The 72,089-nt window shown below is 42.9% G+C and overlaps 1 protein-coding gene across 4 annotated transcripts; it reads right to left on the reverse strand.

Annotated features, from left to right (window-relative positions):
• Positions 1-14,332: 14,332 nt before the first annotated feature.
• LOC117041390 (core histone macro-H2A.1) lies at positions 14,333-57,061 on the reverse strand. 4 transcript variants are annotated; one of them, XM_033140132.1, is made up of 9 exons: positions 56,807-57,058; positions 44,888-45,095; positions 31,725-31,831; positions 31,273-31,470; positions 29,421-29,528; positions 23,658-23,748; positions 19,163-19,252; positions 17,651-17,825; positions 14,333-15,021 (listed from the first exon to the last, which is right to left on the reverse strand). In XM_033140132.1, exons 2-9 carry the CDS (start codon positions 45,057-45,059, stop codon positions 14,856-14,858), a joined length of 1,107 nt encoding a protein of 368 aa, XP_032996023.1. In that variant the 5' UTR covers positions 45,060-45,095; positions 56,807-57,058; the 3' UTR covers positions 14,333-14,855. The 4 variants fall into 4 exon arrangements, 3 of the variants coding, with proteins under 3 accessions (XP_032996023.1, XP_032996022.1, XP_032996024.1); XM_033140131.1 differs by lacking the exon at positions 23,658-23,748 and adding an exon at positions 25,588-25,687 and having other exon boundaries at positions 56,807-57,053; XR_004425962.1 differs by lacking the exons at positions 14,333-15,021; positions 17,651-17,825; positions 23,658-23,748 and adding exons at positions 19,693-19,795; positions 25,588-25,687.
• Positions 57,062-72,089: the final 15,028 nt, after the last annotated feature.

Genomic DNA, 72,089 nt, shown 5'->3' on the forward strand with positions numbered 1-72,089 from the left:
CTGTTGTTGTCCCCTTCTTGTGCCCTCAATCTTTCCCAGCATCAGGGTCTTATCCAGGGAGTCTTCTCTTCTCATGAGGTGGCCAAAGTACTGGAGCCTCAGCTTCAGGATCTGCCCTTTCAGTGAGCACTCAGGGCTGATTTCCTTCAGAATGGATAGGTTTGATCTTCTTGCAGTCCATGGGACTCTCAAGAGTCTGCTCCAGCACCATAATTCAAAAGCATAAATTCTTTGGCAATCAGCCTTCTTTATGTTACAGGTAGGTAGCCGTGTTGGTCTGCCATAGTCAAAACAAAACAAAAAATAAAAAAAATTCCTTCCAGTAGCACCTTAGAGACCAACTAAGTCTGTTCTTGGTATGAGCGTTCGTGTGCATGCAGTGTGTGAAGAAGTGTGCATGCACACAAAAGCTCATACCCAGAACAAACTTAGTTGGTCTCTAAGGTGCTACTGGAAGGAATTCTTTTTATTTTTTGTTTCGTTTAGCCTTCTTTATGGTCCAGCTCTCACTTCCATACACCACTACTGGGAAAACCATAGCTTTAACTATACGAATCTTTGTCAGCAAGGTGATGTCTCTGCTTTTTAAGATGCTGTCTATTTTTGAAATATGGCAACCCTAATCAAATGTCATGATCCTTTGGAAGCTTCCAGACACATCCTAAGCCATCATCTGCAAAGTGGTCCAAAGGAATTTGCTTAGTGTTTTTAGGCTCAATCTGTGCTTCTCCATGCCTTTGTGTTTCGTTTTGGTATTTCTCACTCTCTGTTTTCCTTCTGCTTAAATCTGAACTGTTCCATTCTAGAAATGTTGTGAAAGATGCTCTGTGGGGTTTTTTTTCTTTTCTTTTTCTGTGGAACATGAAACCTGCTCACATTTTTTAAATTATGCTACTTTTTAAAAATTGTTTGCTTTTTAGGGCATTTTATACAGTGCCACCTTGCTGAAGCAATTTCCCCCCTCTGTTTCTCTCTCTCTCTCTCTCTCTCACACACACACACACATATATGAGAGAGAAATTTAAAATGCATATACTGCTCTTTGTCACAAGACCACGGGGAGGATTTACAATACAGAAAATGATAAACAACATAATATAAATATACAGCATCATATCTAGACAGTTCAAAAACTAAAACAGTTCAATTCAGATAATAACCAATACATACTAATAGATAACGGCAGTGCTTTATTCTGGGGGATGCAGAAGTATGCATACCCCTAAACATTTTGTGAATCTTTGTACTTTTGTCCATTTACTGTATTTATTTTTCATGATTTGAACTATGAAACAGTGATTTTTCTTGAGTCAAAATTAGAGTACCCCTAGCACTGGATAATGGTACTAAGCAGTATATCAAATTATATACAATGTCGACCCAGCAATAAGGTCAACAACTCAAACTTGGTTCAGCTCATTGCCTACTCATCTCAGGTGCAAGTATAAAACATAATACCACAACAGCCCTCTGAACACTGAAGGAGGGGTAAATCTGAAGCAGCACACCTAAAATTCAGACGCAGTGCACAAATGGCATGTCCCAAGGTGCATAGCTTTGTACAAAATACCTCTTAAGCCCTCCCAGCCCCAAACAGCTCTCACCTGGGTGCTTTCCTTTCCTCATTTCATACCCTGAGATTATCATTCCCTGCCTCTCACTCAGGAACCTTCCACCAACTCTGCCACTTTGGGTGTGTGTGTCTCTCTCTGTGTGTGCAATCCTTTCTGCCTAATGACCCCCCCCCCCCAGTTTTCAAATGGCATTGCCTTTTCTGTAATGTTGTGACTTTAGATCCTGTAATTTTATCTTTTTATGTAACCCGCTGCAGGATCTTTGGAGGAAAGAGTAGGCAGTAAGCACTCTAAATAAGCTAAACAGATTTGGGTCTGCAGAACCACATGCACAACTTGGGCGAGGTTCACCTCACGAGTCCTGTCAGGGAAAGCTCTGACTGTGGTGTCCTTGCTGCTTACCAGGATGGTGTGGGGGCAGAGCAAAAGTGAGGCCGGGGCTGTGTATGTGCACCAGCAGGAGCGCTGGATTGGCTTTGGCAGTCTAAAGCCCTTTACAACATTTAGCCCTAGTCCATTTGGCCCATAGCATCTCTGTTGAGGTAACACCCTGCCCCTGAACCACCAGCCAGGTAAGTGGAAATGACACCAAGGCTGGTAGACCAGGCCTGCAGTGGTGCTCTTCCCTTCCGCTTGCTTTTGCCTCCCTGCGCAATGTGAAAGCCCAATATCCCAGGGTTTTGCATCATTTAAGTTGCCTCCATGAGTCAACCTCCAATTTCATACCCGCCAATATTTCTCTGATGAAAGTAGGGATGTCCTGAGGAAAAGTGGGACATTCTGGGATCAAATCAGAAACTGAGACAGCTTCTTTAAAGCCAGGACTGTCCCTGGAAAATATAGACACTTGGAGGGTCTGCAATTTGTGGACAGCAAATTATATGCGTGTAGAAGGCACTCTCATCTTAGTTCTCCCTGCTTTGTTTCCAGATTGCTGTAATGCTTGAACAGGGCAAATGTTTGCCCCAGAAATTACAAGAATGTCCATGGCTGATGAGAACAGCAGCCCTTTATGTGTAAGACAAATTGAGGGAATCAATAGGCTGAAGAAGACGAATCCCTGTTTTCATTGCTTGGGCTTTGCTTTGGTGCAAGGAAAACATCAAGAATACATTTATGTGAGTGACCAATGCCACTCTTGGTATATCTCAGCTTGGGAGGGAGACTTCCAAATCAAATGATGTTCAGGCTTGATCTCTGAAACTTTTTGTTATAGAAATTGATGGTACCTTTTTTTTTTTTTGAAACCCCAAACTCTCACATATTACCTCCATCACACCCTGAAGCAATGAGTTCTACCATGAGCACTTTTTTTTAAATCAACAGTTTGTTTTATTTCAAGACAGTTAACCTCAAGCAATGCACTTGACATACACTGGCATTTTCTAAACAATGAAACACATTAGATAGTATGATTTTTGCCTCGTTTCCTAAGTGTGGAGAAGAAGGTTTTAAATGCCTGCTGAATGCCTCTGGGATGTAACTGAGTGGAAGGCTCGGCATTTCCTTCTTGTTGTGTGGGTGTGCTTGTAGTTAGCGCCTGGTGGAGCTGTCAATGGCTGTTGACAAATATATTACAACAAAGTTAGGTTAAGTGAAAGTTGCTTAACATTAATCCACACCATGCCCAGAATTCTTCTTATTTTGCTTGGGAAGAATGTGCCAGCAGGGATAAGTACAATTTTGACAACATTCTGAGAACCACCTCAAGGTGGAAATTTGCAAATAGAGCTACTGTAGTAAGTAATGAGAAGCTGCAGGGCTTTCAATTATCCCACCTAGTCTGTCTCTTTGCAACTTGACTGACAGCTAATTATGCTGGTGCCATTTTTTGGCAGTAGAATTTAATCTCCCAGATGGAAAGCAAATCAATCTGCCCATCCACTGCAGCTGAGGCATCTTTGGCTCAACTTTAATTTATTCTCCTAAGCCTAAGAAGCCTAGTTATTTCAAGGTACAGAAATATCAAATTTCCTGCGTTAACCAGGCTGGTGCAAAAAACAAAAAAAAAACAAGCATGTGGTAGAGTTGGGATTTCATAGGCTACATTCTGAAATGTTGTCACTATTTGTTTGCTATTAGAAAACAGCAAATATCATCTCCCCTTGATTCCTATTTGTGAGATCCGGCCAGGAGCAAAGGCATTTATGAACCGGTTGCTAGTGATAATGGTTAAACATGAGTTGTGGAGGCATTAAGTTGGATTCTATGGAGGAATGAGCTAAATCTCTGAAGAATGGAACACAGAGAGGAACTGGTGGCAATTTTCAAGTCTTTTAGCCAATGTGCACTAGGCTAGTTCCCTGTGGGTTTCAGACCAGGGATGTAAATGCAATCCTTCTACTTACCTGTATCCTTCAGGCCTATCAATTATGCTGCTGCCTTTGAGTTGCAGTTACAACTTTAGGTATTATGGCCTTCTCTCTGCAAAGGACATGTAGAGCAAAGCATAAGGCTAGTTAGCGCTGATCCCAGGCCTGATTCTTGAATGTTGCTAACAGGGCTACAATCCAAAACAATGATCAGCTTAATATTTCAGAAGTAAGGGGTACTCTGGAGTTTGGGTGTCTGAAAGGGTGCATACACTGTGCCCTTTAGAGATATTATGGTCTGGGGGAAAATGCATCCTTGCGTTATATGGTGTTTGTTGTATGAGCCATCCCCACTCAAGCAACACAAGATCTGCCAATCCAGCAGGTAATCAAGATAATGAGATACGAGTTTATCTTCAGAATGGCCAGATCCCAGAGCTCACCCAACTGGAAAATCTAGCATCCTTCCCAGAGCTGGCTGATGTTTATCACCTGCAATATTTACTTATTTTATGCCTAAGTTTCCATCTGGCTTTCCCTTCCTAATGGAAAAACTCACATTGGCTAACAACAAGGTGCACCAAAAATAAAAACTAATATTAATCCCTTCCAATGGAAATCAACAAACAACAGCACATCACCCGATTAAAAGCAACACGAAAAACCCCTCTGAGAACCAACTGATAATAACTTCAGTGCCTGCAAAACACAAGTACTGTAAAGAAGAAAATGATCTAAACTCTTGGAGCAGGGAGTTTCACAAGCCTTTGGAACAGGGAGTACAAAAAAGGAAGCTCAACTGTGCCTCTAGCAGCAGGCAGTAAGGTGGGGTGGCTGTGCTTACCTGACCTCCTGACAGATGAGTCACTGCTGCTCATCTGGAGCGAAGGGAGAAGGGTTTAGGCAGCAGGGAGGTCGGTATAGTTCAAAGATATTGGCAGAGCCAATCCACTACTCTTGCTAGCATGTTTGCACCACATGGACCTCCCCGCCACCTTTCTCCCTGCCCCCATCTGGTAAGCAGCAGCAATTTAGCTGACAGGAGGTCAGGTACATACTCCTGCCCCACCATGTCATTTGCACGAGCTCCTTGGAGAAAAGGCGAGATGTAAATGTAGTGGCAACAAAACGCCCCCTACAAATATAAAGGGTCTGCAAGCTTTTTCCTTAAAGGAAACCGAATAAGATAAAGTATTGTAGTTGGATAGAATCCCATGAACCATGCCAAGGGAGCAACGGGATCACAAAAAGGGAAAAGATGCTCCACCAGATTGCTCCGCTGTGTTCAACACAGGGGGAAGGAGGCCAGTCCACACACCCAACGTTGCTTTGCCTTGAGTAGCTGAATTTACTAGCCATGGCAACAACCCGAATATTTGACAGGAGGAGCTCATGCCTTAAAAAGGAGCGGTTCATGTCTCCACAGGTTAGCCGGCCTTACAATGAAAAATATTAAGACAGCTGTTCTTTCTGATAAGCCAACCATATTGGATGACAACTCCAAGTGTGTTAGGCCTTTGGAGATAAACCAGATTAAAGGTAAAGCCAAGTAGCAGAGGGGAAGACTTATTATCAGAACCTCTGAGCCAAACACAGGAAGAAATGTTACTAATGAGTTAACTAAAAAGGCATTTTTAAAACATTGTGTTTCCCAGGATTTATTGGTAGGTATCTTAAGTAAGACATTATTCATATCTTATTAATATTGGTAGATATCTTATTTTGCATTTGGAGGCTGCAATTTTCAATGCCTGGACCTTGTTTTATTATAATATATAAGGCTTGAAACAGTAAAATAACATGCAAAAGTCTGCCAATAGTTCCAAAAGCAACATTTAAGATGGCCAGAAAATACACTAGTTACATTTCCCTTGCTTTTTTCATAGGATTGTAGCTTGATACATTGCTATTTATACTCTCTAGTGTATACCTATACAATAAACCATGGAGTAGGCACCATAAATAAGTTAAACCTGCTGATGGAGCCTAACATCTGTGTTCTTTGCTGACAGTGTATAGATGTCATGAAAATTATCCTCCCACATTTCTCCAGTATGAACTTGAGCTAGGGCAGGAAAACTAAGGCTAGTAGAAAAATGAATTGAAACACAACTGTAAAGAATTTCCAGTCATTTGATGCTGATGCCATTGGCCCCATCAGAGGGTCTCCAGTAGCTTCCTTGGGGTATGTATATCTAGGATCGCCTTTTACCATAGTTGGTTGGTTCACCAGCTGTGACAATCTCTGCTCACCTTTAGGTGGGCTATTGCCAGGGCAATCCTATGTGTCCGTTCAGCAGTAAGCCTCATTGAATCATTATTAATAAATTCATTTATGAATCACTTCCCATGAAGCATCCCAGTGATTTACAATAGCATGAAACAATTACACATATAAAGGTAAAGGTAAAGGGACCCCTGACTATTAGATCCAGTTGCGAACGACTCTGGGCTTGCGGCGCTCATCTCGCTTTATTGGCCGAGGGAGCAGGCGTACAACTTCTGGGTCATGTGGGCAGCATGACTAAGCCATTTCTTGCGAACCAGAGCAGTGCACGGAGCGGTAGCTATTTATCTACTTGCACTTTGACGTGCTTTCGAACTGCTAGGTTGGCAGGAGCAGGGACTGAGCAACAGGAGCTCACCCCGTCGCGGGGATTTGAACCGCCAACCTTCTGATCAGCAAGACCTAGGCTCTGTGGTTTAACCCACAGCGCCACCCGTGACCCTAATTACACATATAATTACACATATAAAAGCGATTAAAACGATGGAAAAATAAAACAATTATGAAAACAGTTTAAAGCAACAACAGTGCATACATAAAGTCAATTCAAATCCAAGACAGATACCAACTGGAATAAAGATTTTGGAAGGTTTGCTGAACAAGGAAGGTATTTAGCAGGCACCCCCAAAAAACACATACACAACAACCACAAAAAACAACAGAGAAGGTGCCTGTCTGATAATGCTGCTTCTGTGTTGACATGTGTAGGATTGGACTGCAGTTTCTTGCATTACTGTTTTGATGCTGCCTTTCAGTGCTTGTTTTATTGATTATGGCTTAAATTGATTTGTCATATTGCTTTTAATCATATACTGCTTTCAGTGCACCTGTGCACAAAAGTGACCTATAGTTAATGTGATAACAAATAAAAGAAAGGTTAATATTAAGGTGGTTGATATCTGACCGTAAAACCCAACAATATTAAAATGAGCAAATCCATTTTCTGTACTTGCATTAGGCAACATTGCTCAAAGTTTGTAAAAAAATAATTAGAAATAATAATGATTAGGCAAAACTGATTGGTGCAGGGAAGCTTTATTAACCATAGGGATTCCAAATTTCCCAGTGCATTTCGTACTTGTGATCTTCCTCAGGGGCAATTACTTGACAAATAATAATAAAAAAATATTATATTCAGATTGAATTAACCACCCCCCAACTTACCCCTCCAGAATCAATAGAGTTATTCAGTAGTTGTAAGAAAAGAAAACATTCCATTCAGGTTTACTGGCCATAGAGAAGTTGCTCTCTCTCTATTTGGCTACTACACTGATGTTCGGAACACACAGGAAAATTTGGAAACCAGCTTGCTAACCAATCTTTCCAGTGCCCACTGGTTTTGCACCATTCAAAACACCCATCTTTCCAATCATATGTGCTGGAAATTAGCTTTGTAAAAAGAAACATGAGATGCTCAGTAGCAAATTCTGTGCTTCAGCTATGCTTGTGTGCAATCATGGAATATATAGGTCTGGTTTAAACCGTGTCTGTTTTAAGCAGATATACTCTGTTGAAATCTAGAATGTTAACCTCAAAACATCAAATTAAGTTGATGATCCTTGGTCTATCGCAATCTTCATGGCAACTTTGGTTCAGGAGGTTATCTGTGCTTTGCTTCTAACCCATAGTCCATGAAGAAGGAAACACTGTTGTTTGTTCCATCTCCATTTCTCCAGAAGAACTCATCCACCCAAATACCCATACATACCAAAGCAGGGGTGTTTAGACCATTTAGTTTACCACGGTCAACCAGTCCTTGTCATCCTGTCATTTCCATGTGGTTCCTCTGTCTTTTTCTCAGATTACCCAACTTCCCCCTCCCCACAAGAAGAGTAGCAAAATCTCCACAACTGTATGCCTTTAGTGCTTCTCTTCCATCTTTATAAAAGGACAAGGTTTCTGATGCATGTGGTGATGTATCAGACAAGTGAACCCATTGTAACTAGGCACCTATACACTATTATAAGATACAAGCGGTGCCAACTACCTGGGCTTTCCAGGAACTATTGAAGAGTTTTCTTTGTTTCAACAAGCTTTTCCCACTAGATAACAAAGTCTCTGCCAAAGTGTTTGTTGTGGGCCCAGCCATAGTGGAGTTAGTGGCGGGGTGACAGCACATACAAGCAGAGCCGTCTTAAGGGGATCTGCCGCCCTGGCGCGGCTATCCCTCCGGCGCCCCCGCCATGCCGCCTCTCCGCCGCCTCCCTCCCGCACTTGCCGCCCCTTGGGAGGGGGGTGGGCGAGTGGGGGATGAGGGGCGTGGCGCTGGAGCGGCGCGGGGCTCTGCGTGCCCTTCCAGCGCTTCCGGGACGGGAGGCGAGGGCGGCCGGCTTGCGCTCCCGCGCGCATCCGGATAGCGCGGCGCAGCCGGGCGGTGCGGCTGGGCAGCCGGCTGCGCGCGGAGCGCGAGCTGCCCGGCTGCGCGAGCCGGCCGCCCTCGCCTCCCGTCCCGGAAGCGCTGGAAGGGCGCGCAGAGCTGTGCTCCTGTGCTCTGCTGTGCCCAGCCAGAGGGCGTGGTGTGGCCGGCCAGCTCCCTTGCCGGGAGTGAGAGGGCGCTGCCGGCAGGCGCTGCCAGCGGGGCTGGAGGACAGAGGCGCCCTCCAGGCCATTGCGCCCTGGCGCGCCGCGCCACCAGCCCCAATGGATGAGACGGCTCTGCATACAAGAGAGACAGGACAAGAGCTTTGGAATGAAATAAGGCCACAATTTTCATTGATGATAGATGTCAGATGGATTGACGTAGGCATTGGGTGTGTCTGTTCGTTGATGGATAAATGGAGCTGACCAAGGTCAGCTCCATCATGAGGAGCTTCAAATGCCCGCAACCACAGCAACTGTGCCACAGCTTAGAAGCATAGAATCTTAAGAGTTGGAATGGGACCAGTGGTCATCTAGTCCAACCCCCTGCGATGCAGGAATCTCAGCTAAAGCATCCATGACAGATGATGAAGAAGAAGAGTTTGGATTTGATATCCCACTTTATTAGTACCCGAAGGAGTCTCAAAGCGGCTCACATTCTCCTTTCCCTTCCTCCCCCACAACAAACACTCTGTGAGGTGAGTGAGGCTGAGAGACTTCAAAGAAGTGTGACTAGCCCAAGGTCACCCAGCAGCTGCATGTGGAGGAGCGGAGACGCGAACCCGGTTCCCCAGATTACGAGACTACTGCTCTTAACCACTACAACACACTGTGGGTATCCAACCTCTGCTTGAAAACCTCCAAAGGCTGGTGTGGATGGAACGTACAAATAGAAAAATGCAGCATTCTTCCAAGTGTGAAAAATCAGTTGTACTTCTACTTGTAGCTTACAATGAAAAAGTTTGTGATTAAGTAGTGCTAGGAGACTAGCAGCACCGTTCACCGTAAAAGAAGCACATCTAAGCACCTTGAATTAAGTTACCTTCAAGGAAAACAACCTGTAAGAGGAGTGTGTAAGTTGTGGGTGTGTGAACTTTGTCAACTATTGGATCATTGCTCAGACTCATCATCATCATTTATTAAATTTGTTTACCACCAGCCTTCACCCAAGTATCACAGGGCAGTTCACAACATAAAAATACTAAATGAAAACACAAAATACATAATAAAAAAGGAAAAGCAAAACAAACCAGCACCCCCCTCCCACAGACACATTTAAAAAGACATAGAATGTTAATCAGTCAAATGCTTGACTGAAGCGAAACATTTTACATGGTGCTAAAACATACCATACTGGCCTGAATATAAGCCTCACTTTCCCCCCAAATTCTAACCGCGAAAAGTTAAAGTGCGGCTTATATTCTCAATCTTATGGTATGCAGCCAGGAGCATGGGGCAAACAGCACCAGGAACATGGCAAAGTGGTGCCCGCCCCGTGCATAGTCCCCCGTCCTCTCCCCCAAGGCTGGGAAGGGAGAGAGCGAGGAAGGGGAAAGGCCGCTGGCAACACAGCACAGCTCCCCCCCCCAGTATGCAGCAAGGAATGGAGCGGCTTATATTGGGGTATTTTTTCTTCCTCCCCTCCAATTTTAAAGATGCGGCTTATATTCAGGTACGGCTTATATTAGGGCCAATACGGTATGTAATGAAGGTGATAGGTGAGCCTCCTTGGGACGGAATTCCACAAACAGGGAGCCACCACAGAAAAGACTTGTTCTTGTATTGCCACACTCTAGACCTCTCATGGAGGGGGCACCCGAAGAAGGGTCTCAATTGATGATTGCAAGGTCTGGGTCAGTTCATATGGTGAGAAGGGGTCCTTGAGGTATTGCACTCCTCAGGCGTTTAAGGCTTTATAGATCTAAACCAGCATTTTGAGTTGGGCCTAGAAACTAATCGGCAGCCAAGGCCAGGATCAGTGTAAGCAGAAGTGATAAATCTCTTTGAGTGAATTTGAATATTAGATGCAGTCATAATGTACCATTTCAGGAATGTTTGCAAGTCTTCCTAGATAATTTGGCTGCTTTAGCGTCAGTTGTTTTGTATTATTTCACAATATATAGTTTTCCTGTTTTTCTGGGCACTGCTGTGATTGCCCTATGTAGGAAGAGCAGGATAGAGGTTATTTCATATAGCCAGAAGAAATAAATTTGCAGATTGTGAGGTTGTGACTGCAACAGTAGGATGTAAGTATAAATTCAATAAATAATCTATCTCTGGCTGGGCATGGTGAGAGCAGTATGTGACCCCCAATTCAAGTAAGTGCCACAGATCCCACAAGAGGTGCTGGAGCATCTTCTGTACAGGTGGGTGTTATTTGCAGTTAAGGATGGTCTGGCCTGGAAATAGGAGAGGCTGCAAAATCTCAGCCAGCAAAATCTCACTGGTTGTCTTGGGTTGGACAGATCTGGCTGTCATTTGATGCTGAAGACTGGGGCTAAGAAACCCTGAAAACTCAGGCTGTGAATAAACTCAGAACAAATGTACTACATACCTGTGTGTGTGTGAGAGAGAGCGAACACATGCGTACCTGTGTTTTGGATGGAAATAAGCAGAAACAGTGTCCTAGCATGTGAATACAGTGGTACCTCGGGTTACATACACTTCAGGTTACATACGCTTCAGGTTACATACTCCGCTAACCCAGAAATAACGCTTCAGGTTAAGAACTTTGCTTCAGGATAAGAACAGAAATCGTACTCTGGCAGCGCAGCGGGAGATCCCATTAGCTTCAGGTTAAGAACAGTTTCAGGTTAAGAACGGACCTCCAGAACGAATTAAGTTCTTAACCCGAGGTACCACTGTACACTTGACATGATTCCATCAACGGTGTCTCCCAAAAAAATTACACATCACTTGGGAAGACAGGTGAACTAATGCCAGTGTACTGGAAGAAGCAAGATCACCAGTGTCGAAGCAATGGATCTTCAACATCAACTTCGTTGGACTGGTCATGTTGTACGGATGCCAGATTATCGTCTTCCAAAGCAACTGCTCTATTCCGAACTTAAAAATGGAAAGCGTAATGCTGGTGGTCAACAAGAGGTTCAAAGACTCTCTCAAGGCAAATCTTTTAAAATGTAGTATAAACACTTGCCTGCGAGCGCTCCAACTGGAGAACAGCCTTTACCAAAGGTGTCATGGGCTTTGAAGACACTCAAACTCAGGACGCAAGGGAGAAACATGCTAAGAGGAAGGCACGCTTGGCAAACCCTCACCATGATCAACTCCTGCCCAGAAACCTATGTCTCCACTGTGGAAGGACGTGAGGATCCAGAACTGGCCTCCACAGTCACTTACGGACTTACTGTTAAAACTGTGTTTATGGAAGACAATCTTACTCGGCTATGAGTGATCGCCAAAGAAGACTCCTGACATGGTCCACAGGCCAACTTCAAGTGTTTAATGTCTAAAGAACAACCCCAGGTACACCAAAGGAAGACAGTAGCTCAGTGGTAGAGCATCCGCTTTGCATGGAAAAGGCCCGAGGTTCAATCCCTGGCATCTCCAGGCAGGGCTGGGAATGTCTCGTGTGTGAAACCCTGGAGAGCCATTGCCTATCACTGCAGACAACACTTAGCTTCAGGGACAAATGGCCTGACTCAGCTTTCCACATGCTATGCTCCTATCCCACTATAAAAAAATAAAATAGAAAGGCATGTATTTGTCAATTACCTTTTTCAGCATGAGAGATAATGTAAACTATATGTTCTACCCACTATTTGAATTACACTTGCAGAACACTGTGCTGGACGAGAACATTTGCTTTCCATTTGCCGCCTAAAAATGATGCAAGATGACATGCAGTCATTTCACAATCCTGACATCCAATATCATGGTGTAGTTTCAAATTCTCACACCCACAGCACTTTCCTTGCAAATAACATAGGGCATCTAATTCTCCATTTGTGTTAGGGAGATCACAGATACCATGGCACTTTGAAAAGTGCTGACAAACTAAACTTGGGTGTTTTACAAGGAAATTTCCTAAGCAATTCTCCAGGTTCTTGCAATCCCTTTACTGACATCTAGTGGCATTTATACAAAATGCACTTTCAGGAATGTATGCAAGCCTAGAAAAATCCTTTTTAAAATACTTTTTACATTAACTTTCAGCTAATCCTTAAATTTTTTGGCCAAACTGCGAGAGGCAGTGAAGGATAGGCGTGCCTGGTGTGCTCTGGTCCATGGGGTCACGAAGAGTCGGACACGACTGAACGACTGAACAACAACAACAATCCTTAAAAGTGCAGGTATTAATGGAGCAAAGTCAGTTGGAGTTTGGGATCTGTTCCAATGAAGCATTCATTAATAAAATCTTCAGCCACACTTTTTGTTTTAATGCAATCTTTCTGTTCGGTAATGCTATGACCGAAGCTAAAATCTGTCAAGGACAAACTTTGCACTCTGAAAGAAATTTTTTCCCCCAAGGATTCTTACGTGGTGTACATCCACTTACTCCTCTCTTCCCTGTGTCCCCCTAATCTGCTCTGGAAAATTGGGAGAGCAGATTTGGAGTCGGGGGGGGGGGACTGGAGGGCAGGCTCCAGAGTAGAGTCGGAATTAAAAAAAATAGTCTCCATCCCTCTTCTGCTTCCATCATTGGAGGAACACCAACTGGATAAAACACTGTGAAATGATTTCTACTGCTCTGAGTGAGCTTCCAAACCCGGCAAAATTTTTAAAAAGCAGCAACTGAGCTGATAATATATCTTCTGGAATTAGAAGCAATACATGCGAGCTTACAAATAGTTTCCAGTAAGTGTCAGATAACAAGTTAAAAAAACAGAAACCAGGATGCAGCTTCACATCATATTTTTATTCTTTACGACTCTGATTACCAGGTGCCAGGGGCGGGGTGGGACAACAGAGCCTTGCTTGCGCCTTGCTTGTGAGTTTCTGTGATGTAATTGGCTGACACTGGAAATGGAGGGTGAATGCTGGACTAGATTAAGGGCATTTGGTTTGATCCTGCAGGTCAGTTCTTGCATGCTTATCTGTTCCCTACAACAAGTTCATCAGTTCTGCTGTAGGTTTCCTAGTAGCATCTGGCTGGCCATTGATTGAGGCAGGATGTTGGACTAGTCAGGGGGCGGGTAACCTGTGGCCCTCCAGGTGTTGTGGGACTCCAACTCCCATCAGCAACAGCCAGGGTGTCCAGCGGTCAGGTAGTCCAACCAACTGTGGAGGGCCACACGTTCCCCATCTCATGATTACATGAACCCCTTTAGATCCAGCAGGGATTTTTCATGTTCCTACACTCATAAAATTACATTCTGTGATGGTTCTAAACAAGAAGTGCTGATTACCTTTTTGAAGTTTCCAAAACGCCCAACATTCTAGCACACTTTTTGCTAAATTTTGGGTGTGCAAAAACCAATTTGCCACCGGCTAGCTGCCTGGGTGGCTCCAGCAAAGCTTTCTGTATGTGTAAACTGAGGTCAAGGACGCAGCAAGGCAAACATTGAAGCCAGACCTGAAACGAAAAATGTCTCACAGCCCAAAAGGGGGTGAATCCTCTTGGAACAAGGGCCACAGACTATTGAAAACTAATGCAGAATAACCCTGTGGATGTTTTTGCACATTTACATGATAAGAGCTAAATCAATTAGTACTTGATTAGTAATTATTCATATTGAAAGACAAGTGCATTGTTTCGTTCATTCAAGTTCACATCCGACAGCTGTTGGTGCATATTTGTCAGAGGCTTGCAACCCATTAACTCAGAACACACCAACGAGAACATTTTAAACATTTTACTAAATCAATTCACACAAATCCCAAATTGCAATTATAATTAAGGGCAACAGGGTTCTTTTCTCCTCAGATCCATCATCGGGACAAGACGTAAACACAAATAAGATGTGTAGCATCTTTTCTTCTTCTTTTAAAAAAACGAGAAAGGAACGCCACTTGATAAGAGCACCACAACACAGTTACAAAATAGGGTCTGCCGGTTTCTTCCACGAATAACAGACTATGTACTGCTAACAACTTCTGCATCAATCTGTACTTCATTAAAATAAAACTATAAAATCTCCTAGATTACACTAAATTCAGACAATGCCTGGAATACAGTGCATTAACAGCAGTAATGCCAACTATCAGTGCCAACATAAAAACATTTTAGAAAGTCAAAAAAAGCCCCACCTCTATTCCCCTAGATGAGCAAAATTTAAAATAAGGGCCGCTCTGTCTCACAATGAGGAATAAAGAATTGGAGGGGGAGGGGGCAAGGAGGCAGGGACTCTTTGCTTCCACGACTTAGTTGGCATCTAACTTGGCCATTTCTTGCACATAAATCCCTATACTCTCACTGTCAAAGAGCACAAAATAGACGGTCTTGATTGAAGAGGACATTGTTGACACAAAATAGCTGGAAATGGCTTTCAGGATCAGCTGGGCAGCAGTCTGTTTTGGGAAACCATTCCTATTAGGAGAAAACAGGGAGAAAGAAAAAGATAACGTTGGCTCAATAAGCTTGCCGTCTGCAACGCCATACTTTCCAAAGAACACTTATTTGCCCTATATATTTCCAAAATGTAACCAGGCTTCTGTAGCAGGATGCCTAGATTGCAAGTTCCAGGGGAAAGTCTGATGGCTAAAAGACATGGGTCTAATGCCAAGATTCACTGAGTGTCAAACTAGATGAGATGCTATTCATACAATTAGCAAAGACAAACAAATTGGCATTCTGAAGTGCAAGCTCCCTCAACAGGGATCAGATCCCTAGTGTGGCAGATTGGTTTGTTTTTTAAATCACTGACATCCCTGGATTCCTCCCCACTGGCATGCTTAATATTTACATTTGTATATGGATCAGGACCACAGTGGGAGGAGGGAAAGCAAAAGGGTTAAAGCCCACAGCGTGCTGCCAGGGTCCTATCATTTGTGTCTAGTAAGCCAGTCATGTAATTGCAAACTGCACAAATGGCATTGCATCTAGTGTGCCCCACAGAAACTTGCAGAAGTATACATATATGTATGTATGTATGTATGTATGTATGTATATATAATGCAGTTGCAATGTTAATTTTAACTCAAGCTTTGTTAGATCACCTCTGAAACATTTCAACCTGTATTTGTATATTCTAGGAGAAAAATGAATTCTCGATCGTCGTAATAGGGATATCTCAATAAGGCAGGCTCAGTTTTACAGAACTGCTTCCCACTCGTATGGAGATGTGTGTATGTGATTATGGGCGAACAGCCATACCTGTGTCAATGTGTGATTGGGATAGGGTATTGCAAAGTTTTTTGGGGGGTGGTTTAGGGGAGACAGACACTAAAATGGAAACCAGATATTTAATGCTGAAATTTTGCACTAAAAGAAGGTCTGATGTTGAAATATGAACTACCCATAGTAATTATTTTTTTAGTTCTGGTATACAGAACTTTACAACTGTTTTTTTTCCAGAGATCTCTTACACATTTGGTCTAGATAAGTTACCTCTAGTATATTACAGCATCTGGCAGACTAACTGCTATAAATGGTCTAATCCCCCCACTATTCTGTTGAAAAGGGAATATATATCTATCTCATGCCCATGTAAACCCATTTTTCAGTCATAAACATGAATGGGGCTGTTTATGTAGGTTTAATGAGGAGTGTCTGCTTGACAGATGCCTGTCCCAGAACCCGTGCTGGCTCAGAGAGAAAACGCTAGCCTTAGAAACTGTTCCTGTTTTAAAATAGGTTTGTTACTTCCTAAAACTTGTAAATTCAAATAGCAAGATGGGTATGTCATGCTTTGAAGGAACACACTTGTCACTGAAAGTGACCTCTCTCATTTAAGTATTAAACTTATCTTCCATCACACACAATGTAGTTCTACTAAACACTGTCTCCTTTTTCTATTGTTTTATTTACAAAGTTGAGACCTTCATGCCCCTCCGCACTTGACATAATTTGATCAAACCAGCTCTGTGAAGAAGCCAATGACAAGAAGGGCCGTAATTCAACGGGAGAGCATCTGCTTTCTATGTAGAAGATCCCTGGTTCAATCCTTGGCATCTCTAGGTAGGGTTTGGCATGTCCTGACTGAAACCCTAAACAGCTGCATTGCTGAGCTAATGGGCTAATGGGCTGACTCAGTATAAGACAACATCCTATGCTAAGATGAGCCAACCTTTCAAAAGTAGCCTATTCCCTTGAAACAATGTTGTGTTGGCACCAACCATCAAGCAAACAGTACAACGCCATTTTACTGATTGCAGTACCTCTTCAAATGTGTTTTGCGTAATATGTGCCGTCTACGCATTCTTTCAATATTGCTATTTTGGCTCCTGCCTAAAGTGAAAAAGCTCTTTCAGCCTGCACTTCCAAGACTGACCACCCAGTCTTGAAAGTGGGCAGCAACAGAGAGATACAGAGTGTTTGGGAAAAAAGCTTTCGCCGTTCTGGAGTGGGTGAATGCAAAACTAGCTTCCTGGCTGTGGCGTCACTGCTGCTTACTGGGAGGGAGACTGGGCGGAAGGGAAAGATGCACTCTCCTTAAAAACCAACTTTCCCCAAGCTAGTTATTTTTGATTCCCACTTCTATTATCCCTAACCAGCACAGATAGCGGTCAGGGGTGAAGAGAGAGGTATCCCAAAAGATCCAGAGGACAACATGTTGTGGAAAGCTGACATATATCATTCACACATTACTTTTTAACAAGGAGCACGCAGCAAAACATACCTGCCACCTGCCTTGAACTCTGGAAGAAGTCACCAGTAGCAGAGATTGTCCAACAAGTATTTTCCCTCATGGAATATACATATATATGGCAGGGATGGGGAATCTTAGAGTGGGTGGAGCAGCAGTGACACCCGGGGCGGCCCACACCCACCACACACCCCTCACACCCCTTCCTCTGCCCCTGGGGTGGGGGAATGCAGGCCTCTAGGCCTCTGGATTCTCAAGATACACTCCTCACCAGCCACACCCACATCTCTCACAGTCCCTGCTTTGCACCCATCTTAAATGTTTTTGCCCGGCTAGAATAAGAGGGTGGCAGAATAGCAAAGCAAAACCACTCAAAATCCGATAGGGTTTTGTTTGATAGGCCAGCCTTACCTGCCACTTCCAATAGAAGGAAACGCAATTGACTTCAGCTTCTTCTCATCTGCCAGAGCCAAGCAGTTCTTCACCGTCTTCTCCAATAGCTCCTCGCATTTGTCTGCACCCCAACTGGGGCTATTGCAATGGATCACAAACTTAGCAGGCAATCCATGGCCTGCACTGACGACAGCTGGTTGGAAAAGAAAAGTACGTATGGCTTACTTCAGTCTTCTCAACGTTTTGAGAAATGCAAATGTGACTGAACTAGTGACGTATGTATATAGTTACTACTTTAATCCTTAAATTCCAGTGGACTGAATGGAACTACATAAATGGCAGTTCTCCATGGTCATCTCCCATCTGAGCACACTGGTTGTGAAACACACAACCTAATTACCCCCCCCCCCCCCGTTAAAATTGGGCACAACACAACATCCTCTGTAGGTTCAACTGCTGATATTCAGAGTCAGCCCTCCCTCAACCTGGTGGCCTCCCAAGGTTTTGGCCTACAACTCCCATCAGCCCCATCCAATGTTGGATGGGACCAATGGGAGTTACTGTCCAAAACACCAGGTTGGAAAAAGCTGTTCTAGACAATGTCTAAGTGCCCATGTGTTTCTAATATGTTTAAACCCTGATTCCCACATGTGAGCATAGAATCCAGAATAAATGCACATACTACAGACAGGTTAAAACTACCGTATTTTTCGCTCCATGGGGCGCACCTCGTTTTTAGAGGAGGAAACAAGATTTTTTTTTCTGGTTTTCCTCCTCTAAAAGCCCTGTTTTTTTGAGGATCAGCGCAAAGTTTTGCAGCTTTTTTTGCAAAGTGAAAAGCCCCCTTTTTGAGGATCAGCTCAAAGTTTTGCAGCTTTTTTGCAAAGGGAAAAGCCCTGTTTTTTGAGGATCAGCACAGATTTGTACAGCTTTTTTGCAAAGGGGGAAAAGCAAAGCTTCTTTTGCAAAGGGGGAAAAGCAAAGAGGAAAAGCCCCGCTTTAATGGGGTTCAATTCACATTTCTACAGCTTCTTAAGGAAAGGGAGCCATTTCTACAGTTTCCAGACAGATAATCTAATCAGCCAGTCACATGTCGCTGGGGAAACAAACAACCTCCCTCTGCAGCACATTCAACAACGGAGGCCTGGGCAAGGGGGTGGGGCTGAAAGGGAGCCGGGGACTCTCATCTCTCTCCCGATCTCTTGCTGATCAGCTGCTGAGCGGGGTCCTTTCAACACCCCCTTTTCTCTTTGTAAAATAAAAAGCAGGATCCTCTTTTGGCCCCTGGCAATTCAGCTCCAGGGACCACCATTCGCTCCATAAGACGCGCAGATATTTCTCCTTACTTTTCAGGAGGAAAAAAGTGCGTCTTACGGAGCGAAAAATACGGTATATACACAGGTTAACTCTTCCATAATGAATTTCTGCAAAGGCCAACTGGGAGTCTATGATACACACATTGATACACACATGGAGAGACATTTCGCTCACAATCCCCCCACCCCGATTTCTCAGGGATTTAAACTGCACCTCCAGCTGTGTCCAAGGGTCCGTTCTTTTTGCGAAGTTCCACCACGGCCTCCAGGAATTCTTTTCCGCCTTTCTTCTCCAAAGTGCTCCCTGCACAAGGATAGAGTTGTGACTGTTCCGCATCCAAGAGACAGCATTCATCACTTCAGGCAATTACATGGCATAATTTCTCCGAGCAAAAAGATTTTGGGGACTGCAAAGTAAGATCTAAACCTTTGGGGACGAGTCCAGAATAACTATTCTCTCCTTCTCTTTCTCTCTGTTTTTTTTTTTTTTTAAAAGATCACCCTCCCACATATTTTCATTCTGTCTGAAAGTATTTTCTGATGCAATTCTCAATGTCGGCCAGCAGGGCGGTGACATCCCTAGTGCCTTCGTCTGCACCAGGCAACAGACAATGTTCCAGAGAACATGCTCATTCAAGTGCCACTCAGTCGATGCACCAACTTTTTCCCTTAGAGGGCGAGATCCCCTTTCTGTTACAGATTGCTTTAAAGACAAGTTTGCCATAAGAAGAACTTGAAACTCACCTCATCTTCATCCCTGACCCCAACAGATGGCCCCCGGGAGTGAAACAGTCTTGTGAGTGCAGCGGGCTGCTTTACTTGACAACTGCCCAGCTTCTTGAACCACCTTTAACCAAGAGGAAGAGCCTCAGTAATAAGGAGATTCTCTAGGGAACATATCCCTCCGCTGAATCGCTTAACTGCGGCTAAAGAAGCTTGACAAAAGCTGCTCTTGTGTAGGAAGGGAGCTGCACAATTTCAATTACAGCCTGAGGTTTGCACAAAGGCAGTCCACCACTAAATGGTTTAGATCTTATTTTGCAGCTTTTACTTTAACACAGAAGAAATATAAAGTAGCTCAAAAATATGTTTCTCTCTCCCCCACCCCCCACCTTAATTATAAGCACCCAAATCACAGTGCATTTTGCTTAAAGGTCATACAAGTAGCAAGGCAAGGAAACAATGACACTGGGTTCTGGACTGAGAAAGATGCTTGGCAAATTGATTCCTGCAGCCTAATTGTAAACATATTTACTTGGGAAGTAAAATGCTTCTTTCAGTGGAACTTTCATGTGCTCAGGGTCACAGGCTGCAACCCTACACACACTTACTACTGAACTCTGCAAGGCTTACACCCAAGTAAACATGCATAGGATTGGGCTGTTAGTATTAAAAGCCACAATGCTGCCATACTTTGTGAAATGAATTAACTTTAGTCATACAGACAAAGGGGACTGCAGTTTCTGATGGAAGTGCACATATTGTATGCTCAGTGAAATACGTTTGGATTTGGGATTGTGCCTCAAAAGAAGAGTTCTGCATACGCTACTGAAGATGTGTTATGTTTTGCTTGACAACACAGACTAATCTTAGCAGACTTCTAACAAGGTATTAATTCATTTTATTCTACTTTGTAAAGAATATGGAACGAGTTTCAGCTCAGAGGTTTATGGTATTCTCTTAAGAGATAATTAGCCGACTGCAAATTCTGTCAGGTTGAGACTCTGGAAAATTGGTCCTTTTGTTCTGCAGTTTAAGTATTCATTGCTGTCATCATGAATGGTCCAAAGAACGTTCTGAGGGCATTTTTAAAATTCAGGAGACGTCAGCTTGGTTAATTTCCGGACAGCAGCAGCAGAACTAAATTCGTTGGAGGAAGGAGAGGGTGAAAGTCCAAGTAATACTTTTAAATATGTTCACATGGGCAAGATGCAGACAACTTCTGCAGCTACTGAAGACGACACCTGAAGCTCACGACAAGCAAAGGGTACCAGGGTTGGGAAACATTTGTGCCTGAAACCCTGGACTCCACTGCCAGTCAGGGTAGATTATACTGAGCTAGATGGAGCTAGGACAATCTTACTGGAAATGTTTCTAGGAATGGTAACCAACAGAGAATGTATCTAATATACAATTCCAAGGCAAGCAGAAGGGACGAACAACATCCCTTTAGCAAGGAAGTTGGGATATATTCCAGTAAAAAGAATACTAAATTGGCCAGAAATGACTGCTCAGTAGACATTGATTCTGTGCAGCTATTCCCCAAGTGCAAAGTGATTACTAGGAATATATATGTTCACTTCACCTTGAATTACCCTCAAGGGGGCAGCTAGACAATTCTAGTAAAGTACAACCTTATTTTGAATGGTTTTGCCTTATAAGAAGGCTCTAATCTAAGTTTCATTAAATGGTTTTTGCCAAGTTTGGGTCTTGCATTTATTGAGCTCTATCTATGGATTGTTTAAACACTGGTTAATAGCATTCAGGAGAACAGATATTTGTTCTTCCATTAAATTGCTTATACCTTTGCCTGTGTGCATACGTACATCAATTATATGTATTAGCATTAGAGATGTACAAGTCAAATGGCACTGCCACAGTGGTTAAAAGCAGTGCTTTTTCAGGGGGTACTCAAGGATAAACAGTACTGGAATCTCTTTTGGGGGTGGGGCTTAAAAAGTGTGGCACTTACTGGGACAACTTCAAGGTGAGTACGAGCACCTATTTTTCTGGGGGGGGGGAAGCACTGGTTGAAAGTATTATAATAAATTAAATAATTGGAAATTGGCTGCCTTTTAATGATTTATTCAGATCTGCTAACCCTGATAAACATTTTTGTTTATGGTGTTACTTTAAAATGGACAAGGAACATTTAAACTTGAGAGGCATGTCCTACCTGCACTGTACCACTGCTGGTTAGTTGCACTTAAGAAATGGCATGTATTACCTCTTTACAATACACTAACTTCACACCTTGCAGCTAAATGGTTCCTTGCTCATCACAGGCATAAATATATGTGTTACTTCCACAGAATAAAGTCATTATTTCATGCTGACAAAGCAGGCATTGGCAAAATGGGGACTACAGGCTATGCAGAAATTCAAGTCTGCAAAATTGTTGCGATATTCCCCCAAAATATAATGTGGTTAGAAGGCCTTTATGGATAAAAGTTAATCATTTGAAGCTAAGCATGTGTGCACTTCTGTTCTTCCTTCCAGCAGTCAAAGGGAATTAGAAGGTGGTGTGCTACTGAATGAAACAACCCAGGTTCCTTTGAGTCTTCCCACCCACAACTTGACATGAAGGCATTTCTTCATTATACCGGTAGGTTGTCATATTTCAAAAAGCAAAATTCCTGACACCCGCAAAGTTGAGGTTTTTTTTAAAAGGAAACCACCAAAAATTGTTGAACTTTTTTTTAAGAAAGCCACCTAACCCCAAAATAGTGATTTTCATTTTTGGGGGGCTGCTTCCGCTGCTTTTTCCATCGCGTGGCCATACATCTGGGTTTTCCATTACAAAATCCCCCCCGACACCATTTTTACACCTGAAAACCAGGACATGTCAGGAATTTTCCTAATGTACGGAAAGCCTAGGTGAACACCAACTTGCAGTTCTTAGAAATGAGTGGCTTGGCTAGACCAACTTAGTCTCATTTGGATCCCAATGAAATAATAACTAACTATTCGCACTGACTTCAGCGGGAATAGGCGTTACTAACTTAGCCGACCTACAACCAATTGTTTAGGATGCAATTTTGCCTATGCTGTTCCATGTGCAATTCTGTGTAAGTCAGTTAGGACCACATTTCACGTGGCCTTTGGAGCGTGTGGGAAGAGCAGTATCAGAAATAGGCCCCGGCAGGCTAATGAAAAATTGCAGGGTTTCTAAAGCAGCAAGCTTGCCAGTTAAGTGAAGATGGCTTCCAAAAAAAAAAAAAAAATGTGTAAAGATTTGCTTTTCGTACCTTCTGAAAAATCAGGCATCTACCTAATGAGACAAGAAACAGAAATCTTTTGAGTATTTTGTTGACCCCCTCTACATACCTCTTTTTAAAAGCATGTGGGGAAATGTAGCGAGTTCAATGGGCCCTTCAAGAGTGCTTAAAATTGACTACACCAGTGGAACTGTACATTTCCCCCCGCCAAAGTAATACAGTGGTGCCCCGCTAGACAAAAATAATTTGTTCTACGAGTGTCTTCATAGAGCGAATTTTTCGTCTAGCAAAGCGGCAATGGAGCGCGGAGTTTTTTGCGCCGAAAATTTTTTTTTTCCATCTTGCGAGGCAGCCCCATTGACTTTTTCGTCTTGCGGGGCAGCCTTCCGCTAGCAAATGCCGTTCGTCTAGCGAGTTTTTTGTCTAGCAAGGCATTCGTCTAGCGGGGCACCACTGTAATTATGGGTAGTTCTGATGAATGTTTCTTAAAGATTCTGTTATTAGTGAGAACCTATTTCCTCCCTCTTCCATAATATTAATCTCAATGTGCTTTGTACAGGAAAACAAAGCCAGTGAGGCGAAGTGATGGTCCAGGTCTTGACTGGACAGGCATCTTGCATTTAACCAATTTGGCCCTGACTTTACTCGGTAGAGGGCAGGACTGCTGGAAGTGAGAAAAGAATGCCGATCCACAGGGCAGGGGTAAGCTTGTTGCTGCTGATTGGTTCATGCATACACATACAAACTCTGCAGCACCGAACTCTCCATTACCTACTTCACCACCGGTGTAGATGTCAGAGTTTGTCGGGTGAACGACAGCATCACTGTCGATCGTGGCAATGTCAGCCTGAACAACTTGCAACTACAACAGGTAAACAAATGTGCATCAACCATGTTGGTCAAAGACCCAAAACAGGATCTACATTTCCTCGTTATCCTACCTTTGGGCTTCAAAATGTGTGCCATTAACAATAACAACCAAACCCCCCAAAAATCTTTGTACAGGTGTATGCGAAGAAAAGGGGGGGGTGTAAGGAGGAAGCAGAGAAGTATCAAATACATCAACTTTAGCAGCTGACCGACAGGACAAGGACAAGGCAGGCATTTCAGCTTGTGTCAACAGCAGCTACAACCTTCTTGACTTTGCCGAAACCTGTGAAACTGGAATCTTACGGAATGTGGTGACAACATCCAATAACTGGATAATCCAGCCTAACAAAACAACTAGCTTCTCCAGTTTGATGATTATTTGCATTTTTTTCCGTACACAACTCCCTAGACATATTGGGGGAAAGCCACGATCCAGTCAACTTATGTGGGTCTCTTGAAAATATTGAGTTGCTGAATTTTCCCAAGTCCCTCAATGGGACTAAGGCTGCAATCCTATATACACTTACCTGGGCGTAAGCCCCACTGAATTCAATGGGAATTACTTCCGAGTAGACATGTATAGGATTGTGTTATGAAAGTGCTTAACTTTGGTTGGATAGTGACTTGTCTGAAATTAGAAACGTGTCTGTGTGTGTTTTAATTTACAACCTAAGACCACATTATTTAAAGTTATGATAAAGTTTATTCATCAATATTTTATAAACAGTTAATCACTTTCACTTTGATAGTTTGTTTAAATTTCAAAGATAAGGAAAAACCATAAAATATTTTGGGTGAAGACTGGTCTGAGTAAAACTTTCTCGTGTCCTCTGTCTACTGATGCACATACTAGCACTGAGAAAAATCATCAGGTTGTCAAAATCAAATTCACTGTTTCATTAAGAAACTATTAAAAACTTGTGGAATCATTAAAAGCAGTAATCTCCTCCTCTGCACACAGCAAAATAAGGCAGGTGCCAACTTTGCAGTGTTTCTAGTGGCCTCCTGGAGATATATTTATTCACACAGGCCTTTACTGGTCATTGACATCAACTCATTTTCAAATGTAGCCTGTGCTGTATTTATTGGCTTTTAATTTTTTTAAATAAATTATTAGTATTTATGTGTTGTTAACTGCCTGGGTTGTTTTTTTTAAAAGAAGAAGTGTGGTATACTTACCTAAAAGCAATTAAGGTAAATATAAGCTATTGCAGCCTTCCCCAACGTAGTACCCTGCAGATGTTCTGGATTACATGTCTCTGCTTGTTGGGGGGTGAATGGGACTTGCAGTTTAAAACACCTACACCAGGTTAGGGAAGATTGAGCTACTCCACAAAATCATGTAGATTATTATTATTATTAAATGTACGTCCTTTGAATGACAAGACAACTTTCTTTTTGAGCACAGCGTTATTTAAAAATACATGTAGTGTCGACAATGTATGATTAAAATAATCTTTGTTTATAACTGAACAAAAAGTTGATTGAATCAAAAACAGGGAAGGAAGCAGGGGAGCATATTAGCTCATTATCTCTCACTATCAGTTTCTATCTCTACCTACTTCAATGAAAAGAATAATCAGAATGGAGAAACTATTTATTTTGATGATGGATATTTAACCGTTTTAGCTCTCAATGAATCCACATACGAAACATCCCCAAAAGAACCAACAGTCACATTCGATTATTATGGAACAATAAGTTAATTAGGTAATAGTCACATATAATAATCCACCCTTTTATGTATTTTGAGGCTTTCAAAATCTTGCATTGATTTACATTCCATAATTTCCATGTGACTGTTAGTTATGGCAGCCCATTCCCCATTTACCTAGATCATCTTTAAGGTCAATGTCAGCATTGGTGGGATTGATAATGGCCTCCACTTCGAAGCCGGCTAAATTACTGATTTCACTGTGAATAAGGTTCAGCTGAAAAGAAAAGCATGAGGTGGGAAATAACGACAGGACAGTTGGGAAATCACAGAGAAGCTGCAGAAAAGTAAGACTTGCAACGCAGGTGGGGGTAGCATCACTGCAAACAAATGTGCAGAAATAAATGGCAGGTTACTGGTAAACAAACAAATTGGAATATGCTTCAAACTCAAGACTCGGACATGATTCTGTACATGGGAAGGAAGCACTTGTGTCAGGTCAGAGCTTTAACTTGCCAAGCTTTAATGCCTGATGGGGATGAACTGGCAAGAGAATGGGATGTCAGGTCCCTAGCACCTCTGCTGGCTTCCTACTAGGCAGTAGTGAATGTTGGGGCACTAGCGCTTACTTCAACTCTGATTGGTCATGTCATTACTGCCTACCGGGAGTTATAGGGGTAAAGCAGCAGTGAGGTTGGTGTGGTGCAAACACCCTGGCAGGACTGCTGGATTGTCCCTGCTGGCGTGTTTGCACCACCCTGGTTTCGCCAGCAATCATTTTACATGACATGTATCTGATCTGCTTACAATGACAAGCAACCAACCAACAGACATTTTGGTTCACTGTTGCATATGGTGGGTAGGGTAGGGAGGAGAAGGGATGATTTTGCATGTGTGTGTAATGTCAGTAAGGATATACCTTAAGGCTGCATTGCTCTCTTATCTGGGAAACAGGCCCCAATGAACCCAGTGTGCAATGTGCACGGTAAACTTTCTATAAATGGGTAACCAAAATAAGACAATGTCTCCTTTCCACTTGGCAGGATGCTGCAGGAGACCAAGTATAAGAGCTTTCGTGCAAGTCAGTTTGGTAGGAAAGCCCCCACCAAGTAAAGTGAGGTGGGTGACTGCTAGGGAGAGGGCCTTGTCAGTGGTGGCACCCCAGTTATCCTCCCTACAAGAGTCTTTCCTGGTGCCTTCTTTATGGTATTTTCAGAATAATCTTTTAGGTGAAGCCTTTTTTTTAAAATCTTCCCAGGATATTTTAAATCTTCAAATGAGAATGTTTAAATTGCATAGGCTCCCGATTTTGTACTTTTAAAAATCCCTACATTATTTGTACCTTACATTCTTTGGAGCAGGGAACTCTTTTGGCTCCATGGGCCAGATCCATATCAGGAACTGCCTTGCAGGCCAAATTTTACACAAAGCCATTGTGAGTCACAGGCCTTACAGGTGGGGAGGGCCGCCCACCTGTCAAAGTCCCCTCTTGCATTACTAATTATTTTAGCATTATTCAATTAATTTTTTTGTCAATGCAAAGGGAGAAAAATAAAATGGCCGTTTTTCAAAAGCAAACAAAATACAAAGTGCCAAAAAGCATTGACATGCTGTGGGGAGCAGCCCAGACTTCAAAGTGGAAGTAAGGAGTCAACTGAAATGAGGGGAGCGGTGCAGATGGAGAATCAGAATACAGGCGTGGAAGTCAGAGATGTGTGTGCAAAAATTATTCCTGCAGTTTTCAAATGTAAGGTATGTATTTATTCTGAATCGGAACGAATTATGCCGAGGCCTGTTTTTAAACAGAATCTATGGGAATTACATCATGCACTTATAATAACTTATATGTTTTCTCATACTCTACTGTTTGAGACTTGCATTGGCAGAACTGGTGTCGGCAGAGAGAAAGCAAAAATCAGACATTGAATAAAGATACTTCATGTTGCTAACTTGTGAGAATTCCCAAGGGACTCGATTTCTTAATATAATCATAAACCAGCCTGTTGTAACCAGAATTAGAACTAAATGTAGTTTTTAATGTGTGGCGGATGAAGCTTGACAAAGTACTAAAATAATATTTTCTTCGGTAGAACAAAAAAACATGCAAGTAATAGACATACAAAATATGAACAAATACAAAATGTTAGCATTTCTCAGTGCGAATACCTAAACCTTCTCCATTTCCAAATGAAAAACATGACTTTGGACGTTAGATGCACATATAAATAAACATGCCTTCCAAGCTACTTTCTTCACTGGAGAAAGGGGACTATTATTCAATATGAAACAATAATTAGCCAGAAGAAAGCGCGCCCCTGGGTAAGACAGCAAAAGGAACATATCATTTTGTGATTCATGTAACTGAACGTCTAACACCCCACTTTGAAGCATTTTCTCACTGTAACACAGACATACAATCAAGTTTCTGAAGGGTGTTTCTGAAACCTTTCCTGAGTGTTTTGGTTCATACAGTAAGAACGGAGCTATGATATTACAAGGCATTTGCAGAGTTTCCAATTCTGCATTTGCCTCTTCACTTTTAACGCAGGAGGGATCGGCGTTTGTGGAGGAGACTGGGAAGGGAAGCTGCTTAACCCTTCTCCCACCACTGATTTTTCCTTCCAATCACCACCTAAAATTCTTTCCTCCTCTGGATGGGCATTTCCAGTATTAGGAGTTAGCTCGAATGTGTGTGGAATACTTTGGAGATGCTTGCAGGAGACTCAGCAGATGGAAGAAGGGTTATGCGATCCCAATGCAAATGCCTCCATCCCTGCAAAATCTCTAAAATATCATTAACTGGCAAACGTGCTTGGAAAACACATATTGCATGCCAGCTAAATTGTAAGGCATGTTGGAATGAAAGACCGCAAACGTATTTACTGAATTAATTAGTGCAATGCCACCTGGCATTTTTCTCCAAAACTTAATTTACTGGGGCCGTATCAACAGGGCCTTACAGACATAGGTGACTATATAGCAAAGCCATTTCATTTTCAGCACAAGTTCGCTGAAACAAGTACTGTACGCTTTCATGTGCAGATGATTTTTAAATCACAGAACATGTTATTGCCTTCAACTAGGAGGCTAAGTGTGCTCCTCTGGTGACCACCTGCATCCAAGGATGTCTGCATCAGTCATGATCACAATTAACCTTTTTGGCTAGGCACATAGCTTCGTTCATTTATTCCTCCCTCTCCTTTGCTAGTCAGTCTTTTCACATCTATCCAAAACTCCACCACCAGCAATCTCTTTCAGACCTTCCCCCCCTTTTATCTCCCTCACACCCCTAACACTTTGTGCTATGTGTACTGTAGAAATAATGAGAGCAATCTTCAAAAATATATATAAAAGATTCCATTGTTTCCAAGCGGATAGTTTGCCAGATGTGTTAATCATGGCAGGTGGGGGAGAATGGGGAAGTTGGGTGTGTGCCAAGCCATTGAAGAAGCTGGGAAGTCCCTCCTAAGTAATACTGTGCGTTGCACCCAACTAAGTTCTACACAGAGTAAACCCAATTAAATTGATAAGCCTAAGTGTGCCAGCTTACTAGCTTCGGTGGGTCTGCTCTGAGCAGGACAAGCACTGGATGCAATCCTGTATATCTATTTAGCTATGTACTATTGAATTATGGTGCTAGAGGAGACTCTTGAGAGTCCCATGGACTGCAAAAAGATCAAACTTATCCATTCTTAAAGAAATCAGCCCTGAGTGCTCACTGGAAGGGCAGATCCTGAAGTTGAGGCTCCAGTACTTTGGCCACCTCATGAGAAGAGAAGACTCCCTGGAAAAGACCCTGATGTTGGGAAAGATGGAGGGCACAAGGAGAAGGGGACGACAGAGGATGAGATGGTTGGACAGTGTTCTCGAAGCTACTAACATGAGTTTGGCCAAACTGTGGGAGGCAGTGGAGGATAGGGGTGCCTGGCGTGCTCTGGTCCATGGGGTCACGAAGAGTCGGACACGACTGAACGACAATTAAAAACTGTGAATATATTGCACAAACCTACCTTCTGCCCAAGGAATAGACTTTTTGTAGAAAGGACGGTGAAGCCATCTGTCGGGGTGCCTTCTGTTGTGCTGTCAGCACTTGCTGATTTGCTGACTTCTCCCTGTTTCTTCTCAGTCAAAATCAACCAAGCAATCAGTTAGTAAAATCCACAATTAAACAGACCAACGCAGCACAACTAATCATATGCTCATATTGCAGCTACTCCACAGAGGGAGCAAGTTGGCAAAGCCCCTACTGCTAGACTAGACACATGCTAGATGTATTCACAAATTTTAGATACAAATAAAACTTCTCACTGTGTTGGTAATCCATACGCTATACCATACAGAATGTGTTTTACCATCCATCTAGCAATGCGAGTGGGAATCTGTCTTTGACATATCTCAGCTGAGTGACTCTCATATGGCTAAAACAATACTCTTGATTGGATTCCTCTAAAGGTGTGATGTCAAAGGCAAATCCATTTTGTGTTTGTTTCTTCCCCAAAGGTATAAGCAACAAAGGATATTCTTATTTGCGTGAATTTCCTTTGCATGAAGAAGGTCCCAGATTCAGTCCCAGGCAGGGCTGGGAAAAGATTCCTATCTGAAACAGTGTTGAACCACTGCCAGTGAAGCTAGATGGCCCAAGAAGGCAACATCTTACGTTTCCATGTATATTTGGACAGCTGCTGAGAAATTCTGCTTTTGCAATCATGGCCTAAAGCAGGAGCAGATAACCTTTTGGGCTCAGTGGGCCAAATCTTTACCCACCTCTCAATCACCTGATGTCATAATGATGTCAGCTGACTGACAAGTGGATTGTCCTGCTCACCAGTCAACATTGGCCTGTAGGGTTGCGGGGGAGGAGGGAGAGAGCAACCAAGCAGGTTGAACTCCCTGTGCATCAGCTGATGTGTGTGTGATGTTCAATGCTGCTTTCTGTAGGGTTTGGGTGCGCCAGCAAGTTCTCTGTGGGAAACTTGCTCGCATACCTGAACCAAGCAGCGTTGACCCCCCTCACATATCAGCTGAAGTGAAGGGAGTTAAAGCCAGACTTCTGGAGCGATCAGCTGCATGAGAAACCGATCCAGCCACATCTCTACCTGCCCTGCCCCTGATATCGCATAAGACGTCAGGTGTGGGGCAGGTAGGCATGGCTTGGGAGAAACAGCTTGGTGGGCCAAATGCGGCCTGAGGTTTCCCCATCCCTGTTAGAAAGTGTTCTAACCTTCACCTCCACAGAATGACCAAGCAGTATATGGCCCACTCACCTTCACCTCCACAGAAGGTGCTCACCTTCACCTCCACAGAATGACCAAGCAGTATATGGCCCACTCACCTTCACCTCCACAGAAGGTGCTCACCTTCACCTCCACAGAATGACCAAGCAGTATATGGCCCACTGCTCTCTATAGCATTTTGACTGTAACATTTACAAGGTGGAAGTGGCTTGCCAGGAGGGGAGATAGCGCTACTCTGCTGGCAGGTGGGTTGTTGTTGCTTACCAGGAAAGAGAGGAAGAGGAGAGTTGCAGGGGAGGTCAGCATGGGGCAAATAGGCCAGTAGGCACACTGGGTTGGCTCCACCAGCACATTTGCACAATGCCAACCTCTCCACCGCCTCTCCCTCCCACCCAGTAAGCAACAGGGACCCACCTGCCAGGAAGCTAGCACAGCAGCTCCACCTCACCTGGCAGGCTGCTTCTAGGATCAGATCAGGTGTCATCCAGACAACTAGGAATAATCCATGTCATACATAAGCACTAACAGCGCACTAACACACTAACTTTATAAGTTTCATGGAGCACAATGGGGCTTGCTTTTAGGTAAACATACATAGAACTAGGCTGTAAAGGAAACAGAAGGATACCTTAGCCTTTCTTGCTCCTTTCTTGCCACCTGATTTCTTTGTTGTGGTTTTCTTCTGTGATGGAGATTTTGCCTTTTTCGCCGGCGGCGGAGTGATGATCGCTTCCAGTTTTCCTTTCGATCCCCGTTTCTTCGCCAACAATTCTGGGTGAATATTTGGTAATACACCGCCACTGGCTATGGTGACGCCTTTCAACAGCTTAAATGGAAATGGAACAAACAGGCAATGCTGAATGGCTTTGAAACTGGGAGAAACCAGGTGCCTCGCCACCAAAGGCACAAATGAAAAACTCAGAGAAGGGAGATTACGTGCCAATTTCAACCTGAAGAGTTGCTGATACATTTCCCATTCATGTCATTAAGCCGGGCCAACCGCAAACTACTCCTTATATCCTGAATTACAACTTTGGGTGAAGAAGAGAAAGGAGAGACTCAAAAGGGAAATCTTTTTACCTGATTTAATTCTTCGTCATTTGCTACAGCCAACAGGATATGTCTAGGTGTGACACGACCCTTCTTGTTGTCCCGTGCGGCATTTCCAGCCAATTCAAGAATTTCCGCTGTGAAGGAAGAGAAGACTTTCTCAATTCAAAACAAAAGAAAAACACCTGGCCTTTGTTGGGTTAATAAGGTGACAAAGTAGCATATAGTTGACTTTCTAGCAGTTGACAAAAGGTACGCAGCCACCTGACTCCTAGTACCTGATGGTCGCAAACCACAGTATTATTTGCTTGACAGTAGATTGTAATCATAGATATGCAACCCTGGCTCCGTTATTAATCCTCCAGATTTATAAAAAGACCATAGGAATTTATGTGCAAAACTAAACCTGTATCACAACAGAATCAAGACAGCATTTCTTCTTTGTCTCTGCAAGATTTCAGAGGGTTTTCTTGGGTTTTGTCATCATTTTGGGGTCAAAATTTCATGGTCGGGCATGCATTAGAAATTTCCCAGTAGAAATCAATTAAAATTGTCAACTCGTTATGTGAACGCTCACCTAACAAACAATTTCCTGAGAATGCATTGCATTTGGATAGCAAAACCTGCATGTGGAATCTGCCAGCTTATACGACAGCCTATTTATTCTGATGACAAACTAAAAGATAACAAACCAATAAGAGAAATTATTTATTGGGAACTAAGGGAAGACCTAATACAGAATTGTATTTGTCTGGTGTGTGTTGTATTTTTGAAAAAAATCATCTTTTGGTCCAGATAATTTTTGCAAAATGTTCCAGATTTTCAAACTAGAAGTACTATTGTTTTTTTAACCTAACTGAAATACAGAAACAACTATGGATATGTTCATGTTTTAATACATATTCTGTGCATCTTGGGTAGTCTGTTTTGCCTAATTATTAGGAGTCTTCCATGAATCCCTACGTAAAAAATATCAAATGGCATGAGTGTTATTTAATCATTTATTCTTTACCAGATAAAAACAGATTACATGTGTAACATGCAACCGCTTTGGGGAATATGTAGGAAGGGCAATAATTTCTAGTGAAAAAAAGGAAACTATTAAAAACTATAGTTTGTATGATATAAAGGATTAGCTTCAGTACATATACTAGCTAAGCTGACCTTTATAATATTCCTCAGGTACTATAATAACAATTCCTGTGATAAGCCTGTTATGACACTTACTGGAAACCCTTTGACTACAGCAACAGATGTATTTTTTATCAATGATATTAAGAATTGTTCAGTGTCATATTTCTAAAAGATGCAGTACTGAGAGAGTATTTTGTTTCTCTAGGTTGTTGACTTAACATGATTCCACACATGTGTGGCTAATTTTTTTTTATGACAGACCAACTTTTAATTTAAAAACCTGGAAAGTTAATTCAATATTGAATGTCATTTCTGTGAGGCGCTATTAATGCTCACCGCATCCCTGCGTGTTGAATAGTCAGGGGTCAAGTCACTTGTCATAATTCCAGACAAGGCAGTGAAATTGTTTTGCTATTATCACCTCCTGCCTGGAATTGTAACACATGAATCAGCCCTAAGGCCGTGTATTATAGGAGCTAAACACCTGCAGTGGTACAGATGCTGTAATATACTCCAAGGAACCTACTTCTGCTCCTTTTCTCACCTGCGTCCAATAGGACTCTGCTACCGTAAGCCAAATGGTCTCCAAGGTCAAGGAGGAACGGAATTACAGTCCTTTATGTTTGATAGCATATTAACAGCAGAGCAGATCTTAGGGCAAGGCAACTTGGGAGTACCCTGGTAGGTCAGCCATGTGCTGATGAGGTCCTGTGTACTGGTTTGTGAATTGATGCACGCCCATCATTCACTGGCTGTAGCTTCAAGTGACAACTTGCCTATGCAAATGGTGAGCAGCAAATCAATCTTTCAGTTCATTGGCTTGCGCCAACTCAAACACAGTATTTTTCAAGAGAGGCAGTTCAAACATTTAACCGTAAGTCATCAAGCACTGAGTACTGAGAACTGGTGTAGCTAAGAGACAGATTTATGAATCAGAAAGTCCCTGGGAAGAATCTTGGCTCTGCCATGAACTTACGAGAGTGGGGAGGGAAGGAATAATAATTATTCAGCGTTGCTGTGAAGATTTCCGTGGGGGAGACCTTGGACCAGTCCCTGTCTCTCAGCCTAACGTACCTTACAGCATTGCTGCAAGGAGAAAATGGAGAGAGGACGAACCATGTACACCACCTTGAGTCCCTTGGGGGAAAGGTGTAATATGTAATAAAATACAATATAGAAATCCTGAATGTGAAACGTTTTGATCACTTGAAATCTTTGTATAAATTTCTTATTATTATTACCACCATCACTACTACTACTACTTTTGTTACTATTACTGAACACTTACACATTCATTACCACTATCCTGAAGAGAGATTAACATTAACTAGCAGTGGACACTGTGAATATTTACCAAAAGATGTAATTTATTTCCCCCTGCCAAACACTCATCCCAGCCACAAATAAGGGGTGTTCACACAATACACCCAATGAGTGTACAATTCGCTTACTTATGTAAACATAGGTACACTTTCACACAAACACTTGTATAAGTGTTAGCAACAGTTTGTTCTACCCATGTTCAGCGTAACATGTGAAGAGACTATAAATATACTGTGTTGCCCCTGCCTATCAAATATTGCTGAAAACCTAACTAGGCTTTCTCTTCTCTTCCTCCATGAGGGGAATAAGTGTCTCCTGTGAAGCTTCCTGCAGCCAATTGGAAGCTGTGCCTTGGTTTCCGAAACATTTTGGAAGTCGAACGGACTTCTGGAATGATTCTGTTTGACTTCCAAGGTACGACTGTATGTCAATTTCAGTGGATCTCCTCCAAGAAGAGGAGAAATACAATCCTCTGTATTTATTATGCACTAGTAACAAATTTGCCTTTTTTACTCTTGACATCTAATACATAGAAGTTATATCGTAACCAGAGAGTCTGTGTTAAGTGTTGCTCTTCAGTATCTGAAAGGAACATTTTATTTGTCTTTTATCTGTCTCTTTCAGGGGACACCTGTTTTTGAAAAGCATGAAGTTCTTCTCCGTGGGCAGGAAGCAATTTCGAAAGCACCGTTTCCTAATGGCCCTTCAGGGAAGTCTATGCACCCCACTTCCTTTTCAGACTCAGGAAGAAAGCGTGGTTTAAGAGGAAGGGTAGAAGCTTGTGAAGAAGCTTGTGCACAGGATTGTGTGGTCACGCACATGCTCCATTTTAAGGGTCCTTGTGTAGCACTTTCACAGCTAGCTTGAGGAGTTCCGCCTTGTGTTCTGATTAAAAAAAGCCCTGCCCAATAAATGCCCCTTTTTTGTAATTAAACAAAAGTTGAACTGGAGCATTCATGGCGGAACTTTCAATGTGCACAAAGGATTTCCAGTGAGATCCCTGATCCACAACAATAAACAAGCAAACAAACAAACCTTTGGCAAGAGGGAAGGCATTTTGGGAAGCAGATAAACACAATGCAGCAGGGCCTCTTTATGGATGCTTTGAAACAGAAGGGCCAATATGGTGCCCTGCAGATGCTGTTAGACCTCCCCTGTCGCTACTCATTGGCCATGCTGGCTGAAGCTGCTGAGAATTGGCCTCTCATGCTTTAAACCATTTTTACCTAGCCTAGATATGAACACAACTGATCAGCTTCACAGAAAACACTTAGAACTATTAAGCGTCCAATGTGAAAATTCATGAGGAACTATTACGCAGGTTTTAGTATCATCAAAACTGATTTGGAGTAAATGTCAAATCCCTCTCATGCGCAAACATAGAAGTCATTTCAAGTCCAATCTGCTGTGTGTAAAAAGAAGGTAAGATTCCAAATTTGCCTGATAGCTTCCCCATCCCCAGCATTTTGGACAAGGGAAAAGTCCTTGTAGTTGTCAGGTGTTCAAGACCTGGATTTCTGCTATGCAAATGTGAATATACCTGACAGCTCTGAAATCTAACTTCGTCCAAATGCTGATTAGCTTAATTTTATTTCCTCTTTTGGGGTAAAGATTTCATGTCTTGAGGAAAACCATTTCTCCTATTTCAAAACCTTTTGCCTTTCTCCACTTCAGTGAAATGAAGTCATAACGCTCAGAATTTAGTTGCTAACAGCTAACAGATGATATGTTGAGCAACAGCCAGCATTTTCAACAACAACAAAAAAACTTTCAACATGAGAAAAGGGGTTTCTGAAAAATGTGTGAAACTGAAACCTTGATCCAAAAGAAATCTGAGAAGCATCTCTGGAAACCAAAGGAGGGACATTGGTATAATCCCATTTAGAAATCCCAGGCAATGCCATTCTGACTCCAGGAGAGGGATTTCATCTATTTTATTTTATTTTGAAAAACAATCACACATTGTTCCATCAATGATTTACTGAATCCAGAACATTCTATTATTCTGAAAAATCTTAACCCAATCAGACTCAATCAACTATGATAGTTAGACTTCCCTACGTTCATTTTCTTGTACATTCCTTACAATCTTCCTTAATATCCTTGAAAGAGGACCACTTAACATTTCTTTTCCCTATGCACACTCCTCATAAAAACAAACAAATACCAGCCTTACAATTACAGATATTTGAAAAAGTTCAAGTTCAGTTTCAGGATATTCATGCTGGTAAACCTGTTTATCCAGTTAACTCCCCAACTACATCAAATAACTGAAGGTTTTGTATTTATGCAATGTAATTTACATGGAACTATCAAAGCTGTTTAACAACTAGACCTTTTTTGGGGGGTGTCTGAAAGTCAGCACTGTTCTTCCCCATCATTCATATTCAATCCGCAAACCACCCCACTTTTTATAGGAGTCTCCAGCTGTGCTCCTATCAGATGCTTGGAGCTCCAAGTGAATCGCTGCAATGCTATAGCTATGTTTGCTCTGAAGCAAATCATACACTGCATTCAATGGGGCTTTCTCTCTTAATAGGTTAGCTTAGGACCGTAGCCTCCATAAGTAATCTAAAGAACACAATCTACAAGAGCTGAGCAGAAACTGAATTCAAATGGAAGTGCAATCTGCTTTTGGTGCCTGCGAACAGGAAGCCCAAGCCATCTTGATATTTTCATGCCGAGCACCCTGTGTTCACTTGCTCTCTGCATATGTGTGTGTGTATATAAAATGGTGTTTCCTTTGCCTACCAGTTTACACTTCACTGTTACTCTTAACAGTTTGCACATGCTTCTCCCCCTACTTTTAAATGCATTTAAACATGATTAGTCTAAGCACTGCCAGATGTTGCTTGCGCTAATGCAGTGTGTATGGTTTGGTTTGACTGGTTTACAACTCAGGACAAGTCCAGTGCCTTGGATTATGCTCCGATTTTTAGGGGCATTTGTTATAAACCTGCATTTACACAAACTGGATGCCCACCATGCCACCCACCCACCTCTTGCATATGAATACGAAGAGAGACAAACTAAAAGGATGACCTGGCATTTAATAATACAACAGTTGCAGATGGCTCTCCTTTCTTTGTGCTGGAGCAGTTGAAAAAGTTTGCATGGACTGCTGTGTTTGCTTATTAAAATGTATCTTGTGCACATTAACACGTGAAGACAACATTTATGTACGGCACACACAGTCGCCCAACCTAATGCCAACTCTAAGAGACACCCGCTTTAATCTGTGGAGGCCAAATCAGTTCTGATACTGAACATTTGTTATGCACGCTGACAGTAGTTAATCTCTCTCTCTCTCTCAAACATTTACACCACTGAATCTGTCAACGAATGCTACAGGAAGGGCCACCAAATCACAATTTCCAAGTGCTACAACTGATGCAAAAGTCCTAAGCGGTTCTTTGTTGGCATCGCTAACACGAGCCAAAACTAGGATAGGAACACAGGAAGTGACTTAGTCAGGCCATTGGGCCACCTGGCTCAGTACTGTTGCCATTGACTGGTTTCAGGCAAAGGACATTCCCATGCCCTACCTGGAGATGCTGAAGCGTGACCCTTGACCATCCAAGACTCTTTGAATGCACAGAAGAAGGTGAGGGGCTACTTGGATCCCAACCACAGCTCCTTGGTTTATTTATTTCATAAAATGCATATACTGCTTGATTGTAAAAACAAACAAACAAGCAAACCCCAACATGGTTAATATGACCCATTTCTTACTTACATCAAGAGAGAGGGGGACTTTTGCCCGTATTAGGTCCATAAGTATGTCACAGTCTTAAAAACCTGTGTCGTCAGCAAAGGAGTAAATTCTGTTTTAAAAGTAGAATAATTTACAGGGCAAATTTATACATGTCGACTCTGAAGTAAGCCCTACTGAACTTAATATGGGACTTGCTCCCAGGTACTGAGCAGAATTTCAGCCTTAATCACAAGGTCTTTCTCTTTCAGCTGAATTTCTATTTCCAGGGATGAGGTTGAAGAAAAACTACAGTATTGTACCCCTCAGTCTAAATGTTTTGATCTCTCTATATATTCTTTTTTGTTGTTTTTCAGTGTTGCACAACCTGATTTTTCTATTTAGGGTAGGCTACACATACACACAAATCAATGTGTAATGATATGCAGGAAATATGTCAAATGTTCCAAAGAATGCTGTCACTGTAATGGATTCTTCATTGTTTAAGAAACTTTTTGCTTCCTGTCCTTACCATGCAGCCTATAAATAACACTCCAAACTTTGAAATCACATTCTATGAATCAAATTATTTTTATGGCAGATCACTGTGGCTACAGCCACTGTCCTTTTAAAAAAAGCAGTGTGCACTAAAAATATAGATTTTAAGAAACAAACACGATTGTCGTTTGCCTTTAAATTATTACATTCCTTCTGAAAAGAAAGAAGAGTGGAATGGCACTTCCACATAATGAATTCTGACAGAAAACATGGCAAGCACTTGGGATAACTGGTTAACTGCGCTAACTGGATACGTTCTTATTTTTCAGGCACTCAATGGCTTGGGACAGGTTTCCACACAGAAAATGAATCATGATTAAATAGCAAGCAAATGACTTGCTGGAGTATCTGAAACTCCACTCAGGGAATCTGGTGATGTCATAAAGCACGAGAACAAAGCATAAAAGTCACCAGAACACCCAAGAGAGAGTTATGGTCTGGAACTCTAAAAAAAGAAAAAAAAGTGCATGTTTTAAATTTTACAAAATGAATGGATTGGCAATAAAATACAGTGGTGGAAAAATGTTAATGGAGAAAGCAGACATTTCAAGTTTTCTCCCTACCTGACTTTTTCTAATTGTGGAACAATGTAAATCAAAGCACCTTTTTTTAGGAGTGGGGTGTTATTGTATATCACCTGCTGTTTTATAAACTTCACTCTTTCCTAATTTGCTGTGGAATTATTTTTTTATGTAGAGCAGTCTATTGACAGAAATTCCCACAAGCTTCATTTCTATCTACTATTTAAATTATGCCCATAAGCTTTCTAGTTCTTTTTCTGCATTAAGATAGATGGATGGATGGATGGATGGATGGATAGATAGATAGATAGATAGATAGATAGATGGACAGATAGACAGACAGAAAAAAAGATAGAAAATGTAGTGCATTCAGATTAAACAAATCTAATTAAACAGAAAAGGATTCAAAACTGCAGTCAGCATAACCCAAATTCAGAACCGCAAGATAATAAAACACTGCAGCATGAGAAAATAAATAACTAACCTAGCAGGCCCAAAGCCTCTGGAACAGGAAGGTCTTTGCAATTTACTACAAGGCCAATAACAAATGTGCTAAGAATTCCAGAGTCTGAGTGGTGCCACCACTGAGAAAGCCTTCACCCATGTTCCCACAGTTGGTGGGGCACTGGGTTTGGACCTTTCCTGCAGGTATTACTCCATGGACAAGTTCAAAAATTCACAATATTACCACAAAATACCCTACAAGTGTTAAACTATGGTTGGCTGTATTGGACTTGATAATCCAGACCTTGCTTCAGCTGGGTTTAAACAGCACAAGTTGTCCTAGCCTCAACAAGTCCCCACATTTGAGTTTGTTAGTGCCAGTTTCAGGGTTATCTTCAATATTATGTCTTGTATCTAAATGCCAGAAAATGATGTTTTTGAAATGTGCTTGGGGAAATGGTGACTTGTTCAGCCTAAAAAGATCTGACAAGCGACTTACGTTACATGACTGAAAAGTAATAAAGGGATCCTTTCTGGAGATGTCAGATGAAAAGTGAAGATAGGAGAAAACTGTTTATTACATGACACAATGCCTTATTTTCTATGTCTGTTTTAATACCAAAAAAAAACAGGGGAAACTGCTCCAGATGTTTAGTACAAAAGACTTGTGGAAGTCCTAAGAGATCCTTGCGGTCCCTTTGGTTAGGAAGCTATCAAGACAAAAACACTGGGTCTTATTTAGTTCTTATTTAGTACAGCCTCCGGTGTAGCTGCAAGACATGAGACTCTGCTAAGTGTCTGCAGGGTGTTTCCCCCCCTCTGGTTAGGAAAATGTATTTACTTATTTATTTAAAATAACTTATATCCAACCCTTTCCCTAAGGAGATCAGAGCAGCATTTATAAAAAAGCAGTACAATGGTACAAACATATAAACAAGCAACAGGAAGCACTCACATTCATAGTAGGGCTCAAAGCCTGATTAAAAACAGATGTTTTAACTGCCCTCCTAAGTGCAAGCAGTGAAAGAGTGACATGGATCTCCCAGGGGAGGAAGTTTCAGAGGTGAGGAGCCACCACAGAAAAGGCCCTCTCATGTGCTGTCACCTTTTGAACTTCTCAAGGGCTAGCAAGAAGGGGCAATTATATTATAATGGCCAGTGATATGGGTTACAGCTATGAAACCACACAGCAAAAGATGTGTGTGAGACACAGATTGAAGTGTGGACAGGATGAAAAAAGTGTATGCCACAAAGAAGCAATTAAGACTTTTAAGGCACCACAGGGACCTTTGTTTCTTCTTAATGAATATATAAGAACTCTTCTGAAATTTGGAACTTCTCTTTCAGGTTGAGATTGAAAAATGGAGGGAAGCGGGTGGCGCTGTGGGTTAAACCACAGAGGCTAGGGCTTGCTGATCAGAAGGTCGGCGGTTCGAATCCCCGCGACAGGGTGCGCTCCCATTGTTTGGTCCCAGCTCCTGCCCACCTACCAGTTCGAAAGCACGTCAAAGTGCAAGTAGATAAATAAGTACCGCTCCAGCAGGAAGGTAAACGGCGTTTCCGTGCGCTGCTCTGGTTCGCCAGAAGCAGCTGTCTTGCTGGCCACATGACCCGGAAGCTGTACGCCGACTCCCTCGGCCAGTAACGCGAGATGAGCGCCGCAACCCCAGAGTCGGACACGACTGGACCTAATGGTCAGGGGTCCCATTACCTTTACGAAAAAGGGGCAATTATGAGCAATGAACAAAGTAGGCTAGCAATCTCAAGAGCCTGGAGTCAAAATGTAAATGTGAATACCCTGAGTGGAATTCAAAGGAGTAATTGCACATGGGACAAGGTGAGCTTGTGCAGCAAGAGTTTTTCCCCTCTCCTCCAAAACAGATTTAGCATAGACACAGGGAAAGGAAAGTGGGGGGGGGGGAGTCCCACTGCACTAGCGAACCTTGTTCTGCACATGCAACAACTTAGTTGAATGCCGCCCTTTAGCTTCCGATATTATATTTTCCTTGAATCTGGCAGTGATCTTATTGCCATTTCACCTTCCACTACAGATCACTCTGTCCTCTCTACCTGTTCTCTCAGCTCTGCTACAATCTCACCAACGACGACAAAGGAAGCTCTCTGAGAGCACCCTTGGAGACAAAGGGGGTGTTGCTTCTTTTTCTGATGTTCCGTAGCTGCTCCCTATCAGGCAAAAAGCGAGGGTCAGTTCAGGAAAGTCCCTAGGGATACTGCGTGACCTTCAGCGATGCCAACAATTCCTTACTTTTTCAGCAGTCAGCACAACTCACAACATACAATAGAAACCTAGGCTCAGACTGCACAAAATGAAGAAAAAGGAAAGGCCATGAAGTCAAAACCATACATGGTGTGTGATGAAAGTGGAAGCTGTAAGACAGAGGAGTTTATCAGAAAACGGGAGGATTGCAGACAATAACCTTTATTATAAGGTTGTGAGCAATAACTTTGGCAGCCTAATCCTCACAGCCACTTTAATGGAGCTTGAATTGGCTCCGTCTTTTAAATAAAGAAGAGATAGGCAAAATATCTTATTCTGGTTTGGAATAAACATATTAACTTTTTATCATGATGCATTTTAAATGAATGCAGCCACCAGGGGAAACAGACAAATGCAAATGTCCTTTTCTGAGTTCTGCTTTTTACGGTGGGGGGAAGTGTTAGACAGAAAACATAAATAGTAAAAAAAAAAAAAATTAAAACCCACAATAATCTCAGTTCCTTGGAATGGAAAATAATTAAAGGCAGAGAATCCTTTCCTTTTCAGCTTTCTTTATAATATCTTCCTTGGGGGTAATCTAGCTGGGATTGCAAGCCATGTTCCCACCCTCCACAAAAATGTCTTCATGCTCTATTGTATTCTTCCCTTGCTCAAGATACTTCAGCTCACAGAAGTGAGCAAATCTCTCTCTCTCTCTCTCTCTCTCTCTCTCTATATATATATATATATATATAAATTGGTACCATGTGCTGCTCATTAACATTACTTGTAATACATCTCAGTTGTTAGTTTAGCTTGGGGTTTTTATATATTAAAAATACTCAGTGCAGGCTATTTAAGGCATGAAGTTTAGAGAATGTATATGTATATGTATATGATCGAAGTTATATAGTGATTACAATAATAGAAGTGTAGATGATACTGAGCTAGATGGACAAATACAGGTCAATACAGACAAGCTTAACTTTTGTAAATCAAGAAAATGTTTAATAAAAATACATTTTTTTTAAAAACAGACAAGCTTAGCAACCTGTTCAAACCATACCATCCTTGTTCAAGAAATCCATTACTCCTCTCACAAGTAACTTCCTTAAAGTAGTAAACTGCCTAAGTACCGGGGGGGGGGGGGCTACACAGGTAGATTTCTAAAGTTTATAAACGACCTTGATGGATGAATTGAGGGAACGCTCATCAAATTTGCAGACAGCACCAAACTGGGAGGGCTAATGCTGCAGATGACAGAATCAGGATTAAAGATGCTTTTAACAGATTGGAGAACTGGGCCCAAACTAACGAAATGAATTCAATTGGGACAAATGTAATCGGGACAAATCTATGATTCTAAGACTGTGCATGTAAAGTCAGTCAGCTTGCTTAGCCCTTTGTTCACTCTGGAACACTTTTTTAAAAAGTTTAGGGCATTTTTATTATATCCTTAAACTTACTTAAATTGCTCAAATTTGCCACAAAGGTGAAGGACCATCAAATTTAATCTCTTACCGAATCCTTCCCCATCCTGAGAACTTAGGTCTAACGTTTCATTTCTGGATACTTCATCTTGCTGAAATCACTGCCATCTCTTTAGCCTGTTCTCTACCATCCTCTTTTTACAATGGTGCCACTGCTTGTACATAACACCGAGTCCTTAAAGCTATTGCTTCCCCCCTCTATTAATCCTACACCCGAGGGCTAATTGTAATTCTTAAAGATCCTCGGTTCTGCATGGAAGCACTTCACAGAGTGGGTCTAACATCTGAAAACTGCTCGTCAATTATCAATGCGCCTCCACTGAGTACATGGCATCTCTTGCCAGCACCAGAGAAATGTTCCTTAGCAGTCTTCACGTGGTGGCTCTAATGTTCAAACAGACTCTTAGACCTCTCTTTGTTCAATAAGAGCACGCCGTGTATAGCAGCCCCGGCAAAAGGAGGCCCTGCTGTACTATATGGAGAGTGAAAGCATCATGTTCTAATTGCATTATTGGCCCCATTTCAAAAAAGCTGCTCCTACAGCTGTTTTGCTCAGCAGCAAACCAACCCACTGCCCAATTATATATTTGCTTGTTTACAAAAAAAATTCTAGACTTTCCTCGCACATATTAAGACCTCAGGGCAGTTTCCAATATAAAACAACAGAATAAAATATTTAAACCAATCATTAATAAAATGCAGCAGCACAGGTACACACACACCCCAAAACACACAAAAAACCCCTCCTCTTAGACAGCATTAACTAATTTCCCCCAAAGGCACAGGAGGAGAGAGATGTTTTCGCTTGGCGGCAGGTTTGTCGCTATCCAGGCCTCCAGAGGGAGGGGATTCTACAGTGGGGGTGATACAACAGAGATATACGGGGTTGAGGAACCTCAGGCCTGGGAGCCAAACCCTGCCCTCCATGTCCCTCTGGCTGCCGAGACTCACCCTAGATACACCCCCTTTCCCCTTATCATCCCTTCTGCATATCCTACTTGAGTGTTTTCGCCTGGCTGAAACGTGTCCTTGAATTCTGGTAACACTTCCTGGGCATAGACACTAGCCTACTGCACAAAGGGGGGGGGGGGAAATCACATTCGTTGCTTTGTTCACTTTTTGCCTCTGGTCCCAGCCACCACTGGCATGCCGTACCTTATTTTTGTGGTTGTGGGTTGCTTTAAACCGTTATTTAAAAAAGAGAATGTGGCCCTTTGGCTGAAGGTTCCCTAGCTCAGCTAATGAAGCTCGTTAGTGGTAAAGCACATTGTTCTGTGCATTTTACAGAACAATTAAAAATGGGGAGTTTATACCAGGTTCATACGGTTGCTGTTTTTAAAAAGTTCCCCTCTTGTCCATTACAATGAAAGTGAAATACCCATGTCAGCTCCAGGGCTGTTTTCTCTTGTACTCCATTCCTGGGGCTTGCCAGAGGAACAAGGGGACTTTGGAGCCTGCAGCTCTTTCGCCTCTTCTGACATGACGCCAACATGCCCTCCGAACGGCTACCATTTGCCCTCCCTACTATATGCGTCCAATTTAGCATCCCGGAAGGCTCAACCAAAAGCCAACTCATCTTACCGCGAACCCATTATAAATGCAACGTAGGGTTTACACCTGCGGGAGTTCTAGTGCAACGCTTCCAAGACACAGAAATCTGAACTGAGGTGTGAGATCAGTGGTTTGGATTTACATGCATTACGAGGTGAATGCTGCTGCAGATTTAACGTGTTTTTATATTCCGCAAATGCTCTCTCTCGCGTTTGCAACTGATTCCACTGAACTGTCTTGGCTCTTGCCGAAGCAAAACTTACCGGTCAGGTATTCAAGTACAGCTGCCATATACACTGGAGCACCAACCCCAATCCTGTACTTCGGGTGACCTTTCTTAATGTAACGTAGCATTCGCCCGACGGGGAATATGACCCCGGCTTTCGCCGAGCGAGAGGTCTTCGTCGACTTTTTCTTCCCACCCCTGCTGGACATTTTCTTTTACGTGGGTCTGGGTCGACAATCTAGAAACTAGAAACAAAAGAGGGAAAGGGTAAGGTTACAAATCAAGCCTGAGACAGTTGCTTTCAAGTGGCGAACGATACCTCGGCAGTCTCTTAAAATCGGGCCCACAGGCTTTCAGCTGCACTGCGGTCCCAACACTGCTATACATCACGTGGAAAGCTGCAGTGTTATGTTGAGAGGTAGGGCTTTTAGTGCCAGATCTGTGCCTCTAACACATAAAATTCAAAGAGATTTCTGTGGGCAAGGCTGATCAGACTGTGTGCCAGAGGACTTTGGCGCTGGGTGCAAAATCCAGCACCCCGAGAATCCCAGCATTCATTCTTTATGGTTGTATCCAATGGGGTCCCTCTGCAGACAGAAAGCTCATTGATCCAGCAGAGGTAGAACAATTTGTACTGTATATTCTAGCATATGACTACTTTTTAATCCAGGAAAATCTTCTCAAAAGTCTCATAAGCCGGGTGGAGAATCTGTGGTCAAGTATATCTCAAACTCTATATTTTAACTGGAAAAGTTGGGGGTCGTCTTATACGCCCAGTCGTCTTATACGCCAGAAAATACGGTATGTTTGTTAGAAAACAATACACAGGCTTAAAAAAAATTATGTTTACAATTAACAGTTATGAAGGTGGGAGGGAGTGAATATGCATGCTTGCTGATTGAATGGAAGGTAATTTTTAGTATTTCATCTCTCCATTACACCTGACAAAACAAATTTCATTTTTGTAAAAATAAAACAAAAAATGCTCTGAACAGACGACTTTATATTGTTCAAGGTGATAAACTTTTTACTCTTATTTTTTTTAAGCAAACAGTAATTTTACAGTACTAGATACAGTAGCAAATACAAAAATGAAGTCATTGTAAAAATACCAATGACCATGCAAAAATAAACTCCAATAATATTTATAAAACATGCCTTGAATCCTGACACTGTGCCTGCGCTATTCCCAAGTCATCACCCGGGTTAGGAGAGCTGCTTGGACAATAATGTTGTTTTTTTTAAACACACTGATGATGCAAACAGAATTGTTCCCAGGTTTTGTATTTCTGATAATGAGTGGATTATCTTGCATGCTGTACTGACAAGTATGTCCAAACTGAACATTCTGAGAAAAGTAACCATCCTGCAAAAATCATATTGTCTGCTGTAGCAACTAGTCCTAGGTGTGCTGGACTAGCGGTTGTGAAGGAAAGACACTTTGCACATGCTCAAAGGTACTCTCGTTCTTATTATCATTTCATGTTCATGAAAGAAGACTGGCAAACTACCTCTAGCGTATAACACCTTGCTTGTGGGATTTGGCCTGGCTGCCAGTTTGCTACTGGGCATTGGTATAAGAGTCCCTATACAGCTTGAGACCAGGTTACTTGAGAGACCACATTATCCCTTATATACTCAAGTAGATCGCTGCAGTCATTGGGACAGTTTCTCCTGCACGTTCCAAATATCTCAGAGGCCTGCTCTGCAGTAACTCAGAGCAGGGCTTTCAATGTGATGGCCCCTGTTCTGTGGAACAGCGTCCCTGTTGAGATACGACAGGCACACGCTGTCTGCATTTTCTGGAAGCAACTGAAGACGTTTTGGTTCTGACAAGCTTTTCCTGGATAAATTGGGTCTTTAACATGAGTGCCCACTTATTAGGCTTTTTAAGTGTTTTAGGTGCATTTGTTGTTTTTTATGTTTTTAACTGATTTTAGTTATTTTATGTGTAAATAGCCCTGATGTGGTGGTTTAGAAGGTGGTGGTGGTGATGATGATGATGATAAAGACAGGTAAGGCTCAAGGTCTCAAGTGGAGTCCTGTAAAGAATGGTTGCATACAAAAGTACTGTACTGTTTTGTTTGTTTCTCTCTTTGGAAAAGGGAAAGGATTGCAATTAACTGCCTGGGATTTGAAACTGTGGAATTTATCCGCCTACCAATCACCGTCGTTTTCATTCCATTCCCCTGCAGGAGTTTCACAAACTCCAATCTTGACAACTTCCTTCCACCAGCATAATTGGACTTGACACCGGAGAATGATGGCCAGCAATCACATGCTAATTTACTACCATCCACAAACATGTTGCTGATAGTTCTGCCGAGTGTCTGTCATTCTCAAGTTGTGTTTTTGCAAGAGTATGTAGGCATTAAATTAAAATGTTAAAAAGCTCCGCAGAGAGGGGCGGTTTACAAGCTCAGAAACCGTTGCTCTTCTGGGAGCTGGTGGTTTAGAAAACTAGTCCAAATTCCTAAACCTTTGATTTCCTGTAAGAGAAGCCTGTAGTGGCTTTCCCCTTCACCCCTATGGAGATAGACAGTTTTATAAACAATGTTTTATAAGCCAAAGGAAACCCCAATGGTGTATATTAGCCATAGGAAAACCTCCTCGTGACCCAAAGCTGGCTTGGCACAAAGGGGTGCTTTTTCACAGTATTCCCCCCCCCCTTCTCAAGCCAATTCCCCCATCACCTCCTTGTGATTATTAAATCATCATGTCTAGGTTCTGAATTCTTTCTGCTTGTTCGCTCCATTAGCTATTTGTCCCCACCTTGCTCCATTTCGTCCTCCCTCCCCCTCCCTACTTCCCCCTGCAACACAAACCTATCAATATATGCGCCAGGCACCTCCGATGGACTGACTTCTAAATGAAGTGAAGCAAGCCTTACTTTTGACATTTTGCAACTTTTGCTACTATGCGATTTCTGACCTGTGCTAACGTGTCATGCAGGCTTTTAAAATACACTTTCAGCTATTACATAAAACTTGTCTAAATTTCAGACCAGGAGTCTTTTGTCGACTGAATATAAATTCCAATGTCTATTGATTCCATCCTCCCACACTCTTGTTAACCTCGATTCCTAGACTTCCCAAACAAGGAGATGAAACAAAGAGAAACGTGTATCTTGTAAAAGGCAACCCATAAGGAAGTCTACCATCTGACACATCATGTCGGCCCAAGGCAATTGATAGGATTGTGGCTAAACACAGGTTTGCCTCTGTTCAAGCTGCCATGCCTGCAGTTTTTAGGGTTACTAATCATACACCACAGTCCTAGGCATATCTTCTTAAAAGCATGCCGCAGAGTTCAACATGGCTTACTTGCAGGTGTGTCTAAGAATCCAGCCATAGCTTATTACCACATGCGTTCTATGTGTTCAAAGTCACATTTAAGGAAATGTTGAGAAGGAAAATGAAGTAAAGATATAGAAAGCTTTCCCCACTTTCCACTTTTCCATTCCTTAACATGGAAAAACAACCCAGCAAAACACAATTTTCCTCCATATGGATCTTCGTAGGCCTATAACTAGCAAGTCTCTATTAACCATCTGGCTAATTATGGCTTCTAAGATGGCCCTTAAAAATATGTATAAACCACAAAAACCCTGGAGAGCAGAGCATTCTCAGACACTTCATGTCCAGTTAATGGAACACAAATGGCCAATTAGCTAATAATATTTTACCCTGGAATTTCAATCCAGAGTTTTCAATGCGATTAAAAAAGAAATATTTTTATAAATGAAAAATAAAAAAAGATCAAACACTTGCCAGCCACTGGAATAAGCCACATTATTACAAATAGTTACAAACAGAGATGTTGCAAAACGTTATCTTTTTATTACTAATATTATTGTTATTAATGTTTTTTGTTATTCAACTCCATGATTCACAAAAGCATTTTTACCCCAGTCTTTAGTTAAAAAGGCTACCACAGTGGCTTACGTATGATCAATAAAAAATTAATTATTATAATACAGTCCCTGTCCATAGGTGTACAGTCAAAAAGTCACAACACAAATGGAAAAAGAAGTGGGGAGGGACGATGATGACTGGCAAACTCAGACACCCATGCTCAAAGTTACATAGTAGATGCTTATCGTGAACAGATGAAACAGATCCTGCATTGTTCTTACTAAACCACAGTTTAAACAAACCACAGTTCCCTGAGTTTGAATGTGAAATTGATAATAGAAAAGGTGCTTTTGATCTCTGCACAATCACAGAAGAGGAGGAAGGGAGAAAGAGACTGTTTGAGCCCAAAGTTTGTGCACACTTGTCCAGGTAGTGGAAAGCCATGGTTTCCAGTTACATCTGAACAGGACTTAGTTATTTATGGGGCATGATGTTTATTCCAGTTGGCCCTTCTGGTAGTTGTAGTCACACATATTTTTTAAGCTGCGGGGACCTTCCTCTCACAATTAGCACTCCTCCTCTGGTAATTTAATGAGCGAGGAGGGACAGGGTCAAAGGGGCATGTGGTCAGATGTATTGCCACCAACACCTTGTCCACATCAGTTGATTGCATGGGATGAACTGATTCCATAGCACACTCTTAATGGTGGCACTGGGTACTTCAACCAGAGCTGCAACAAGCACAGAACCAAGAGAGGATGCTTGGGAGCGACTGTGTCAACACCCTTTTTTACCTCACTTTTCCATAACCCAAGATCTGTCTTCATACCACTAAACCATGGTTTAGCATTCCATCTGAATAATGCCTATGTAACCAAGGTTCAAACCATCTAATGCCCTTCCAGCATATGCCAGAACTGATCATATTTCTTCCAAACAAAAAGAGGGAGGGCAGTTAGACAATTTCTCGAGCGTTTCCATCCTTCCCAGTCTTCCACTTCTTTATAAGCTAGCACGGTTCTTTGTCAGAGAAGCTACTGGCAGGAACAAGGGAGAGTGAACACACCTTCTCGTTTTTCAGAGAGATGAAATAGAAATGGCATACACACAGAGAGCCTATAACTTCCATCAACAGAGTAATCCCTGATGAGAGAGCTCTTCTAACAAGGTGAGCATGCTATGGAATTCAAAGCAACCTGGTGGAATTCCTTCAGTGATGATAACTATCAAGGGACAATCTGACAAAACTTGTGGCATTAACAGCCTGTATCGTGAACCTGAAATACAATGAGTTTTCTTGTCTCTCAAATCTCTTAAGAACACAGAAACCTGCTTCAGACCAGATCAGATCATCTGTCCATCTAGCCCTGCTGTCGTTGACAGCTCTCCAGGGTCTCAGGCCAAGGTCTCACCCTTCAGCTGCTACCTGATCCCTTTGGCTGGATATTTCAAGGGTTGAATATGGAATCTTCTACACGCCATGCATGCGCTCTACTACCTAGCCAGGGCCCCCTTTTTTTTACTGGGACCATAAGGTGTGGAGGACGTTTACTGGAACCTTCGCTATTAACCTTTGGAACTCATTTGAAACAACGGAATGGATGGAAACACAAATTTCAACATCGGAGAGTGACATCAAGTTGGTCCTTAGCATACAACTAATCACAATAAATCTTCTACGCAGTGCGTGTGGCTGCGTCTCCCAATTGCTTCGCCTACTCTTCATTTAATTGTGCATGACTTCCTCTTGAAGAAATAATACGGCGTGCGAGATACAGCTTCCATGCGGCTTAATAGATCTTCTGCAAATTGGAAGGATTTCCTCCTCCTCCCCCCCACAGAGCTCCAATAGCTCCAATTAGTGTTAAACAATAACTAGGCACCTCCGGTAAGAAAATGAATATGCTTTATATACAGAGTAAAGTATACAGGCAATTTTCATAAGCAGATTAATCAGCAATCACAGAATTACTGCCTATTGGAGGGATTCGAATGCATGTCTGTATTTTTATTTCTCCTTCCTTTCTTTTTAAATCTGGATGAACAGCCCAGCTCTATACACAGGCAAGAGCATTAGGCACAGAGGGGGCCCCAAGACCAGCACAAAGCAACCCTTGACCTGCTCTGCCTTTTCTGCCAGCTCAGCAGCAGCCACTGTTGTAGGTATTCTGGTGCCTGCAATTTGGCAAAGATGGAGTGAAGAGAAGGGGGCTTCCAGCGGGCCTTAGCAAAGCAAACCACGAGCGCAGCTGTAGGAATAGAGGGTGGTGGAAGCTGAAAGGTTGGAAGCACCCAAGCAGAGCAGCCCTGGTTTTCATTGCTTCGATTAGGATTCTGCTACAGCTGTTGAAGTCACAGCCTTCACAAACAGAGTATCAGACTGCTATGTAGTAAAGATAGGAACAGAAGCAGCAGCAATCAGATTATTGGTCCATCAAGCTCAGCCCCATCCACACTGGCAGCAGTGGCTCTCCAGGGGTTCAGGCAAGGGTCTCTCACAGCCCCACCTGGAGATGCCAAGGACTGAAGCTGGTACCTTAACACATGCAAAGCAGATGCTCCACCGCTGAGCTACGTCCCTCCCCTCCCATTTTTTTTCCCCTGTAGCATGCTAAGAAGACTTGTTTTCACTTTCTGGATTGATTGGGGAGGAACACACTGTTACTCGTCTGATATCTGGCCACCAAACCTCACTGCTTACGGAAGGCTGCTGTGGCTGCATGTACTTCTGGGCCACTCATTTCACACTGGCTAGGCTAGCATCTGACTAACACTTGGCAAGAGGGTCAAGCAAATGCCGAACTGTAAGAGGGTCAAGGTAATGGCAGGCTATTAATAGGCAATCAGTTGCCGAGTTGATTTCAGCGGAGCAATTAACATTCATCCTAATAGGTTTGAGGCAGAGGCTTGCCTGGTCCAAGGTAAGCATGCATATGGACAGTAATTGCCTTCATACACAGATGACAGATTTTGCTAGATATGTATAATGGCATCAATGGGGCATTCACACTAGATAATGATCTCCTGGGACTGGATAAATGCCAAGATGAACTAGAGAGGCATTTGGTGTGTTTCCTTTTCCATCACCTTCTCTTCACTGCCAGCAGACAATGTTTTGTTTGCAACCATCAGATACTATTATTTCAGCCTCGCACATTAAAGCTGATTTGTCCCACTCTTCCTTCAAGCGGCCCATGGCGGGAGATATGAGATTATCCCATTTTATCTTCACAAACATAATAAGGGCAATAGCGGCCGGTGTACGAGGGCAGAGCCAGGAAGCCATCCTCTCGACACTGAGGTCGCTGCAGCTTACCTGGACAGCAGTGGGGGTGGAAAAGTGGCAGAAGTCAAGGCTGTGCAGACGCATCAGTGGAAGTGCTGCCAGCGCATGTATGCAGCCCTGACCTCACCACCTGTACCAACTCAGCACCAACTAGGTAAGCTGCAGCAACACTGGTGTTGGCGGGGGGGGGGGCAGCTCTGCCTCACCACACCGGCCGCTACTACAAGGCCAGGTTCAAGGTTCTTGTCTTAATGCAAGGCCATTGCAACTTAGGTCCAGGATACCTTGAGGACTGCCTGATCACTAGGGTCTTGGGTGGGAGTCACTGTTAGTTTTCCCTCATGGCTGAGAGACATGGCTCGTGTCCACCAGTAACGTGGGCCCAATTTCGTAGAATTCCATTGCAGCTGAGGTCCAGCACAATCCCTTCCTTTGGAACTTCTGACACCAACTGAAGACATCATCATCATTCCAGAAAGCATTTTAACTTATTTTTTATCTTTGTTGTATTGCTGAGTTACTTGTACTGTATACCACTTAGAGACGGTTGTAATTAAGTGCTATATAGCTTGCCGAAATAAATATAAACAATAAAAATTGCCTCTCTCATACTGTGTTCCATAGTCCCCTATGCTCCTGTTGGCACTTACCCACCTCTCCATTCCCTGAACTTCCCGAAGGCAGGGACAGAGCAGGGATAGCAACACTGGCCCTGCGCTGTAGTTAAATACAGCTTCGAAAAGGCCAGCCCCAGCTAACCGGGACTGCATTAAGCAAACTTTGGATAATGCTCTTTTTCTCCTTCTGCCAGTTTTGGCTTACACCACAGTGCTATTTTATGGAGGCTGCAAATGAGGGATTTGGGATATGTAAGGGATAAAACCCTGGACATTCTATCTATTAAAATCAAGAAGACTTCTCCAAACTTGGCATGGAAAATTCAACATAGAAAATCATCAGTACAAAATGGCTGAGATGCAGTAGATGACCATTTGCTCCCTCAATAGGCAAATTTCTCCTGCTTGTGGCTACGATTTTAGCCCAAAGGGACTGTTCACAGGAAAAGCTCCCACATGTTCAGCAAACGCGTGAAGTGCAAGAGGGACTGCCTCACTAGCCTGACTCACTGGCGGCCTCACATACAGCATCTGTCCAAGTGCAAAGGACCCCTTTGGGTGTGTTTGCTGCACATGCAGGTGCCAAAGGGGCATGTGCCACTGGGTGTATCAGCATCAGGGGCAGGACTAAAAGAGGCTGCCTTTCTTCCTCTTCCTGCATTTACTTAATACTGGAGAGGTTTTCTTGTGAGCAGTCCTACAGCTGACCTTGAATCTGCCATTTTTTGGATCTGTACTTTCAGGGCTTTGCAACAGCTCCTCGTTTATTACAGAGCCAGATGAAAGTTAATTTTGGTTCTAAGTTAATATTTGCATGCTTGCTTATACACTGTGTGAAGAAGCAAAATATACAATGAGGGTGTACATTAATTTCCTGCTTCCATGGCATGTAAATTACAGCAGGAACCTTGACTTAAAATTTCTGTGCTTTTTGGTCCAGGAGCAAATTGGCAAGTACCTTAACTCTTCTATTTGATCAAGGAGTGGAGAACCTGATCTGAATCTATCCTCTTCATATGGGAAGGCTATTCCACCTGAACATGCACAGTGTAGCTGCTCCCTCCTATCCTACCCCACTGCACCCAGTCTCTGTGCTTCCTCTGTTTGCTGTCCCAGTCTGGAGGAATATGAACTTGCCATTACAACTGTACTTTGGCTGCAAATAGCCTGAGGAAGGTAGCCTTGTGCTACACAGGTCTGTATTCTAGAACCAAAGCATGCTCAGTTAAAATCAGGCTGGGCAACCTCTGGCCCGCATGCCAAATCTGCCTCAGCCAGGGTCCCAATTTGTCCCATGGTGCCATTTCCCTGAAACCACACCCACCAGCCTCACACCTGACATCAGCTGCATCACTACATTCCCTGTGGAGAACTGAGAGGAATTCAACTGCACAACCCATCCCTGCAGAAAGCAAGGATGAAGTCACGGCATATCAGCTGATAGGCAGTGGCTTCAAGCCTGCTGATGAATGGCACTTCAAAACACCACACAGGGCTCTTTGCTAATGCCACTGTGACACCATGTAATTGACAGGTGGGCATCCTGCTCAGCTATCAGATTTGCCCCCCCCCCAGGCCAGGTCCTCCACCCCTCAGTTAAAGAGAAGAGTTAGGGTACCTGGACTTTTCCATTTGCTCATGGACCAAATGATGGGAGTTCTAGTCCAACAATATTTGGAGGACATCCACACCTGCCCAAGTTTTCCCCCAAAAGAAATTGCAATCAGAAGGAATTATGCAACTTGGAAAAAATTCCCTTAATGTTGTTATTAAGGTTAGAAGCACTCGTGTATTTATTTATTTATTTTAGTTCCGCAGAAGTCTACATCCTCTTTACTTACTATAATGGAGTACCCCTTTTATTTCCAAGAACTCTCTTTTGTGCAACAGAATTTATTTTATGACATTGGAAGAGTTCCCAAAGTGCACACTATATTCCTATGACTCCATAAATGTTTGATATATTTTCTAATCAATAGTGCATGCATCATTTTGTGCTCAAGTTACGAACCCCTGAGCTACATTTTTTAGTGTTTAATGTCACTGCTTCAAATTATGTTCTCAGTAACACTGGTGTAAATCTGGAGTAGAATTAGCCCACTTGTGTATTAAGCCAAACACAGAGTGGCATATTCAATCTTTACAGATAATATAGAAACTGAGAGCATTGCTTTATTTCCCTTTACTTCCCCTATCCAGCTAAGTTCAGAACAAGAAAACAAACTGAGATCTTAGCAAAATATGTCAAAAGCAATGCAAAAGCAAATACATCACATGTAAATTACACTGAATCCTTGGGCTGAATTAATTCATGCATTGTTTTACTTCAATGATGACTAGCCCCATAAACAATATATGGATACAAGACACCTGCAGTTGAATATAGTATTTGCTTAAATATATCTCCTCCTTTACACGCAGGTGTTCTTTCTCTAATTACAGATTTGCCTTTTGGTTTATTTTTTTCAGTCCCTGAGAAACAAGAGGGGGAAAGCGCATGAACTGGAACAATCCCTACACACCTGTTGCTAAGTGACAATTGTGTAACCCAAGCATGAACACTTGGGTCAGATGGGGGAAATGTGAAATCACAACAGATAACACAATTTGAATATGCTCTGAAACTCAAAACTCTATGGGGATAGATGGAGTCATTTCTGACATAAGCCAAGGTCATAATTTGGTCCCCACTTCCACAAGCGTCAAATGACAGCGTATGTCATCCAGCTCGCAAAGTTTAAATATTTATTGACATTACAGAGAAAGTAACATGGTGAGACCACAAATTAAATGCTAGCACACAAAAAAGTGATGCAGCTTGCAAACCAGCATCGTCATACATTTACTCAAGAGCAGTCCTCCAATAAGAGAGTATGCAACAAGGGCCTTGCAATGGAATGAAGTCCACAGGGTCAGGTCAGTTTAAGCAGTTTGTGTCTCGAAGTTCATTGGGTTTGTTCTTTTTTGTCACGTATTCTGCTCTTTAAGATACCTATGGGAGGGGCCTGTAGTTCAGTGGTAGAGCACCTGCTTGGCCGGCAAATGGTCCAGGGTTCAATCCCCAGCATCTCTAGGGAGATTGTGAAAAGCCTTGTGCATGAAACCCTGGAGAGCTGCTGCCAGTCAGTGTAGGCAACACTGAACTGGGTGGATTGATCACCCAAGTTCCTGGCAGCCCTCTGCTGCAGGGAGCAACCACTCCCATCCCACACTTCCAGGACCAGGTCACATTGCAGCAGACACAATAATCCCAGGCACTGGATAAAATACCCTGAACAGTGCCCATTCCACTATTTTCTCCCATTTTGTTCTAAGCAGTCTTTCTCTTTTTGGGTGTGGGTGGGTGTGTTTGGGTTTAGCCCTTCCCAATTTGCAAACAAGCAACTTTGGGCCATGTCATATGAAAGTGAAACGTACCAAATATGTCCTCCGCCGCTTCCTAGTTACTCAGCTTGCAGTCTCTGTGCATTATCTTCTCGTGCTCAGCGACCCAAGGAGGAGGAGGAGGAGGAGGAGGGAGAAAAATTGAGGGGAAAGAAAAGGAGGTGGATGGCTGGGGCAGAAGTCCAGCCTCGCATGATCTAACACCCTTGTGCAAACGATCGCGTATTCTTGGAATCCGGGGGCCACATTCCATTCCCGAAATCCGGATTCCCTAGCCCAGAATGAAATCGGAGTAAGAAAGCCCCCACGACACCGCGCAGAGGAGAGTTTTATTTCCTGGTTTCCTTAAGGGCGCAGGGAAGTCTCTCCGCTCTCCTTTAACCCCCTCGGTTCCGCTCCGGATTCGGATCGGAGGAAATCCCTTTTCGCACACGTCCCCCCAGATTGCAAAGAATCATGGAATCACAGGAGCCTCGGTTAGTAACAATACCAGTAACAACAATAACACCACCACCACCACCACCAGTAACGCCCTCCTGGAACCTTTCGGGAGCTTCTCTGAATTGCCAGATACGCCCTCACCCAAGGCAGGTGCCTGCCCCAAAGGACCACCTCCAGCTGCTGCAAGTGTTGCAATACGACACAGAGAGAAAGGGAGACGGGGACGATCCGCTCGATCCCAACCCCACCTCCCCAAAGCGAACAGGGCAAGCGGCGCTGGCAGGGAAATCGCATTGTGCTCACAAACAACGACCGCAGGTTTCGCGCAGGACAGGGTCCCTGGCAAAGGAAGGGAGCGTCAGTCAATCACTTACAGCGCAGCTCCCAGCAATAGCGGCGGCGGCGGCGGCGGCGGCAGCAATATGTCTCCCTGCGCTTCTCCCTCCCCACTTCGCTCAGCCGCCGTGTAAACTGGAACAAGCCGACGGTAATGTGCATGAAGTCCCACAATGCACAGCGCAGCGCTCGTCACATCCCTTCCTTTAAATCGGCGCCCAGGCCTGCCGCCTGCCACGCCGAGGGTCGCGCGGTGTGAGGGAAGGAGCGCGGCGGGAGAGCCGTCGGCGCCTCCTCCTCCTCCTCCTCCTGCGGTGCCGCCGCCGCCGCCGGCTGAGGAGGACACAGGCGGGGCCTTGCTCCGCAGTCGCGCCCCCGAGACCCCCGCCCCATCTTCGCAGAGAGAAGCCAATGGCGTGGAGTTGGGAGGGACACAGAGAATCCGGCCGTTCGCTTCCTACGCCGCTTCGCCACCCCGCAGTGGGCGCTTTCGGCTGCGCCGCCTCAGGAGAGCCCCAAGGCGCTAGTCCCTAAGAGGCGGTCGCTGAAGAGCAGGGGGTCAGGGCCGGTGTCTAGACCCGGCTTAGACCTCCCCCTTAGGATAACTGGACGTGCACGCAGCCCTCCCCCTCTGTGCAGGAACAGCACCTGCGCCTCGCTCCCCGCCTGTCCGGAGGGAGGCCGCGGGGTCGCCACTCGCTTGTCCAACAAAGTGCGCAAGAGCATCACTTATTATAGTTTCCCCTGCTGCGACTCATAATAAACACTTGCTGGGTTAGGCCCAAGGCCCATCCAGTGCAACACCCTGTTCTCATAGTGGCTGTAGAAAGCCTGCTAGCAGGATATGGGCATAATAAGCACTTCTGACGCAAAGTACACAGCCATTGCGGATAGCCAGCCTCTGTGAATTTGTCTAATCTTCTCAAGCTATCCATGTTGGTGGTCACTGCTATGTCCTGTGGTGGCAAATTTCACGTTTGTGAGTTCTTTTGTCTGCCCTGGATCTTCCAACATTTGGATGACCCCACGTTCAAGTATCGTGGGCATGAGAGAAAAACTTCCTAGTTTTATACAAAGCTTCTGCAAAGTGGACTTTGTAGGTTAGTGTAAGGTGAGGTTGGGCTGTTCAGGATGGGTGATTTATTAAAACTGACTGACCCTTACTGTAAACAGCCCAGGACCGCATAAAGCTGGCACAACATAATTGCTTCTACCAGCTCTGCTTGGTTTTGCATCCTGCACCCGGTTCTTTGCAATACCCCACTCACTCCTCTGCACCACATTGCAGGCCTTTCCTGAGGTCCTCATCCTCTTCAGGGGGTTCTTTCAGAAGTGCAGGGTGGGTGGATGAAGGCAGGAGAAGAAGGTGGGAAAACTCCATTGCATAAGCAGCCTGCTGTTCTTGTGACATTAGATAGAACAACTTGATAGTATTTTTTTGTATTCATGAGAAGTTAGTTGTGATTCATTTGAGGGAGGGAAAACGTATTGCCATAAACCTTTATATGTTTTGTACAGGGATGTGCAATTAAAAATAGGAGATAAGCTTAAGGTCACAAATTTACAATCACTTTGTTATAGAGAATTAAAGCAATAGCAGTTCTACAAAGTGGACGGCGATATAATTCTTCAGAAAACTGAAACGATCACAGTGGATGTTACCATTGCAAACAGAAGGGGATCGTGTTCAACTTAGCGATTAACCCATCATCCTGCAGTCACAAATGCTACTAATCAAAAATAGAACACCAGAAATGCAAGCTGTTACTGAAAAATAATGGATTGACTCAGAGCTTTTTTACAGAAATATTCTGGGGTAGGTGTGGATGAAGATGAACTCAAGAGGAGACTTGAAAATCACACAAAATGGCTTCTTTAATGTTCATGGTGAATAATTAAACACACGTTTAACTAAGTAAATAAATCAATAAATGCCACAGAACATGTATTTTCATAGTAAATTACTGTAATTTAAAGAAACTTGGCATTTGAAATTTAACTAAAAATTTCCAGAACTCCAAAAAAATTAAAACACACACACACACAAACCAACTCCTGTTCCACATAAATCTCTGGAACAGACTGCCATTGCCTCATGTCTTTGTTTGAAAGAAAGTGAGCAACAGCAGGCAGGGATCTTCATAGGCTGCGCCAATCCCATTCAGATCTATGTTTAGGGATGCATTAACTGTCTGTAGTGTCTTACTTATTGTTGCACACCACCCCAGTCTCTGAACAGCACAAGATTCCTGGCGTTCCAAGCACTTACCCAGAGTTTGTGTTTCCTTTTGGAAATGAGGCACAGCAGAGACTGATGTCTTTATGATATATGGCTTATTTACATATACAGTGGTACCTTGGTAGTTGAACTCAATCCATTCTGGGAGTTCATTCGACTCCCGGAACTGTTCAAAAACCAAGGCACGGCTTCCGATTGGCTGCAGGAGCTTCCAAAAAACGTTTGCAAACGTTCAGCTTCCAAAAAGCGCTTGCAAACCAGACCACTCACTTCCGGGTTTGCGACGTTCGGAAGCTGATTTGTTCGGAAGCCAAGCTGTTCAAGAACAAAGGTACCACTGTATTTACACCCTTTGCCTATGATGGAGGGGTTTGCAGTATCAACACCCCAAAAGGGTCTTATTTCGCTCATAGCCACAGCCTTGGATTCAAGTAGAAATTGAACATCTCTTGGTCTCTCTTTGGCTTCCCAGTCTGCATTTTTGCATTCCATTCTACATCACTGTTGCAGCGTTCTCTCGGCTCAGCGCCCAGTGCGGGCAAACCAGTTGCACTCCCCTAAATCCACCTCTGCTGATTGCCTTGCTAGTTCTTGATTTTAATTTAGTGTCGGGTTTCTCTTTGGAAAGAAAAAGAAGTATGGAATTAATATAGTACAGAGCTGTGATCTTGTTTGTTATAGTGATTGCTCTCCAAATTGCATTTATTAGACACAGATTCACACTGAATGTAGTAAGAGGTTTGCTGACCCAGTGGGCATTTGAGAAGACCCTGTGCCTTAGGAACACATCTGGACTCCATCTGCTGCTCCTATACTTACCAATATATATAAAAAAACATGCAAGCATACCAGCATTTCCCCATTGTAAGATTATTCTGTTGCAAAAGTTGAATCCTTGCAATATTTTTTCCAGGCACAAATATAGTCAGTCAATGTCTGTATTGTGGTTTCCTCCCCTAGACCACTAGACTACTATTGTTTCAATGACCTAGGGATCTTGGATTTTTGCAGCCATATATTAGACTGTTGTTGACTTCCTCAGTTTGGGGGTAATGTTCCTAGTTATTTCTGAATGTCCTGGTGACGTGTATTTAGTCTGTGATCAAGTGAATCACAAACTTCAATGTAGCCGAGTCCCTTAATTGGAAAGTTTCTTTACAAAGAATGGAAAAAACTGATTCTAATCAAAATACCTGATAATAAAGTTTGAGCATGTTTCTAGCATCTTTACTCTACGTCACTGGAACCTTATAGGGATAACAAAATCCTTTACCCAAACCATCTGGCTACCCACACCTCTGGGATAGGGCCCACACTATTGCAATGTGTGAAATTATGTATATTTAATTGGGGGGAATTGCAAAACAAAACTGGAGGTTAGTGTTCTAATACAAGTGAAGGCATATAAATGTAACCTCTTAAAGCCTATTTCACAGAACTTATTCTGTCACAGGAACTGTGTCACTGTGGCAGTTTTCAAGAGGCAAAACCTGTCAAGAGGTTCCGCTTCCCTGCTCAAAAATAGAATTCTGCTGTAGTGTTGCATCCTAATCCATCAGAGATGATCCATGCATGGAAACCAGTTTCTATACATGGATCACTGTGTGAATTGTAATCCTGTGTACAAAGGTGCTTCCCTGGAGGGGGAAATGTAGCATGATTCCTGCCACCAAGTAGCATTGCTAAACTATGGCTTAACTATTTTAGTGGGTGATTTTTAGGAGAGAGGTATCAAAATCTTTGAAAGTAACCAATTTTCAAATGGTACAGTTATTTTCTGTCCATCATGCCTTCCAGGAACAATAATGGAGAAAGTACTGCAATCAGATCCTACAATGGTTTTTTAATTGTTAAAATCATGTTGGCTTGTAGTACCAGCTTTGGTCCTTTATACTCAGCTATTAACTGTGTTGAGTGGAACTTCCTTCCTTCTTCCTTCATCATTTGCATCAAAATCAGAGTTCTCACTGACTCGATGAACCTGTGTTTGGATGGTACCACTTCACATTGCATGGTTGCTCCTCCATATAGAAAAAAAATCACCTTACAAAAAGAAAAGTGGATGTCAGGGAGAAAGGTTTTTAGCCTGACCCTTTCCTTAACATGCAAAATTTCTATGTGCAGGGAGTCTTCCATCAAGTTCCAGTTTGAGGTGGTACAAGTCACAGACTTTCTATCTCGTCATAGCTGAGGCAAGAGCCAGAAAATCAGATCTGAGGGTCTGTGCTGGGCCTGAGAGTAAGAACCAAGGAATGTACAAGAAAGAATCAGGAAGACCTTGTTCCTTAGGAGAGATCCCACCCCACACAGGAGTTCCTTATAGCGCAAGAAGGCCATTGGCAGTATATAACAAAAAAGTGGGTTAAGATCTTGGAGAGTTTTAAAGGTAAGGACAAGGAGCTTGTACTAGACTGGGCTCACCAACAGGTGGGAACTGGGCGCCAAGGGTGCCAGATTGTGAGCTTTCTTTTTCTTTTTTAAAGCAAGTTTCTAGCCCTCCTAGAAAGTTATGAAGCAAAATATGCAAGTACCTTTCTTAGCAATTTTTCTGAGATGAGCCAGCCAGGCTTTTCCTACCTTTTAGCCTATGGAGTTAGAGCTTTGATTGATGTAGGAGATGGCTGAAAAAACAGGGACAGAGCTGTTAGCCCTGCCCACAACATCACATGACTCCTCCAGCACCCACCTCCAACATCTGTGCATTGAGCATCGCTATTTGCAGCGGGGAACAGAGGAACATCAAAAACTGTCTTATAATGAGTCAGACCACTGGTCCATCTAGCTCAGTATTGTCTACACCAGGGGTCCCCAAACCAAGGCCCGGGGGCCAGATGCAGCCCAATTGCCTTCTAAATGCGGCCCGCGGATGGTCTGGGAATCAGCGTGTTTTTACATGAGTAGAATGTGTCCTTTTATTTAAAATGCATCTCTGGGTTATTTGTGGGGCATAGGAATTCATTCATATTTTTTTTCAAAATATAGTCCAGCCCCCCACAAGGTCTGAGGGACAGTGGACCGGCCCCCTGCTGAAAATGTTTGCTGACCCCTGGTCTACACTGTTTTATCACTTTTCAGACTAAGGACATTCCCAACCCTACATTAAGATGCTGGGGACCTTCTGCATTCAAGGCAGGTACTCTAACACTGAGCAATAGCCCATCTCCAAAGCGTCTCCATATGCATAGTCTTCCATGAGAGCTGGAACCTTAATCATGTATGGTTTCAGTTCCCATAACGGACTACACATGCAGACTACCCAGCTCCAGATGCTCGACCTATGAATGTCATAATAGATGTGGGATGGAAGAGAGACAAGCTGTGACCCAGAACTGGTTGTCCTCACAGTTGAGTGGAAGGGCATTATATACATTTTTAAAATAAATCAATATCTCTAAATCGTACAATATCTCTAAATCCTTTGACGTAAAAGGGAGCTTGCATTTAAGACTTAGGCTTTATTGGGGTGGAAATTGTGCAGTTAAATATTTCCACCAGGAGATGGCACTTGTGGAGACTTACACATACGGTACATTATCAGATAACTTTATTTTTGTCAAGTTCCCCTTATTCCAAGTCGTTTACAGTGTAATCCTCTACATGTTTAACTCAACTGACCTCAATAGGACATACTCCCAGGTAAGACAGTATAGGATTCCTGGTATAATGTTTCTAAAATGTCAGTTAAAAATATGATGTTGCCTTGTTGAAAAGAAACAGTAACATGCCAAACCAGATCATTTTTTGCCTTGAAATTGTGGCATGGCTTGTTATTACCTAGGGTTGCCATATAACTCAAAAAGCTTTGTAATGAACACACGTGCAACTTCATTACACAAGTGACATTTTTTTAACATCAGTGTAAAAATTGCAGCTTATGTTCTGTGTGTGCGAACTTCAGATTCGTTTTTCCAAAACCTGCGTGAACTGCAGTGATGTGGATATTGTGGTGTATCAGGTTGCAAAAAGATGTACTGGGGCATTAGAAAGTGTGTGTGTGTGTGTGTGTGTGTGTGTGTGATTTTTTGTCACCTGCAGTTCATTTGCTTGCAGCTTCCATGAAAATATATAATTCTACCATATTGTGTTTAAATAATATGAAGTCATTCCTTCATAAATGGTGTATCATCTAATCATGCTGTTGAAACAAAATCTGCAAATGGCAGTGTGGAGATGCTACCAAACTGGTATTACTGGGGTTCCCCCACCCCACCCCAAGGATCATCACTAAAACAATACAACATTTAGTATGCTTTCCTTATCTAAAGAAAATACTTTTCTCTTACATGTCATAGGTCATTTCTGATTATCTTGAGTAGAATTTATTTTTAACATCATGTATTGGTGGTGGTTATTGGTTAGAGCGTGGTGCTGACAATACCAAGGTGGCCGGTTCGATCCCCTTATGGGACAGCTGCATATTTCTGCATTTCTGGGGTTTGGACTAGATGATCCTCAGGGTTATCTTCTATGATCCTACAATCCTAAGGAAAAGTAGGGCTTTCTACATGTAGCTGTGCTTTGGAAGTTGGTAAATTCAATGTCTTGATTTCCTGCACCACCTAGTGGATGTTAGAATTACCTGATACTTAATCAAGTCATTTCAGCAACTTGAACAGTCCTAAATGAGCCAGTGTGATAAGAAACAGTTGATAATAACACATGCTACCAGTGATGCATGTATTCCTTGGAAGAGTAATCAGGCAAGGGAAAGGAGGCCATCAATAATATACCTGTACATTGGTAACAGTCAATATTGCACCAAGCACATTTTCAAGAGTCAAGACAGGTGGCTTCACAATAGGGTGGCCCGGCACAAAAGAGGACAGGGTTCTTGCACCTTTAATTATTTTGGAAGAGGGGATTCAGTAGGTGCATCCTATAATACCATTGCTTGGTGCAGGATGCTGCTAAATTGAAGGCAAACCTGGGTTTCATTTGGCATCCTGGATTGTGTACAAGGGAGAGAAAGCCTGGAAAAGGAAAAGGATCTAGGAAAGAGATTGCCATTCTTGGGGGAACATGATGGGGGTACCTTTAGTTCTTGTAGGCTCATTAACTGAGGATGAGTATAATGAGATTTGACAAAGGGCCACTTTGCACTTATCAGGTGACCAGAAAGACATTGCTTGTGTAAATTACCAGTATGTTTCTGAGCACAATTCAAAGTGTTGGTGCTGACCTTTAAAGCCCTAAACGGCCTCGGTCCAGTATACCTGAAGGAGCATCTCCACCCCTATCATTCTGCCCAGACACTGAGGGCCTTCTGGCGGTTCCCTCACTGCCAGAAGCCAAGTTACAGGGAACCAGGCAGAGGGCCTTCTCAGTAGTGGCGCCCTCCCTGTGGAATGCCTTCCCACCAGATGTCAAAGAGAAAAACAACTACCAGACTTTTAGAAGACATCTGAAGGCAGTCCTGTTTAGGGAGACTTTTAATGTTTAATAGATTATTGCATTTTAATGTTTTGTTGGAGGCCGCCCAGAGTGGCTGGGGAAACCTATGCCTTCCATATTATTTCAGACTGCAATCTTATACAGCAGGGGTGAGAAACCAATCTTCTGTCCATGGCCATATTCCTTCCAGTGAGGAGGGGGAAATCAGTGGTGGGCAGTGCTGTTCCTCTCCCCCAATAGGTATTGCTGTACTAGGTCTACAGCCAGCAGGCAGTGCTTTAAAAAAGAAAAAAAAAAGGTACTGGTACTTACCATGAACTTCTTACAATAAGTGCCACACTTTTAATATTTGGGGTGCTGGTACTGTGTATCCTTGAGTATCCCCAGAAAAACAACAACACTGCCAGCAGGAATGCCAGACTCTGATGTTTAATTTTTTAAAGTAAGCCTATATCTCTCCTTGGAAGAAAGTTATGAAGCAAAATATGCAAATGTAATTTCTGCGAGCTGAGCCAGTCTGGCTGCTTCCCACTTCTAGCGCTTTTAGACATTGAATGAAGTTGTGAATCATGAATGAGTTGTTTGGATATAAGACAGTAGGAATTTCTGAGGTCCTAAGGAGCAATACTGGGCCCAGAAAATCCTGTTGCTCTTCCCCGCGCCACCCCAACTCTGTGGGCTGCCTGCAGAGGCACATATTGGTGTTCCCCGATGTCTGAACTGATTGTTTGCAAAAACGTAACCTGCTCCCCCATTCTTCCATTTCCATGGTTTTCCCTCTCCTCCTCTCCCTCTGGGCTCTCCTACCTCCACTATACATACTGACCTGAGTGTAGCATCCACAGGACTCAATGGGACTTATGTCTATAGCCATGAATAGGATTGCACTGGCAGTTTATCTGACTATTCATAATTTTTGCTAGCACCCCACAGAGTTTCTTCAGAATTCATTCAAGGCTCAAAGAAGTGTTGCACGATGACTTGCGTAGCGTACTGATCTGTGCATGAATGAAGAGCCTAAAATATTTCTGCTTTCATGACCAGACAATGCAAAGTGTGAAATATGGGCTGATTTATTCATCACCTTTTCAAAAGAAGGCTGCGACATGAGCCTGCAGGTGGAAGTTAAAGCAATTACAGTAGTTTTCGGGTTAGGAATTTCCTTGTAGATAATTAACCAAATTATTAGTGAAGAGAGTGACACTGAGCGATTACAACTTTTTGTTTTTCTGCTAATGCTAAGGAAGAACCAGCAGCAAGTATTCTTTTGTTGCTTGGCAACTCACGAAGGCTTTGACATTTGTTTAGATGAATGGGAGAGAAATATTCCTCACCAAGTACCAATTTAGAAGTCAAGTTAATGTACTCCAAATGGACAGTTGATAAAACCCCACCTGGAGAATTCCTTTTCTCTCTTTCTTGCAAAACTCTCTCCATCCTAATTAGAGTAAATAGGCATAAAGGAAAGTTTGAATAAAGAAAACAAGGTCTCTTGACCTTTAAAACGGCACTAATTATTTCCAGCCCGTTTTACATGACCTTCCAACCAGATATTCTTCGAGTTCAGAGTCTTTCTTAAAGCATTTTTGTTAAGATTCTCTCTGTTGAAGACACCTACTTGTTTCCTTAGTTGGGAACACAGTAATTAGGGGGAAAGGCCCTATTATGTAGATTTCCAAATTGTATGTAATAAACATGAGAACCAGTGTGGCGTAAAAATGACTACGAGTGGGGAGACCAAGGCACAAATCCCAACTTAGCCCTGACATTCACAGAGTCAGCCACCTTCTCTAAGCCTAAGCCCCCTCACACATTGGTTGGGAGGATAAAGCAAATAAATGTGTTAATGAGGCTTTACTATTTTATGTGACAGATAAGCATGGACAAAGACTCAGATTCTGCTCGTGGGATTCCCATGGGCATCTGGTTGGCCCCTGTGAGAACAGAATGCTAGAATAGATGGCCCTTATGTCAGAAACTGTCAGCTGATCCTAATAAACTGGGCACATTTCTATGCCCTGCTGCTAGTTGGTGTGTTTGTATGTATACAAGAGATCCTCACAGCTGTCTGCATTTTTGAGGTCATGGCTATGGGGAGCCCCATGAGGCACTCCTGAGCATCAAAATTTAGCATTGGACCAATGAATGTGACCCCCATCCTTTCCCAGTCTGCATCTGTACTGGAATCGCTTAAATTTTTTATTGTTTTATCACGTTGTTTGCTGCCCTGGGCTCCTTTGGAAGGAAGGCCTGCCTGTACTAATACTACTCCTTATCATCTAAACATCATTCATCCAGGTGGTTGAGCCATTGGCCTCCATCTTGTCTTGGCTGAGATTCAGTTTGCTCACCCACATCCAGTCCATAAGCACACATAAACACCTCGCCTGCATGTCTCTGATGATCAGGAGACATAAGACTGGGCATCATCTGCATCCTGCTAATTACTACATGATTTGGTTTAGCTTTATGGGTGGACTGGGCATTAGTCGGCCTTTGGTGTCCCTGCCAAACTGTGATCAGTTCTGTTCTTTACCTATCAGTCACCCTGGTGCAGAGAATTTGGAATTAATGTCTTTTGTTGCGGCCTGGGTCTATATCTGCCCTGGTGCTAGGGATGACAAAGGTGGGAGCAATCATCTTAATTAAAAAACCCCAGAATGGAGCAGTTCAAAACAGAACCAGCTGGCTCTGGGTGCTTTTAGTGAATCCTGCACCTCATTCTCAAGTGCGACAGAGACCTCTTTCTTGTACCCCATTGTTTCCGTTAATGCCGATGATGAGAACATTATGGCTGGCACCCTTGTTGCCAAATCAACCCAGAAAGCTTCTTGGTAGCCATACAGCCAGCTGAAATATAGAGAGCCTTTGGTTCTCATTTCATTTTTGATCACAAGTACAGAAATGGTGGCCTGGGAACCTGGGAATGGTGTTAATAATTATGGGACTCCAACAAATTGTCTGAAACACAAAGGTGGGTCACATGAATGGTTTGAATAAAAGTAACTTATAGTGAGCCATCAGGTGGGAATTAAAATTTAATTTAGAAGGTACTATCACTGCCGTGGTGCAGTGGCGATTTATTTGATTGATTGCTGCTTTCTTTCACCTTTGTGAGCCTTTGGTTTTTACTATCTGAGGAAATTAAGGCTGAATTGCAGCAGGAAATTCCTTGTACCCAGGTGTTTCTGGTTATCCAAGAAATAATTCCTCTAGAGAGGGGACACAAGGTTTCTTTTTTTTTCCTTGGGGGGTGGGAATCTAAATGATTGCTTGTTGCTTAGTATCACAAACTGCCATTCTGGCAGCTATCTGAGTTGTTTCTAAGCAGGGATGAGAAAGGTTCTGCAGGGCTGAGCAGCGAGTAGAGGAAATGGATCATTTCATTGTTCTGTGGCAAAAGTCCCAAAGAAAAAGGCGAAAAGCTCATTTTATTGCATTGTCTCACTCACTGAACTCAGTCAACAAGTGATGGATTGGGTTCTCTTGGGGTTGGGGATTTCTCTGCTAAAGTCTGATGCTTCTGTGCTTTGACTCAATATTTGCTCATTTCAATCCATCACAGCACGTTACTGTACAATTAAATTCTCTCTTCACTCAGAGATCCTAAAGAAACAAGCCAAGAGGATGGCAACGTACTCAACATCTTCCCCTTTTGAAGGTGCTGATACTGAAATCAGTGTCAATTCAATGGCAAGAAGGAAGATAACGGAACAAATCATACCCGGCAGATGTTGCTGAACCCATCACTACCTTCAGCCCTGACTGTTGAGCTCTGCTAGCTGGAGCTGATGGGAGTTGGAGTGCAACAACATCTGGAGGGCACGAGGTTGAGGAAAACTGCACATCAAACAAGGGATCTTGACAGCCGTGAGCCATATGCGAGATGCAAATGCTACAAAATACTATGGTCATGATAAAATGGGATAAATCACTGTTGTTTCAAGACATTACAAGGAAGAAGTTAGACACATTGTCCTCGTTGACATATTTTAACACATACACAAATATAGTGGAAAACTGGTGCATGTTGATTGGAGGACTGGAAGAGAGGCTTTGCTGCCCCAGAGCCTCCTACATCAATAGTGGTGGGTGGGTGGAAGCCATGGTGTCCTAACACGGACATCACTACATCTTACTTGGATAGGGCAACAGTGAATTCAGGGCCACATAGATAGATGCCCTGTTGGGACAATGATTGTCAGTCCAGCACTCCTGTCTTCTGGATATTGCTGGACTGCAATGTCCATCATACCTCTTGATTATCTGCGCTAGCTAAGCCTGGTGACAACTGGAGTCCTACAACATTTTTGGGTGCTATGTTCCCCATTCCTTGTATAAAGGTAAAGGGACCCCTGACCATTAGGTCCAGTCGCGGACGACTCTGGGGTTGCGGAGCTCATCTCGCTTTATTGGCCGAGGGAGCGGCATACAACTTCCGGGTCATGTGACCAGCATGACTAAGCCACTTCTGGCGAACCAGAGCAGTGAACAGAAAGGCCGTTTACCTTCCCGCCGGAGCGGTACCTATTTATCTACTTGCACTTTGATGAGCTTTCGAACTGCTAGGTTGCCAGGAGCAGGGACCGAGCAATGGGAGCTTACCCCGTTGCGGGGATTAGACCTTCTGATTGGCAAGCCCTAGGCTCTGTGGTTTACCCCACAGCGCCACCTGCGTCCCTCATTAAATAATCACAGAATTCTTAAGGTTTTTTAGGAGGGAAGTGAGCAAAGAAACTTGCTGTGTCTTCTAAAATAGACCCTTTCTCAGCTTTCTTGCTGTTATATTTTACTAGGATGTAATCTTCCTGTATTACACCTTATGGTTAATGGGCAATCCAGTGTAGCTGTCTTGAAACTGGGGATGTGTTCACACATGCAACACCCACAACTGCAATCTGAAGTGATACATAACCCAGGAAAGGTCCCAGTGCAAGGTTGACTAGCCTGTGCCCCTCTAGTTGTTGCTGGACTACAACTCTCATCATCCCTGGGCTATGCTGGCTGGGAGTTGAAGTTTAACAACTTCTGGTGAACCACAGGTTAGCCACTCCTGTTCCAGATGTTGGTTGAGTAACTCAATGAAAAAAATGACTCTAGGCATTCTGACCTAGAACTGGTTCTTTTAAAAGAAAAATGTGCACCTATACATTATATTCTTCTGAAGGTTATACTTTGTATTTTGAATTCCTTTTCAGGAATCATCAAAAGAAGTAAAACTCTTTTAAGACTACCATTTTGTTGGAGGTCTTCAGAAGACTGTTTCTGGCTTCAAGTACTGCTTGGATACCAGCTGAGTGGAAGATCTGAATTTCCATGGGCCTTGAAGAACCACAGATCTAGTTTTGCAAAACACAAAAGGAATTACTATATTTCTATCCTGAAAGGTAGGGTAGAAATTATTGTGAAAATGAAAGTAAAAATGGCAAAAGGTGCCATCGTTTTCAGTGAGGGCCGCAGTTGTGAAATGAAAATGCAACTGCCTGCAAAAACCAATTAATAGGGTAGGATAACTTAACATCGGTGCCATGTGGTAATGTATCTATAGACAAGGCACTTGAGAGCACATAAGCAGATTCCGTCAGCCATGTGGAAATACTTTCATCATTAACCAACAGTGGGGAATGCCCAATTTAGTCTTTAAAATACCTGCCATGGTAAGAAATATTAGGGGATTTTGGAATACTTACTGCGGGACTACAGTGCAGCAATTTCCATGCATAGTTAAAGCAGATGGGGCAGGTTAAATGGCTTCTGGAGTGGAGAGATATTAGTAAATGGATTGATCCTTTACTGTTACCCACAAAAAGAGCCCGTCTATACTTCACAGTGTCTGCCTGTAAGAAATCAAGTTCCATATGATACAAATTGCCATTAAGATGAATGGTGGAGCCTGTAAGTTGGTCCTCTAACCATGATGATATATGAGCAGCCAATTTGTCTCTTCAGAGAAAAAGCAACCGAGCACCTGTATTGTTGCTTGTTCCTGCTGAATTCAGCAAAGATTTTGTTAGATCAAACTCTGGACTTGCAAGTCGGAGCAAATACAAAATCATTCACAGGTGGGACTAGTCTCCTCCTGGCTCTGTTATATAGCAGCCACCTAGCTCTCTTTTTCACCTCCTTGGTTGCTTTATGACTTGCTAGATATATTCCCTTTAATGTTCAAACATGTATACAGGCAAAGCTACTTTAAAATATACTAATTTGCCTATTTAGCAATTGCCACAAAAGTCTCCTCTCATCTAAAATGAGGGCATTTTTTTTAAAAGAGCAGACCTTTAAAAAAGTTATATATATTGGTTTGATGTTTAACTCAAAACAAATGGTGATGGTGAAGAATTAAGAGCAAAAGACTGCTTCATTTAGCTATAAGATGTATTTAAAACTAGGAAACTGAAAGTGATGGAGAGGAGTATGTGTATAATATTGTAAAGCTGCAGTCAGATTGACCTACGGTTTGCTACATTCCGTATTATACTGTTATGAGTTTGTGAGTGCTAGACACCCTTAATTCCTGGGTCCAGTAGGTGCTAGAATTTAATCAATGCTTGGTGTGTTAAGACCAGATGAGAAATCTGTGTGTGTTAAGGCAGACCCATGTGTATCAAGCTGTGTGCTGGAGACTTTTAATCCCCTGGAATCAGCAAGTATCAAAAACTAACACTGTGGATATGATCATGTCGTTTATTTATTGAATGTATATTCTGCCCTTCCTCCCAAAGGAGTCCAGGATAGCAAAAGCACAAGCAGTAGAATATCTAAAACCACCTAAAGAACAATTTCATTTGTTTTGATAAGCTGATCTTCATGCAGACCTTTGGCTCATCTACCTCAGTTTTGTCTGCTGTGATTGGTAGTTACTCTCCAAAGTTTCAGGCACCAGGCCTGTTACCTGAGATCCAAGCTGAGGTTATTCCTGGAATTAGGTAAATAGCAGTCACAGAGGTATGGATTGGTTGGACCCAGAGCAAACCTATAGCATGGAGGGAGAGAAGCTTTAACCCTTCGCTGTCACACAGTCTGAATTCTACTTGGCCCCTGCTTGGTGTAGATCAGGCATAGGCAAACTCGGCCCTCCAGATATTTTGGGACTACAACTCCCATCACCCCTGGCTAACGGGTCAGGGATGATGGGAGTTGTAGTCCCAAAACATCTGGAGGGCCGAGTTTGCCTATGCCTGGTGTAGATGTTTTTGTAGAAAGAAAGAGAGAGAGAGAGAGAAAGAAAGAAAGAAAGAAAGAAAGAAAGAAAGAAAGAAAGAAAGAAAGAAAGAAAGAAAGAAGTAGGCACATTGAATGCATTTCACATCACACCTGCTTACAGCAAGAGTAGGAACTTGTGGCTCTCCAATTGTTGTTACTCTCACAACTCCCATCAGCCCCAGTCAACATGACCTGGAAGCTGGAACCCACCAATATCTGGAAAGCCACAGATTCGCCATCCTTGGTTAGAGCAAGGGAGGTAATTTGGTGCAGAGCAGGGGACATGAGTCCCAGCCAACATGGCCAATGGGCAGAGGTGATGGGAGTTGGGGTCTGGCAACATCTAGAGGGTACCTCATTGGCTTCCCCCGACTTACAGGAACCTAGGGCTTAAGAGGTTCTAAATCTCATGCCCAAACATGACATCCTTAAGCTGCCGCAGGCCCCCCTTTGCCTTATGAAAAAAGGCGCTAATTCAATAGGAA

Source organism: Lacerta agilis, chromosome 2 (assembly GCF_009819535.1).
Source record: "Lacerta agilis isolate rLacAgi1 chromosome 2, rLacAgi1.pri, whole genome shotgun sequence".
Lineage (NCBI taxonomy): Eukaryota > Metazoa > Chordata > Lepidosauria > Squamata > Lacertidae > Lacerta > Lacerta agilis.

Coding starts and splice junctions, on each gene's coding strand:
- LOC117041390 (XM_033140131.1), bottom strand. CDS start 45,059: ATGTCCAGCAGGGGTGGGAAGAAAAAGTCGACGAAGACCTCTCGCTCG. Junction 31,471..31,724: donor ATGACGAAGAATTAAATCAG/GTAAAAAGATTT, acceptor TTTCCATTTAAG/CTGTTGAAAGGCGTCACCAT. Junction 19,253..25,587: donor TGACCTTAAAGATGATCTAG/GTAAATGGGGAA, acceptor ATCCTTGTGCAG/GGAGCACTTTGGAGAAGAAA.